Source organism: Staurois parvus, unplaced genomic scaffold (genome assembly GCF_062004578.1).
Source record: "Staurois parvus isolate SC_StPar_1 unplaced genomic scaffold, SC_StPar_1.0 ptg000612l, whole genome shotgun sequence".
Classification (NCBI taxonomy): Eukaryota; Metazoa; Chordata; class Amphibia; order Anura; family Ranidae; genus Staurois; species Staurois parvus.
In genome coordinates, this window is record NW_028318408.1 from 35,950 (window position 1) to 108,038 (window position 72,089).

General features: G+C 47.8%; 4 protein-coding genes and 1 pseudogene across 7 annotated transcripts; all 5 read right to left on the reverse strand.

Annotated features, from left to right (window-relative positions):
* Positions 1-5,150: 5,150 nt before the first annotated feature.
* Positions 5,151-6,877, reverse strand: LOC149449546 (E3 ubiquitin-protein ligase TRIM21-like). 2 transcript variants are annotated; one of them, XM_089693081.1, is made up of 2 exons: positions 6,606-6,877; positions 5,151-6,458 (listed from the first exon to the last, which is right to left on the reverse strand). In XM_089693081.1, exons 1-2 carry the CDS (start codon positions 6,873-6,875, stop codon positions 5,151-5,153), a joined length of 1,578 nt encoding a protein of 525 aa, XP_089549207.1. In that variant the 5' UTR covers positions 6,876-6,877. The 2 variants fall into 2 exon arrangements, with proteins under 2 accessions (XP_089549207.1, XP_089549206.1); XM_089693080.1 differs by having other exon boundaries at positions 5,151-6,877.
* Positions 6,878-24,467: 17,590 nt separating this feature from the next.
* LOC149449547 (E3 ubiquitin/ISG15 ligase TRIM25-like) lies at positions 24,468-27,195 on the reverse strand (annotated as a pseudogene).
* Positions 27,196-37,421: 10,226 nt separating this feature from the next.
* Positions 37,422-39,146, reverse strand: LOC149449548 (E3 ubiquitin-protein ligase TRIM21-like). Of its 3 annotated transcripts, none has more exons than XM_089693078.1 (2): positions 38,877-39,146; positions 37,422-38,729 (listed from the first exon to the last, which is right to left on the reverse strand). In XM_089693078.1, the coding sequence occupies exons 1-2, from the start codon at positions 39,144-39,146 to the stop codon at positions 37,422-37,424; spliced, it is 1,578 nt and encodes a 525-aa protein (XP_089549204.1). The 3 variants fall into 3 exon arrangements, with proteins under 3 accessions (XP_089549204.1, XP_089549205.1, XP_089549203.1); XM_089693079.1 differs by having other exon boundaries at positions 37,422-38,336; positions 38,535-39,146; XM_089693077.1 differs by having other exon boundaries at positions 37,422-39,146.
* A 7,809-nt stretch (positions 39,147-46,955) lies between these two features.
* LOC149449549 (E3 ubiquitin/ISG15 ligase TRIM25-like) lies at positions 46,956-49,679 on the reverse strand. The gene has a single exon (XM_089693083.1). The coding sequence runs from the start codon at positions 49,646-49,648 to the stop codon at positions 47,924-47,926; it is 1,725 nt and encodes a 574-aa protein (XP_089549209.1). The 5' UTR covers positions 49,649-49,679; the 3' UTR covers positions 46,956-47,923.
* A 12,503-nt stretch (positions 49,680-62,182) lies between these two features.
* Positions 62,183-63,916, reverse strand: LOC149449550 (E3 ubiquitin/ISG15 ligase TRIM25-like). The gene has a single exon (XM_089693082.1). The coding sequence runs from the start codon at positions 63,914-63,916 to the stop codon at positions 62,183-62,185; it is 1,734 nt and encodes a 577-aa protein (XP_089549208.1).
* Positions 63,917-72,089: the final 8,173 nt, after the last annotated feature.

A 72,089-nucleotide genomic window follows, 5' to 3' on the forward strand; every position in this document is an offset into this window, starting at 1 on the left:
GAGCTCAGTTTTGGAAAGATTGACTTTGAGGAAGTGGAGTGACATCCATGCCGATATGTCACTTAGTAGGTTAGTAATGTGAGAGGAGACTGAAGAGGTGAGGAGGAGATTGAAGGGGGGAGGTGAGGAGGAGATTGAAGGGGCGAGGTGAGGAGGAGACCGAAGGGGCGAGGTGAGGAGGAGACCGAAGGGGCGAGGTGAGGAGGAGACCGAAGGGGCGAGGTGAGTAGGGAGACCGAAGGGGCGAGGTGAGGAGGCGGCCCTAGTGGACGTGACGTTGGAACGTTCCTCCCAGCTGTCGGCTGTGTGATCGTGGTGCAGGAGGTCCGTCCCTTGGTTTTTCCCTCGTGGATGCGGCATTATAGAGATGTCATTGCTGGTGTCGGCTGTGTGACCGCGGTGCAGGAGGTTCCTCCCTTGGTTTTTCCCTCGTGGATGTGGCATTATAGAGGTGTCATTGCTGGTGTCGGCTGTGTGATCGCGGTGCAGGAGGTCCATCCCTTGGTTTTTCCCTCGTGGATGTGGCATTATAGAGGTGTCATTGCTGGTGTCGGCTGTGTGATCGCGGTGCAGGAGGTCCGTCCCTTGGTTTTTCCCTCGTGGATGTGGCATTATAGAGGTGTCATTGCTGGTGTCGGCTGTGTGATCGCGGTGCAGGAGGTTCATCCCTTGGTTTTTCCCTCGTGGATGTGGCATTATAGAGGTGTCATTGCTGGTGTCGGCTGTGTGATCGCGGTGCAGGAGGTTCCTCCCTTGGTTTTTCCCTCGTGGATGTGGCATTATAGAGGTGTCATTGCTGCTGTCGGCTGTGTGATCGCGGTGCAGGAGGTCCGTCCCTTGGTTTTTCCCTCGTGGATGTGGCATTATAGAGGTGTCATTGCTGGTGTCGGCTGTGTGATCGCGGTGCAGGAGGTCCGTCCCTTGGTTTTTCCCTCGTGGATGTGGCATTATAGAGGTGTCATTGCTGGTGTCGGCTGTGTGATCGCGGTGCAGGAGGTCCGTCCCTTGGTTTTTCCCTCGTGGATGTGGCATTATAGAGGTGTCATTGCTGGTGTCGGCTGTGTGATCGCGGTGCAGGAGGTCCGTCCCTTGGTTTTTCCCTCGTGGATGTGGCATTATAGAGGTGTCATTGCTGGTGTCGGCTGTGTGATCGCGGTGCAGGAGGTTCCTCCCTTGGTTTTTCCCTCGTGGATGTGGCATTATAGAGGCTGTCATTGCTGGTGTCGGCTGTGTGATCGCGGTGCAGGAGGTTCGTCCCTTGGTTTTTCCCTCGTGGATGTGGCATTATAGAGGTGTCATTGCTGGTGTCGGCTGTGTGATCGCGGTGCAGGAGGTTCCTCCCTTGGTTTTTCCCTCGTGGATGTGGCATTATAGAGGTGTCATTGCTGGTGTCGGCTGTGTGATCGCGGGGCAGGAGGTTCCTCCCTTGGTTTTTCCCTCGTGGATGTGGCATTATAGAGGTGTCATTGCTGGTGTCGGCTGTGTGATCGCGGGGCAGGAGGTACGTCCCTTGGTTTTTCCCTCGTGGATGTGGCATTATAGAGGTGTCATTGCTGGTGTCGGCTGTGTGATCGCGGTGCAGGAGGTCCGTCCCTTGGTTTTTCCCTCGTGGATGTGGTATTATAGAGGTGTCATTGCTGGTGTCGGCTGTGTGATCGCGGTGCAGGAGGTTCGTCCCTTGGTTTTTCCCTCGTGGATGTGGCATTATAGAGGTGTTATTGCTGGTGTCGGCTGTGTGATCGCGGTGCAGGAGGTTCGTCCCTTGGTTTTTCCCTCGTGGATGTGGCATTATAGAGGCTGTCATTGCTGGTGTCGGCTGTGTGATCGCGGTGCAGGAGGTTCGTCCCTTGGTTTTTCCCTCGTGGATGTGGCATTATAGAGGCTGTCATTGCTGGTGTCGGCTGTGTGATCGCGGTGCAGGAGGTTCCTCCCTTGGTTTTTCCCTCGTGGATGTGGCATTATAGAGGTGTCATTGCTGGTGTCGGCTGTGTGATCGCGGGGCAGGAGGTCCATCCCTTGGTTTTTCCCTCGTGGATGTGGCATTATAGAGGTGTCATTGCTGGTGTCGGCTGTGTGATCGCGGTGCAGGAGGTTCATCCCTTGGTTTTTCCCTCGTGGATGTGGCATTATAGAGGTGTCATTGCTGGTGTCGGCTGTGTGATCGCGGTGCAGGAGGTTCGTCCCTTGGTTTTTCCCTCGTGGATGTGGCATTATAGAGGTGTCATTGCTGGTGTCGGCTGTGTGATCGCGGTGCAGGAGGTTCCTCCCTTGGTTTTCCCTCGTGGATGTGGCATTATAGAGGTGTCATTGCTGGTGTCGGGTTTTTTTCAAGATTGACATTAAGTTGTATTGGACTATCACTGTTATGGGGGCCGGACTTATGTTTATATTTATGAATTTATTTATATTCTTATTATTTATCCTCGCATGTTTTGTGAATAATTAGCACACTTTTTATTTGTACTCTATTTTACCTTTTTTGGTTAGAGGTTCTGCTTATTATTTGATTTGTTTTGTATTTTCTGTGGCGCTTCTTATATCTGCTACAATTATACCGTACCATTAGTATTGCTTCCATCTGACATCCCATCTTCTGAGGGGTTCAAAATTCACTGCGTACACTTGGGATCCATTGAGGATCAGGTCACTGATCATAGATCCCCGGAGGATTGGGTCACCGATTATAGATCCACAGAGGATCGGGTCACTGATCATAGATCCCCGGAGGATTGGGTCACCGATTATAGATCCACAGAGGATCGGGTCACTGATCATAGATCCCGGAGCATCAGATCACCGATTATAGATCCCCGGAGCGTCGGATCACCGATTATAGATCCCCGGAGCGTCGGATCACCGATTATAGATCCCCGGAGCGTCGGATCACCGATTATAGATCCCGGAGCGTCGGATCACCGATTATAGATCCCCGGAGCGTCGGATCACCGATTATAGATCCCCGGAGCGTCAGATCACAGGTTATAGATCCCGGAGGGTCGGGTCACCGATTATAGATCCCGGAGGGTCGGGTCACCGATTATAGATCCCGGAGGGTCGGGTCACCGATTATAGATCTCTGGAGGATTGGGTCACCGATTGTAGATCCCCGGAGCGTCGGGTCACAGGTTATAGATCCCGGAGGGTCGGGTCACAGATTATAGATCCCGGAGGGTCGGGTCACCGATTATAGATCCCGGAGGGTCGGGTCACCGATTATAGAACCCCGGAGGGTCGGGTCACCGATTATAGAACCCCGGAGGATCGGGTCACCGATTATAGATCCCCGAAGGATCGGGTCACCGATTATAGATCCCCGGAGGATCGGGTCACCGATTATAGATCCCCGGAGGATCGGGTCACCGATTATAGATCCCCGGAGGATCGGGTCACCGATTATAGATCCCCGGAGGATCGGGTCACCGATTATAGATCCCCGGAGGATCGGGTCACCGATTATAGATCCCCGGAGGATCGGGTCACCGATTATAGATCCCCGGAGGATCGGGTCACCGATTATAGATCCCCGGAGGATCGGATCACCGATTATAGATCCCCGGAGGATCGGGTCACCGATTTTAGATCCCCGGAGGATCGGGTCACCGATTTTAGATCCCCGGAGGATCGGGTCACCGATTATAGATCCCCGGAGGGTCAGGTCACAGATTATAGATCCCCGGAGGGTCAGGTCACAGATTATAGATCCCCGGAGGATCGGGTCACCGATTATAGATCCCCGGAGGGTCGGGTCACAGATTATAGATCCCCGGAGGATCGGGTCACCGATTATAGATCCCTGGAGGTCCCTGTTTGTGTGTTTGTTGCACATGGTGTCACCTTTATACATGGTGTCATTTCTATGTATATATTTATATAGTATCCGTATCAATCTCATTATCAGAGTTGCGCTGCATCACTTCCTGGTTATAGGAAATATTTGTGACAATGAATAGAGATGAGAAGAATGAGCCGCCATTGGAATATAGAGGAAGGATCAGCATGCTGGGTGCACATCGATCGTTACAAAGATCCATCTCAGAATGGAGGGAGGCGGAGTCTTAGCTTGGAATAGAGAGGAGGGGCGGGGTTCTGTGTGGAGCATTCCAGTGGCTGTACACTCTCCATACACCCACAGATGGGCGTGGCCTCAAGTGAGACACTGAAAGGAAACCAATCCTGCGACATACATTGTCTCCCAGGACTAGGACTAGGCAGGTGCGCTTCCTTGCATTCCAAATCAAAATTCAGAATAAAAGAAAAAATAATAGAGTAAGATAGAATAGAATATAAAATAAAAGGATACAATAGAAAATAATAGAATAGAAAAGAGAATTGTAAATTAAATATTAGAAAAGAATAAATAGAATATAATTGTGCTCTGAAATTCAAATTTCGTTTACAATAAATTTGATCAATTTATTACTTTATATTTCTGAATTTAGTTGAATAGAATACAACGAATATAACAGTTTTCCAACATTGGAATTTCGAATAGAATACACCTGAATGCTGATTCAATACTTTTTGAATTAGATTTGAATTTTCTGAATTTGAAACAAAACAAAACTAAACAAATTCCAAAACCGGAAAATGGAGGGAAATGAAATGATTTCCATAAGGAAGTGAAGGAAAAGAAATGTGTTGGTGGTGCACATGTCTAGCCAGGACGGTCCTGCTATGCAGGGCTCCAATACAGAGAGACTTCCCCTCACTTCCTGTCGGGGAAATTGTTGTCAGCAGGACAGGAAGTGAAAGGAAACTATTCTGACAGAGTCCTGGATAGCAGGAAAAACTGACAGGGGCTCTAATCCTTCCACACTCCATCCAAAACTGAAAACACACATTGTGGCTACAGATACACTGGGAAGGTTCCGGCTCCAGGGCTATCATCTCCCTCCTGGCTACACTACTTAGGGTGTCACTGACCCAGAACAAGCATGCAGCCAGTGAAGGCGGAACACTCGGACCTCCTGCATGCTTGTTCCTGGTCAGTGACACACTAGGAAGTGAAGTGAGGTTTAGGATGAAGATTATGGACCAGAAACCTGCAGCTTTCTCCACAAATCACTCGTTTCCTGCCCTTCCTCCTATTGGCTGAGTATTGCACCAATCACCAATCAGATCACCCCCCTTGTGAGGTCTCTGGGTGGATCTCACTTCTGGCTCCTCCCACATATCTTTATACAACCATCCCATACCCATACCCCACCATGGAGGGGCTGAGTGAAGGTGGTGGTGAAGGTGTGGAGGTGTCGAAACGGGTCACACAGATCATAGAAGGAGATCCGCCCGGCCTCATAATCCAGATCTATCCTGACTCTGGTACTGGAGACACCGCCGGGTAATGAGGTCTTCTTCCTGTCATGTATCACTGAGTACTGATTACCCCCCAACCACCCCTCCAACCCCCAGGACTTCTTATTATATCCAATCACTGACTGATCTCCTCTCCTGTCTATATTGGGGTAGCACATCCCGACTGTCCAGGACCGTGACCCCCCAACATCCACGTCCCAGTAATGTCTCCCGGAGGAGAAGCTCTGACTGCTCATCACCTGGTAACCCTGGAACCTCTCTGGTGTTTCTGGCCGATTCTGATGTGATGATGAGAAGGATGCAGTTCTACTGTCACCTGATATATGTAGATGATTACCAGCTGTCCTCACATCCAGTAATATGTCTGTAACCCCCGACACCCCCCATGTTTGCTGTACAGCCCCAATATTTGGTCCTCCAGTGGGGGAGGGTTGGGGGTCTGGCCTGGATGGTTGACCATTGATGGGACCTTTGCCCTTTGTAGTAGAATGTGGAGAGACATGTGTGCCTGTACATTTCTGTACATTGACCTCAGACATGATATCAGTTAAACCCGTGTGTAATATGTGTGAGATCCCCCCCACATCCCCATCCCCTCCATCATGGAGGAGGTTCTCATGTCTCTCTCTGTCCACATCATCTCCATCCTCAGTATCACACAAGTCACCTGTGTCTGATTCCTGTAGGACAGTCAGTGGATCCGTCATGTTACACAGCTCCTCAATGTCCCTCATCTTCCTGGACAGCTCCTCCTTTTTTATTTCCAGATCCCAAATATAATCCAACATGGGACGGGAGACCCGCTCTGCCCACCCGGAGATGTCCCTCAGGACTCTCTTCTCCAGGTCTTCCAGACGTCTCCTGAGGTCTCTGAACAGGGCAGTGACTCTCTTGGTTTCATCATCTGCTTTTCCTTGTACTTTCCTCCTGCGTTCCTGCAGACTCTGGACTCTTTTCTCCGTCTCCTCTCTCTCTGTCATCAGTTTCTGCAGAACATTCCTCAGTTTCTTCTTCTTCATCTCAGAGGCCTCCTCCAGAGTCTCCACCTGATGTCCCCGATGTTCTCCAATGAACCCGCAGGACATACAGATACAGGTGGAGTCCTCGGTGCAGTAATACTCCAGGATCTTCTTATGGACGGAGCATTTCCGGTCCTTCACGGAAGTGGTGGGGTCACATAGGATGTGTTCTGGTGACTTGCTGTGGACTCTCAGGTGGTTGTCACACAGAGAAGCTTTACAATGCAGACAGGATTTCACAGCCGGTACAGGAGTGTGAATACAGTGAGTACAGAAGACCCCGGACTCCTCCTGCTCTGGATGGGTAGACTGGAAGTTCTCCACTATGTTACGTAGCTTCAGATTCTTTTGAAGGACGGGACGTTTCTTGAAGCTTTGTTTACATTCAGGACAGGAATAACCTCCAGACCCCTCCTGTGTATCAAACACACGGCCAATACAGTCCCGGCAGAAGTTGTGTCCACATTTCAGGGTTACAGGATCTGTATAAAAGTCCAGACAGACGGAACATTCCAGCTCCTTCCTCAGATCAGAAGACGACATCGCTGAGAGTGGAAGAGAGAAACGAAAGTGAAAGTCTGACACTCCGTACCAAAACCTGGGTACGGTACAGGCCACTGACTCCACTTCCCCTGCGGCACTCACCCATGCGGTCGCAGAGGAGGTGGTGTCGGCTTGCTCCTATCATCGCTGAGCACCTTCCTGGTTCTCCCTAACCCACCCTCTCTATCCTTTATCTCCGAATCTCGCACTGCATCCGACTCTTCTCACCCACCCCCCTAAGGATTGCAGTGATCTACAGACCTCCTGTGTCCATACCCCTCTTCCTGGACAACTTCACCGCCTGGCTTCCCTTCTTCCTCTCCTCTGAGCTACCGACCATCATCCTCGGGGACTCCAATATCCCCATCAACGACAACAACATGGCTACTTCCCAATTCCTCCACCTAACCTCCTCCTTCGCGCTCACACAGCACACGCAATCCTCCACCCACATTGGAGGGAACATCCTGGACCTCGTCTTCTCCCACCTCTGTACCCTCAACCAGTTCTCTAACACCCCCTTCCCTCTCTCCGACCACCACCTCATCACATTCTCCATCGCCCCTTCCCCCAACTCCCCCCCCCAAAAACGCCAAACCATCACCAGCTGCAACCTCCGCAACCTGAACCCGGCCCCCCTCCACTCGGCCGCCGACCGCCTACACGACAGCATCCTCTCACTGTCATGTCCTGACATAGCCACCACCTTGTACAACGACTCACTGTCAGCTGCCCTAGACTCTCTGGCACCCCTAACCACACACATCATCAAATCTAGACCGCTCCAACCATGGCAGAATGACAGCACTAAACGCCTCAAACGTCGCAGTCACGCGCTAGAGAGACTATGGCGCAAAACCAGGTCCCCTCATGCATTCTCCCTCTACAAATCTGCCTTCCTCATTTACACCTCCTCCCTCCACGCCGCCAAGCAGGCCTACTTTGTTAACCTGATCAACACCCTCTCCTCCTGCCCTCGCCGACTCTTCTCCACCTTCAACTCCCTGCTCTCTCCCCCCCCTCCTCCACTCAGTACCTCACTCACCGCCCACGAGATTGCCACCCATTTCCACAACAAGATTGACGCTATCCGTAAGGACATTGTCAACTCGCAATCTACCTCCCCACCTAGCCTCCCCACCCCCGTCACCCCCTCATCTCCCCCCTCCTCTGCCCTCACAACCGCACTGCCTCCCACGGCACCGCCCACCGTAACCCCCCCTGCACTCCCTCAGCCCTGTCACCACTGAGGAAGTCGCCAAGGTCCTCTCAGAAGCCCAACTCACTATCTGCCCCTGGACCCTATCCCCTCTCAACTCCTCTGGTCACCCCCCTCTTCCCTCATCCGCTCCCTCACCCACATCTTCAATCTCTCCCTCTCTACTGGCGCATTCCCCTCCCCCTAAAGCACGCGCATATCACCCCCATCCTCAAAAAGCCCTCCCTAGATCCCGCGGACCCCAACAACCTCAGACCCATCTCCCTGCTGCCACTCACCTCCAAGCTCCTTGAGCGCATAGTCTACGATCGCCTAAGCGCCCACCTTACTGACAATAACCTCCTTGATCCACTACAGTCCGGCTTCCGTCCCCTACACTCCACTGAAACTGCCCTCCTCGAAATCACTAACGACCTTCTAAACACCAAAGCCAAGGGCGACTACTCTGTCCTCCTTCTCCTGGACCTTTCTGCGGCCTTCGACACAGTTGACCACCCCCTCCTCCTTAATAAACTACTCTCCCTTGGCATCAGAGATACCGCTCTCTCCTGGTTCTCATCTTACCTATCCCGACGCTCCTTCAGCATCACCTACAACGGTGCTACCTCCCCCTCCCTGTTGGGGTCCTTGGACCCCTTCTCTTCTCCATCTACACCTCCTCCCTGGGCAAACTCATACACTCCCACGGCTTCAACTATTACCTCTATGCAGACGACACTCAAATTTACCTCTCCACCCCTCTCCTCGTCCCCACTATCTCCACCCGCATCACTCACCTCCTAAATGACATCTCAGACTGGATGTTGCTACATTTCCTCAAGCTTAACCTCTCCAAAACCGAGCTCCTCGTCTTTCCCCCACCCCGCAGCCCCCCCATCCTATCCATCATCACCAACAACTCCACTATCATTCCCGCCCCGCAAGCCAAAGTCCTTGGCATCATTCTTGACTCGAATCTCTCCTTCCAACCTCATGTCAAATCACTCACAAACACATGCAGGCTCCACCTCCGCAACATCGCCAAGATACGCTCCTTCCTTACCCCAGACACCACTAAACTACTCGTACACTCCCTGATTATCTCACGCCTGGACTACTGCAACTCCCTCCTCACCGGCCTACCCCAGTGCAGGCTCTCCCCGCTTCAGACCATCCTGAACTCAGTGGCTAGACTCATCCACCTCACCACCCGCTCCACCTCTGCCACCCCCCTCTGCCTTTGGCGCTATATAAACTCCATGTAATAATAATAATAATAATAATAATAATAATAACCAGTGTGACCCGTTCTGTACCCTCCTACACGGGGCGAGGTGTACCCTCCTACACGGGGCGAGGTGTACCCTCCTACACGGGGCGAGGTGTACCCTCCTACACAGGGGGGAGGCTGGGACTGAGACACATAGCTAGAAGGCTCCATGTACACTGGGGGGGGAGGGGGGGTGATAACGCTGGTAACATTAGCTGTGTAAAGTTACTTTAAATACCAGAGTTTTTTTTAGCGTTTTTGCATTAGCGTTTAGCAACGTTTTGCTGTTTTTTCAAGGTTTTTTTGGTAAAAAAAAAAGTTCAAAAATCACTGGTTTGCCGCGATTTACTGCATTTTTCTACGTTTTTCAGCATTAGAGCGTGTTTACAGCTAAAAATTTCCTCTAGAAGTTCTGGTTTTATTTCCAGCCAGAAAATGCTGATTCCAGTCTCTGTGTGTATGGACACCGAGGAGAACATGTTGGGGGGTTTACTGGATGGAGAAAAAAATCATCAAAAGCCAAAAACAGCCGCTGTAACAACGTCCCGTGTGCATGAGGACTCAGAATTCTTGTACAGAAGGACACAGACATGTAATAAGTAGTGACGGGTCCAACACCCCCCTGTTCAGTTGGCGGTCGAACATTCGAAGTTGAGGAAAGTTCAACTGCAAACTTTGAACTCAATGCAAGTCTATGGGACTGGAAGTTGTACATTGAAAAGTGACCATTCTGAAGGCTTTTATGCCAGTTATTGGCCCCAGAAGTGGTATGGGGACTCGGGGACGGCCCTGAGGGACAGGAATCAGTGAAATAAACTTAAAAAAGTACCGTTTTTAAAGGGGCAGTCATTTTTTCATTGCTTAAAGTAAAAAAACAAAACAAATTAAAAACTTTATTATCATGCTTGGGGGGTCCCCATAAACTCCCTGCAAAGTTGCACATCTGTACAATGTATAGAGCCTGCTGCAGCACGACTGACATTTATATTAAAAAAAAAAAAAAAAAAATGTGTGGGGTCCCCCTAATCCTTACCAGACCCTTTGGGTCTGGTGGGAAGGCTAGGAAGGACCCCAAAGTGAAATTTATTTTTTAATGTGCATGAGGTTCCCCCTAAAAGCCATACCAAGCACTTTAGGCCTTATAGGCCTTCTAAGGGGAACCCCACCCCCCAATAAATAGGTGGAAAAAGTGTGGGGTCCCTCCTAACCTCCTACCAGACCCTTTATCCGAGCGCAGGCCTGGCAGGCCAGAAAGGGGGGAGATGAACGAGCGGCCCTCCCCTCCCTGGGCCTTACCAGGCCATGTGCTCTCAGTATGGGGACAAGGGCCTCTTCCCCACAATCCTGGCCTGGTGGGGGTCTGCGGGCAGGGGGGTCATTAGCATAAGGGTACCCCGTTACATAAAAGGGGGCACCCTGATGCTGCCCCCCCTTGTGAATGCGTAAGGGGTACAAAATAAATAAAATTGTGCCTTGAGTGTTGGTGGGGCCCTAAACCAAACAATTGTTGGAAGCGACCATAATCAGTGGAAGTCTAAACTGGAACTTCAGCAACGCATAGACTTCTGCCATCTCTGGGGAAATTGCTGCTCTCATCTCCACTCCAAACTGGAACTTCAGCAACGCATAGACTTCTGCTATCTCTGGGGAAATTGCTGCTCTCATCTCCACTCCAAACTGGAACTTCAGCAACGCATAGACTTCTGCTATCTCTGGGGAAATTGCTGCTCTCATCTCCACTCCAAACTGGAACTTCAGCAACGCATAGACTTCTGCCATCTCTGGGGAAATTGCTGCTCTCATCTCCACTCCAAACTGGAACTTCAGCAACGCATAGACTTCTGCCATCTCTGGGGAAATTGCTGCTCTCATCTCTGTTAGGAATTCCCCCTTTCCTGGAATCCTTATATTCTTATTTCTTATATTCTCTTTGTGCTGCGCAGCGTCTGGGTGTGGCACGGGCTCGATGGCGATCGGGCAATCAACATAACCAACACTCAAGTAGGATACAGGAAGATTGCAAAGTTTATTACGTACATTACAGCTTATAAAGGCAAAAACCACAAACCCAAATTATCCAATAGTAAGACAAACTCAAATTATCCAATAGTAAAGCGTACCTTTAACTTCTACCCAGATACTAGACAAGGTGCACCTTTTACTTAAACTGTTAAAATATTAACCTCAGTCAGTACATTCTGCCATTTTTGGCTGTGTTCCCAGATCTCTTATCTGAACATCTATCTATGTTTTGTACGATGTTTTGCAGACACCTGCAGTCTAGGCGTCCACCCTGTAACTTTGTGTTACTTTGTGGTTGTACTTGTGACATACATATACCATTTAAAATTTTCCATATAAGCTCGAAAATAATGCTGGCATGTCTTATAACATTTACTTAAGACATAATAATTTCATCTATTTAAAGCATCACTCTAACTCTTGTCACAATGCAAGCATAATGAATACAGAAATGGTATACCTGAATCAATAGCCCTAGCGCATATTTCCCTACAACCCCCTCTTTGATCATATTGAACCTTTGTTCAACATGATCACTCAGAATACCACACCTCCTCTCTGGATTGTCCAAACAAAGCAAGCCTGGAGCCGTCTGTTGGAGAGGTGGAGTCTGGGCTCTTGTGCTTAACTGCTAGCTTCATAGTCTTACCCACTCCCCATATAGCAACTTCTAAATAAATAAAAATTGCAAAAAGAAGTGCTAGTGTATAAAGTGCAATTAATTTTTTTTATAAATCTTTGGAATACCCCGGTACCACTTCCGAATATTATGGCACCTTCCATTACTTGATTGGTTGTCAGAAGAAAGGGGGTCCTCTGTTATCTCGGAATCCCCTTTGTCCTGAGATTCATCTTCCTCCGGGTCTTGAGGCCTTTGGGATGTAAGCTGTCTATGTCTTATAGGAATCTTTCATTTGTCATCAGTAAGTCTCATTTTGAACTGAAAATGTGCACAAAGTGGATTAGGTTCAGTGTCTTAATAGATGGATCTTCTAGCATTCTGATCATATGTATGTTAACAGTCTCGGTTATGTATAACCCAATGTCTGTGGGTCAGTGGGATGTAATGGGGTGGGGTATCCATTCATCCAACAGGTAAAAGTGTGCTGTTGTGTTGGGGGTATCAGCTTCAAGAGTTCTGGGGTGGGATGTCGGGGGGCATAGAAACTGTGTTCTCTTGTTCTGGCGAATCTCTTGGGGAGTCCTTCATCTCCGGGTATTTCTTCAACCTCGATGCATGGATCCATTGTGGAGTCTGGTCAGTTAGAACTACTGTTCTGGCGACTTTATGGACTTCAAACGGGCCTTGAAAAATGGGTCCCGTCTTTTTCCTTGCAGCCAGTTGTTTGATCAGAACTTTGTCACCCGGCAGGAATGGATGAGTGGGATCTGTGGAAAGAGGAGGACAAGTGACAGACATCTTTTCTTGGTTTTCAGATAACACTTACCAGATGTTTTACGTATTCCTCCTGTAAAGCAGAAAGGTTAGTTTCGTCACCTGGGGTTTGGCAGTCATTTGGTGGTCTACCCATCAGTATTTCATATGGGGAAAGTCCAGTCTTTTTATTAGGGGGTGGTCTTTTTTTGGTAAAGAACTGCGGGGAGATATAACAGCCAGTTCTTTAAAGTTCCCCCTGTGGCTTTCTTCAGTCTGTCTGTTATTGTCCTTTTCATGCATTCTTGAAATCTTGCATAAACAATGTCATGTTGTGTGTGGGTGTGGATGACGCGGCTGCTTCCTTTGCTGCTCTGTCTGCTAAATTGTTACCTCTGGCTAATGGATCATGTTATAATCATGTACTACCCCATATGCATATCTGCTGTCAGTGTAAATGTTCACTCTTCGGTCAGCAAAAAGTTGACAGGCGCGCGTTAGCGCGACTAACTCAGCTTGCTGGGCTGAATTAGCATGAAGCGGTTTGGCTTCAATGATTATGTCTGGTAGCATCACTACAGCATAACCCGTTTGGTAGGTATGATCATCTGGTCTGACACAGCTGCCATCAACACAAACATCTATACTGCCCGATTGGGGTATGTCCTTTGGATCACCTCTGGGTGAAGTATTCTCACAGTCATGTAGAGGGGGTATAGTCACCATTTCTCCTCCCGTCTCACCCAAATTTAGCAGCATGTGTAGCAACCCAAGCACCGGAGCCGTTTCCGGACAAGTCTTAAACTGCAAGTTTCCACTCAGTCTCTGTGCTGTCATGTGCTGCGTCATCATATCGTGCAATAGCACTGCTATTGAATGTGTGGTGTATAACACAGTCGGTGATCCCTGTGTCCGTTCACTTGCATCCTTTACAGCCATTGCACAAGCAGCCATCGCTTGAAGGCAATGAGGCATGCCCAAAACCACACAAGGCAACTTCTTGGAAAGGTAAGCCACTGGTCTGTTTTTCCCACCGTGTTCCTGTGTGAGTACGGCTGCAAATGCGTCCGCTGACACTACACCGTAAAGCTGAAACTCCTTCTCATAGTCCGGCAGTGCTAAGGCTGGGGCATTAGTCAGTGATCTGATCAGTCTACCAAAAGCTTCCTTCCTCTCCGGGGTCCACTCTATCTGTTGTGGGGCCTCTTGTTTTGTTGTATCCCGAGGATCGAATTATTGTGGGAACAGTCAGGTATCCACTGCCTGCAATACACTATTGACCCAAGGAAGGACATCATTGCAGCCTTGGTTGTTGGTAGTGTGAGGGACATTAGGGCTTTTACCCTGGCTGGGGAGACAGACCTTTCTCCTCCTGAAATCAGGCAACCCAGGTATTCCACCTGTTCCTGTACCCATTGTATCTTCTTTCTTGCGGCCAAATGGCCCTTTCCGGCTAGGTAATCTAGCAAGTGTCTTGAGTCTACCTCACAGTCTTCATGGCTGACCATTAGGTCGTCTGCGTATTGGAGTAAGGTGGATCCCCTCTTTGGCTCCCAACTGTCTAAAGATGCTTTCAATACCATTGAGAAAGCAGCAGGACTATCCCCATAGCCTTGAGGAAGACAAGACCAGGTCAACTGACCACCGTCCCATTGAAAAGAAAACATGTTCTGGGTAATTACTTCAACCGGAATGCTAAAGAAAGCATTGGAAAGGTCTATTACAGTGTAGAATCGCGAGCTGCTGGGAATAGCCACAAAAATTGCCATGATATCTGCTACCAATGGAGGTAGGGGAATAATTGTCTTGTTTAGCTTTCTGAGATCCTGGACTAGCCTCAATGAACCATCTGCTTAATTAATAGGTGTGTTCCAGGGACTTATTGTCGGTCTGAGAACACCCATTTTCAGATAAATTTGTATGGCTGGTCTTATAACCTCTATCTTTTCTTCAGACAGGGGATACTGTTTTTGAAAACAAGGGACCGCGTCTTGTTTTCAGTTTGGCTTGTAAGGGGTGCAATTTACAAAGCCTATTGCAGTTTTGTCCTCCGCCCAAATTGGGTGGGAGGTCAGGTCATTTGGTAGAAGTATGTAAAGTCCTATATGGTCTTTTCTCTTTGGATTAGTCAGTTCACTCATCTTAGTCTTAGCTGCCAGTCTTCCTTGATTGTCAAATGTTATGCTGATCATGAGCTCAGACATTAATTCTCTACCCATCAACGCAACCGGGCACATGGGCAGGACTGCAAAGGTTAATTTGATGAGTATGTCATCTGGGGTTAGGACACAAGAATTTAAGATCCTTAAGCAATCCCACTGGTAAGGGTACCTGTACCTTTGTGTCCCCTACTGTAATCAGTGGAAGTGTTATGTTTGATATTCGGTCTTTCTTTGTTTTCTGTTCAACCACTACAAGTGTGTCTTCTGCTGCTATCTGTTCTGCTGTTTCATCTGCCTTCCCTTGATCAGTCAAAATTTTCTCCTTTCTGCTAGATTCATCTAATGCTTTCTGGCGCTCGGCTTCCCTTTCTTTATCTTCTGTTTGTTCCCTCTCCTTCTTCTCTCTCTCTTTGATACTCTTCCTCATCCTCCTTTCTCTGTCCGTCTTTCTCTACTGCTGTCCCAATAACCACTGCAGTTGTCAGTGAACCCAGATCCGGATAAATAGTCAACGGATCATTTGTTTTAGGCTTCTCATGGTCTGTCTCCTTCTCCGCTGAGTATAATACGTAGGACGGGGGTGCAGTCGGAGTAGGTGGGGGTGGCAGGTCAGGTATGAGGACACTATTGTCATAGGCTGGAGGTACTGTCTTTTTCACATATATGTGGGAAGTCGGAGGAAATGTAAGTGCCTTTTCCCATTCTTTAAAACATTTTATCATATAATTTTCCCAGACACCGGGGGGGGGGGGGGGTAATTATGTTTTGGATGTACCCCACAAATTTTCTTTACCTCCTCCCACTGTTGCTCTGAGCCAGGACCCGCCGGGGCCAAACAACTTATTTCAAGTTGGCTTGCTCTGTTCCTCACCAATTCTCAAAATGGGTCTACATAATATTCCCCACAGGTGCCCGCTATATACATGTAAGGACATGGTTTAGTCTGCTCACCTTCAGACTCATCCTTGCCCAACTTATTTCCCATGTCTACTTATCAATAAGAAAACAATTTGATAGAAAATGAATACAATAGATCAGATCATCAATATACACATAAACAGTGAAATCAACAAGTATCACAATTCATTAGCATTAATCAATAACACGGGGTAATTATATAGATCCTATATACAATATATGAGTAAAAACATGAGGATGCAGACAATATGGACACCAATAACGTGTTACTCTTGTAATACGCCTAAGTCACACTTCAAACATTTAACAAACAATTATCCACAAAACAACGTTGCTTTTATATACAATTAGCACCGGCACACCACAGACATTTCCCTAAAAACGGAACTTAGCTCCGTTTTGTAATTCCCTGCCTCTTTTATCTCTTTTCCTTTATATTTCCTGTACAGTCTGTACAGTCTAAACTGTCACAGATCTGATAAACCAGCGGAGAACGAGCCTTTCCGCAATTAAAAATAAAAACCTTTATATACGGCGCGAGACAGAACTCCGCCCTTATGTAACTCATAAAAATAAAAACCTTTTTACGGCGCGAGACAGAACTCCGCCTTTATGTAACACTAAACTCATAAAAATAAAAACCTTTATACGGAGTGGGACGGAACCCCTCCTTTACAATGCACTAAGCTACTGCTTTCAGTTTCACTATACGTGAGACGTCACCGTATCCAGAGAAAGCAATATCATAATATATCAAAGGTATATTGAAACGATATTACTCACCCGGATTAGCGGGTACCCCACTTCTGGTACCAGCTGTTAGGAATTCCCCCTTTCCTAGAATCCTTATATTCTTATTTCTTATATTCTCTTTGTGCTGCGCAGCGTCTGGGTGTGGCACGGGCTCGATGGCGATCGGGCAATCAACATAACCAACACTCAAGTAGGATACAGGAAGATTGCAAAGTTTATTACGTACATTACAGCTTATAAAGGCAAAAACCACAAACCCAAATTATCCAATAGTAAGACAAACTCAAATTATCCAATAGTAAAGCGTACCTTTATCTTCTACCCAGATACTAGACAAGGTGCACCTTTTACTTAAACTGTTAAAATATTAACCTCAGTCAGTACATTCTGCCATTTTTGGCTGTGTTCCCAGATCTCTTATCTGAACATCTATCTATGTTTTGTACGATGTTTTGCAGACACCTGCAGTCTAGGCGTCCACCCTGTAACTTTGTGTTACTTTGTGGTTGTACTTGTGACATACATATACCATTTAAAATTTTCCATATAAGCTCGAAAATAATGCTGGCATGTCTTATAACATTTACTTAAGACATAATAATTTCATCTATTTAAAGCATCACTCTAACTCTTGTCACAATGCAAGCATAATGAATACAGAAATGGTATACCTGAATCAATAGCCCTAGCGCATATTTCCCTACAATCTCCACTCCAAACTGGAACATCAGCAACGCATAGACTTCTGCCATCTCTGGGGAAATTGCTGCTCTCATCTCCACTCCAAACTGGAACTTCAGCAACGCATAGACTTCTACAAACCTCAGAACAAATAGTGTATATATTTTGGTCTGTTTGTGTTGGTTGATTCTCACCTCTTGTTGCTCTTCACTCTGGTCTGTGTTGGAGAAACATCCCCCCAATTCATGTGATCCTTATCAGTTCCTAATTGGGGCGGAGAAGAGTTGTGTTGTGTTATACATTTAGATCAGCTCATGGAGGGAGGTCACAGCAGGGGCGGGGTCACAGATGGGGCGGGGTCACAGACGGGGCGGGGTCACAGACGGGGCGGGGTCACAGACTTCAAACAGTTCTTTATGCAGACTTTAGACAGGTTGAAAATCGGATGATTTTTTGAACGATAAACGAAAAATCGGTTGTTCGTTAAGCTGACGTTACCACCACCACTTACACAAATCGGCCGACTAAGTCATGAAGTTAACCCCATATAACAGCCAAACTTCTGTTCCTTGCAGGTCACGGCTCATGAGCATATTTTTTTTTATTAAAACGATCGTCCGATTTGCCCATCATTGCCATGAAAATCGTCCGTTTTCCACAAATTTTCCAACATGGCCGAAAATCCAAAAAACCCGAAAATCGGCCGACCAATTAACCCACTAACAGTGCAAAAATCCGCCGATTATTCTTTCGGACGAAAAATCAGCCGATTTTCAAACCGTCTATGGCCGGCATTAGTCCTCAGAGCCCAGGACTGTTAGGTTTAAGCACCCATCGGCAGGGTCTGCATCACATGGTGCAGGATTATCTAGGGGCAAGAGCAGACTTGGAGACCTTCCCAACTGAACATCCACTGGGTTACTGGGTCTTGAGGATGGATCACTGGCCAGAACTCGCTCAATATGCCATCCAGCTACTGACCTGTCCTGCACCCAGCGTGCTTTCTGAACGGACATTCAGTGCTGCTGGAGGTTTTGTGACGGATAAAAGAGTGCGTCTGTCCACAGACTCCGCTGACCAGCTGACATTTATCAACATGAATCAGTCCTGGATCAACAGCAACTATCTTGTCCCTGATGCTGATGTAACTGATCCCATTTGTTAGGGATCTGGGATCATCAAAGACATAAATATGGGGTCATTTTCATTTCATTTCCATCACTGGAGATATGCCGCTCATGAGAATTATGACACAAATGTTTTTGTGGATGAATGAACACTGCTGGACTGGAGTAAGCTGCCTCCCTGTATAGAAAACCTTCAGCACAATAAATGCCTCCTAATGAAGGTGCAGCCAGCATGTGATGTGTTCCCACATATAACAAAGTCCAATAGTAATAAAATGCAGCTCAGCAATGAGATGAATAGAATGGCGCTTGTTGTGTTACCTGCATCCTCCTAAGTGCGTCTTTCAGTAGTGACAATCAGGAACACTCTTCTGTGCTTGTGATGGTCAATATATGCTACTCATCATCTATTCCGATAAGGACATATAAACCCCATAAATTCTAGAACATCAGCAGTGCTTTGTGATAGAAATACAACAGAAATGGTGCAACTTCATACAATGGCAGTTATAGTGATCTGTCCCTTTAAATCGGCAGTACCTTCCCGTGGAGCGGTGTTGTCACATTGCTGTATACCAGTGTCCGGTGCTCCTGTATACCCCCTCAGTGCTCTTCCACCTCCAACACACTTCTGTGCTCACCTCCAAGTTGGACCCATAATGACGGGTCAGACTGGACTTTTCCCTTGTATCCCGGGTAGGTATCATGGTACCCAGATCTTCCCACTCTCTGCCGGCACTTTTATGTAGATCCAATCCACTCCGCATTCATGTAGAAAACGCTGAATATAGTGTAGTATGTCTACCAGAAATAGCCTTTATTTCACCCAATATGTATCCACTGACATTACAATGTGTCCTCCTGGGACCCCGCGGGGTTAAACACTCCCTATACCGAGCTCCAAGCACAATGTATGCTGGAATCCCTCTTTCAGAAGGTAAATCCATTGAGTTCCCCATCCAGACTCCCATCAGCCATGTCATCGTCTCAGTAAGATGCTCCCAGGACTCCTTTTCAGCATGTGACTTGTGCCATGTTTCATGAAGGGCCATATTATGACATGGTAGTCGTGGAATCTGGGTAGTCATGGTTTTATTGTCCTATGAAAGTATTGGATTGGGACATATTGACTATTGGTTGTGTATGTCATCGTCTCATCCCCCTGGCTTTCACCACCAGCGCTCTGATTTCTTGGTTTTATCAATATTACACCCCCAATGGTCATTGGAGCAGCTGTGAGACCCGCCACGTGTTGTCTGGCTTCACCCCATGTTGGTTGGTGGGATTTAGCACCTAGTGGTCGGTTTATGTTGTCCCCTTCCTCAGCCCAACTCTTTTGACTTTTTAGTGTGACAGAGGAGATGGATGGGGGGGGGGGAGAGGAGACACTGACAGCACAGCACAGCCTGCTATGGGGACAGAATAGAAGAGGCAGACAGATTCCTCCGTCCCCGCTGGGACATACAGGGACTTCTATCTGTCTACACTTGGTCTAAAGACAAACCAACAGCTTCTGCCAGCAGGGAGGGAACAGGCTGCTTTCTACAGTGTGGGAAGGTTAGCAGAGCAGCTCCAGAGAAGATGGTTTATCCCATCCATCCATCCATCCATCCATCCCGGCTGTATTTGGACCCCAGAAAGGCTTGTGCTAAAGATCCTCCATTTGACGGACAGAACTCACACATCCTGCATTCCTCTCTGCCAGCACAAGTCATGGTTCTTACAGAGACTCTGCCAGGGGGAGAGAATGCAGGATGTCTGTGTGTTATGTCTATCCATCCGTCCATCCATCCATCCATCCATCCGCTTGCTTTAACATTAACATAAACATTGTTGGTGTCACAATACAGGAAGAATGTTGGCCGACGTTCTACTAACTCTCTGTATCCCACACTCTAGAAACAAGTCAGGGCTCTTGTATGTAGTGCAGCCCTGATCTCTGCATTGTGAATGACTACCAGTATACAGAGCGACGGACCCCCAGTATACAGAGCAATGGACCGCCAGTATACAGAGCGACCGACCGCCAGTATACAGAGCGACCGACCGCCAGTATACAGAGTTATGATTTTGATACATCAATATTCATAATTTACAGCAAATTATCACTCCATGAGACATGTAACAATCACCAGCAGTGTCTGGAGAAGTGAAGTGTCTTTCCTTTATAATATACCATTTATACAAGAGACGCTCACAATTGCTGACCCCCCAGGTGCTCATAAGAACAAGGTGATGTTCACCAAACACTATGCTGACAATCTAAATGGCCGATTTATCCCTCAGGATTGAGAAGAAGAAACACAAAGAGATCACACAGCCCTGAGCAGAAATCACCGGACCAGTGTTGGCCAAAAGTCCTAAATGTTCATTGTGAAGACACAGCATGTATGGACCTGGATGATGAGAGGAATAACACGGAAAGACAATATGGGACCTTGAGATGGTTCTCCCCAAATCACATCATAACCAAGTAACGCTTCCAATACATTCTTACAATTGTTAAATGGGACGAGGAGAGGAACGTGTCGGGACGAGGAGAGAAACGTGTCGGGACGAGGAGAGGAACGTGTCGGGACGAGGAGAGGGGAACGTGTCGGGACGAGGAGAGGGGAACGTGTCGGGACGAGGAGAGGGGAACGTGTCGGGACGAGGAGAGGGGAACGTGTCGGGACGAGGCGAGGAACGTGTCGGGGCTAGGAGAGGAACGTGTCGGGAGGAGGGGAAGAACGTGTCGGGACGAGGAGAGGAACGTGTCGAGGCGAGGAGAGGAACGTGTCGGGACGACGAAAGGAACGTGTCGGGACGAGGAAAGGAACGTGTCGGGACGAGGAAAGGAACGTGTCGGGGAAAGGAGAGGAACGTGTCGGGGCAAGGAGAGGAACGTGTCGGGGCTAGGAGAGGAACGTGTCGGGGCTAGGAGAGGAACGTGTCGGGGCTAGGAGAGGAACGTGTCGGGGCTAGTAGAGGAACGTGTCGGGACGAGGGGAAGAACGTGTCGGGGCGAGGAGAGGAACGCGTCGGGGCGAGGAGAGGAACGCGTCGGGGCGAGGAGAGGAACGCGTCGGGGCGAGGACAGGAACATGTCGGGGCAAGGAGAGGAACGTGTCGGGATGAGAAGAGGAACGTGTAGGGAAAAGGAGAGGAACGCTTGTATGGAGAGCTTGGCAGGGATGTGGCCGGGTAAGTATCCCAAGATCGAGGATCAAAGGGGACTGGGGGAGACCGGTTGACATCCGCGCCTGCGCAGTCCTGGCTGTCTGATGCTGGTCATCCATGCACGCTCTGCATAGACATCTGGATGGTCTCCCCCGGTCCACTTTGATCCTTGATCTTGGGATTCTTATCCAGCCACATCCCTGCCAAGCTCTGCATACAACCCAGGCTGCTGTATGACTCCATCATTAGCCATCTATACCCTGTGAACACATGTGGTTCACTTCCATACTCACATATTTGAAGGCAACTACAGGTACAAGCCGCTTTATGGGTAAAGGAAGGTACCCTCAAGGATCTGGGACAAGATGCGGTCACACCATATATATCTGATTCTGATCATTCTCTGTGCCATCCTTGGTCTATATCTCTGAACTCATATCATCATTTGTGATCATTCAGCTGATTTATTAGTGATTACTTTTCATTCATCAATAGACCTGGAATTTATGGCACACATTCTGCCAGGGCACTGCAGTGCGGGGACCAACTTTGGGGACATTATTTTCTGATATCCATATGGCAGGATGATCTTATTGAAGCCTAGATGATTGGTGGACTCCTCCATATCTCGTAGTGGAAGAATGATTCAGTGATGTACTAGCATGCTGTCATTTATATCATCTATGGGACTGGAGAATTCTTTATCCCGATTTAGGATTAGGGACTCCCGGCCTTTCCTACAAGACCCCGTTATGGTGCCAACTATCCCTTGTTATTAGGGCTCCCAAGTATATGGGGGGGATGGCAGGTGGGGGCCCCTCTAATCATCATCATTATCTTTGTAGATTAAAGATTGCCGTGTGCCTTCCATGTCTAGATTGGAGTCTTCATCCAGACTATTGCTTCACACTCTTCCATGTGAGGTGCTGGGACTTCTCAGCATGGACTGTCACCATGGATACAAACGTCATCTCCACCCTTCATGTCACCTTCAGGTCCCTACAACTAATTTCCATGTGAGGTGCTGGGACTTCTCAGCATGGACGGTCACCCAGGATACACACGTCATCTCCACCCTTCATTTCACCTTCTGGTCCCTACAACTAACTTCCATGTGAGGTGCTGGGACTTCTCAGCGTGGAATGTCACCCAGGATACACACGTCATCTCCACCCTTCATGTCACCTTCTGGTCCCTACAACTAATGACCATGTGAGGTGCTGGGACTTCTCAGCGTGGACTGTCACCCTGGATACACGTCATCTCAACCCTTCATGTCACCTTCTGTTGGTGGCAGTGGTGTATTTAGGTTTCATGCTGCCCTAGGAAACACAAAAATCGGCTCCCCCCCTCAGAGAGACCTTAGCACTGACAAACATCCCCACGATAAGAGCCTGACATTGACCAACAGCACCCCCTCACCCAAGAGACATACCATACACACTGGCAACCCCCCCATCCTGCCAAGAGAGAAGACACTCACCTTCACAGCTCCGTACATCCCTGGGAACAAGAGTCAGGCTCTGCATACACTATCAAGCAGCCCGCAGCCTCTCTCAGATCCCACGTGGTCCCCATGCTGCGTGTCCTTTCTTCCATCCCTCCCTTTGGGGGGTGGCCCTGCCCCCCTGAAAAATGCTGCTACTCCCCAAAAAAATGCCACCCTAGGCAAATGCCTTGTTTGCCTTGTGGTAAATACACCCCTGGTTGGTGGTGGGCGGGTCTGAATCTTATCCCAATTGTCTCCATTTTATATTTTACAATAAACTATTTCATCATTTTCTAACCTGCAGGTTGTCCTCATTGGGACCTCTTGGCCCTCGGATTCCTTTCCTGAGGTCTTTCTCTTTTTATAATGTGTGATACGTGTTCATCATGTGTGTGATACGTGATCATCATGTGTGTGATACGTGTTCATCATATGTGTGATACGTGATCATCATATGTGTGATACGTGATCATCATGTGTGTGATACGTGTTCATCATATGTGTGATACGTGTTCATCATATGTGTGATACGTGTTCATCATATGTGTGATACGTGTTCATCATATGTGTGATACGTGTTCATCATATGTGTGATACGTGTTCATTCCCATGCAACGTAAAGCAATACAATATAGAGGAAGGATCAGCATGCTGGGTGCACATCGATCGTTAGAAAGATCCATCTCAGAATAAAGGGAGGCGGAGTCTTACCTTAGAATAGAGAGGAGGGGCGGGGTTCTGTGTGGAGCATTCCAGTGGCTGTACGCCCTCCATACACCCAGAGATGGGCGTGGCCTCAGGTGAGACACAGAGAGGAAACCAATCCTGTGACATACATTATCTCCCAGGACTAGGACTAGGCAGGTGCGGTTCCTTGCATTCCAAATCAAAATTCGGAATAAAAGAAAAAAATAATAGAGTAAGATAGAATAGAATAGAAAATAAAGGGATAAAATAGAAAAGAATAGAAAAAAGTAGAATTGTAAATTAAATATTAGAATAGAAAAAAAAATAAAATAGACAAGACTAGAATAAAATAGAAAAGAAAATAATGGGATAGAATAGAAAAGAATAGACCAGAATATGGCTATCTTCTGAAATTCAGATTTTGAAAAGAATAGAATGGAGTAGAATAAAATAAAAAGAATAGAAGAGAAAATAATAGGATGGAATAAAAAAAAAAAAGAATAGAATAAAAAAAAAAAGAATAGAATAAAGAGAATACAATAGAATAGAATACAATAGAATATAACTGTGCTCTGAAATTCAAATTTTGTTTAGAATAAATGTGATGATCAATGTATTACTTTTCTAATGTTGTTCTGTGTCTCCAATCTCAGCATTGATAGTGTGATCTCTGTAACTTACAGTTGTGATGAGATAGCGATCACTCCAATCACAGTTGGATACCACAGTCAGTGACTCAATCCATAAGACATCTTGTAGATCTTGTGAAGTTTATTCCATAAACAGAGAATATTACAACAATGAACATTCGATGGGTCAAAAGATCATAATGTGCTCTGCTCCATGACATGAGGCTAGAACTGCAATGCATTACTGGGAAAGGGGGAGGGGCTATCTATACAGCAAGAACTAAACCAGAGGAAAGGGAGGAGCAGAGACAAGATATAGAAAACACTTAAAGGCATATGACAGTCATGTGAAACATTACACATTTGATTCAAATTTTCTGAATTTAGTTGAATAGAATACAATGAATATAACAGTTTTCCAAGATTGGAATTTCGAATAGAATACATCTGAATGCTGATTCAATACTTTTTGAATTAGATTTGAATTTTCTGAATTTGAAACGAAACAAATTCCAAAACCGGAAAATGGAGGGAAATGAAATGATTTCCATAAGGAAGTGAAGGAACAGAAATGTGTTGGTGGTCACATGTCTAGCCAGGACGGTCCTGCTATGCAGGGCTCCAATACAGAGAGACTTCCCCTCACTTCCTGTCAGGGAAATTGTTGTCAGCAGGACAGGAAGTGAAAGGAAACCATTCTGACAGAGTCCTGGATAGCAGGAAAAACTGACAGGGGCTCTAATCCTTCCACACTCCATCCAAAACTGAAAACACACATTGTGGCTACAGATACACTGGGAAGGTTCCGGCTCCAGGGCTATCATCTCCATCCTGGCTACACTACTTAGGGTGTCACTGACCCAGAACAAGCATGCAGCCAGTGAAGGCGGAACACTCGGACCTCCTGCATGCTTGTTCCTGGTCAGTGACACACTAGGGAGTGAAGTGAGGTTTAGGATGAAGATGACGGCCCCGGAACCTGCAGCTTTCTCCACAAATCACTCCTGTTTCCTGCCCTTCCTCCTATTGGCTGAGTATTGCACCAATCACCAATCAGATCATCCCCCCTGTGATGTCTCTGGGCAGATCTCTCACTTCTGGCTCCTCCCACATATCTTTATACAACCTCCCCATACCCATACCACAGCATGGAGGGGCTGAGTGAAGGTGGTGGTGAAGGTGTGGAGGTGTCGGATCGGGTCACACAGATCATAGAAGGAGATCCGCCCGGCCTCATAATCCAGATCTATCCTGATTCTGGTACTGGAGACACCGCCGGGGAATGGGGTCCTATTACTGCCATGTATCACTGAGTACTGATAACCCTCCAACAACCCCACACTCTCCAACCCCCAGGACTTCTTATTACATCCAATCACTGACTGATCTCCTCTCCTGTCTATATTGGGGTAACACATCCCGACTATCCAGTACTGGGACCCCCCGACATCCACGTCCCAGTAATGTCTCCCGGAGGAGAAGCTCTGACTGCTCATCACCTGAGGACCCTGGAACCTCTCTGGTGTTTCTGGCCGATTCTGATATGATACGGATGCAGTTTTCCCGTCATCTGATATATGTAGATGATTACCAGCTGTCCTCACATCCAGTAATATGTCTGTAACCCCCGACACCCCCCATGTTTGCTGTACAGCCCCAATATTTGGTCCTTCAGTGGGGGAGGGTTGGGGGTCTGGCCCGGATGGTGGAGCATTGATGGGACCTTTGCCCTTTGTAGTAGAATGTGGAGAGACATGTGTGCCTGTACATTTCTGTACATTGACCCCAGACATGATATCAGATAATGTAATGTGTGTAATGTGTGTGAGATCTCCCCCACATCCCCATCCCCTCCATCATGGAGGAGCTTCTCATGTCTCGCTCTGTCCTCATCTCCATCCTCACTATCACACAAGTCACCTGTATCTGATTCCTGTAGGACAGTCAGTGGATCCGTCATGTTACACAGCTCCTCAATGTCCTCCATCTTCCTGGACAGCTCCTCCTTCTTTATTTCCAGATCCCGAATATAATCCAACATGGGACGGGAGACCCGCTCTGCCCTCCCGGAGATGTCCCTCAGGACTCTCTTCTCCAGGTCTTCCAGACGTCTCCTGAGGTCTCTGAACAGGTCAGTGACTCTCTTGGTTTCCTCATCTGCTTTTCCTTGTACTTTCCTCCTGCGTTCCTGCAGACTCTGGACTCTTTTCTCCATCTCCTCTCTTTCGGTCATCAGTTTCTGCAGAACATTCCTCAGTTTCTTCTTCTTCATCTCAGAGGCCTCCTCCAGAGTCTCCACCTGGTGTCCCCGATGTTCTCCAATGAACCCGCAGGACATACAGATACAGGTGGAGTCCTCAGTGCAGTAATACTCCAGGATCTTCTCATGGATGGAGCATTTCCTGTCCTTCAGGGAAGTGGTGGGGTCACATAGGACGTGTTCTGGTGACTTGCTGTGGACTCTCAGGTGGTTGTCACACAGAGAAGCTTCACAATGCAGACAGGATTTCACAGCCGGTACAGGAGTGTGAATACAGTAAGTACAGAAGACCCCGGACTCCTCCTGCTCTGGATGGGTAGACTGGAAGTTCTCCACTATGTTACGTAGCTTCAGATTCTTCTGAAGGACGGGACGTTTCTTGAAGCTTTGATTACATTCAGGACAGGAATAACCTCCAGACCCCTCCTGTGTATCCAACACACGGCCAATACAGTCCCGGCAGAAGTTGTGTCCACATCTCAGGGTTACAGGATCTGTATAAATGTTCAGACAGACGGAACATTCCAGCTCCTTCCTCAGATCAGAAGACGCCATCGCTGAGAGCAGAAGAGAGAAACGAAAGTGAAAGTCTGACACTCCGTAACCAGTGTGACCCGTTCTGTACCCTCCTACAGGGGGGGAGGTGTACATTCCTACACAGGGGGAGGCTGGGACTGAGACACATAGCTAGAAGGCTCCATGTACACTGGGGGGGGGGGGGGGGTGATAATGCTGGTAACATTAGCTGTGTAAAGTCACGTTAAATGCCGGAGGTTTTTTAGCGTTTTTGCATTAGCGTTTAGCAACATGTTGCTGTGTTTTTTCAAGGTTTTTCTTTTGGTAAAAAAAGTCCAAAAATGCTGGTTTGCTGCGTTTTGCTGCATTAGAGAGTTTTTACAGTTAAAAAACTCCTCTAGAAGCCCGCTAGTTCTGGTTTTATTTCCAGCCAGAAAACGCTGATTCCAGTCTCTGTGTGTATGGACACCGAGGAGAACATGTTGGGGGGTTTACTGGATGGAGAAAAAATCATCAAAAGCCAAAAACAGCCGCTGTAACAACGTCCCGTGTGCATGAGGACTTAGAATTCTTGTACAGAAGGACACAGACATGTAATAAGTAGTGACGGGTCCAACACCCCCCTGTTCAGTTCGCAGTCGAATATTTGAAGTTGACGAAAGTTCAACTGCAAACTTCGAACTCATTGCAAGTCTATGGGACTGGAAGTTGTACATTGAAAAGTGACCATTCTGAAGGCTTTTATGCCAGTTATTGGCCCCAGAAGTGGTATGGGGACTCGGGGACGGCCCTGAGGGACAGGAATCAGTGAAATAAACTTAAAAAAGTACAGTTTTTAAAGGGACAGTCATTTTTTCACTGCTTAAAGGAAAAAAACAAAACAAATTAAAAATGTAATTATCATTCCTGGGGGGTCCCCATAAACTCCCTGCAAAGTTGCACATCTGTACAATGTATAGAGCCTGCTGCAGCACGACTGACATTTATATTAAAAAAAGTGTGGGGTCCCCCTAATCATTACCAGACCCTTGGAATGGTTAGGAGGGACCCCACAGTGATTTTTTTTTTAAAGTGCGTGGGGTTCCCCCTAAAGGTCATACTAAGACCTTTAGGCCTTATATGCCTTCTAAGGGGAACCCCATCCCCCAAAAAAAGTGTAAAAAGTGTGAGTTTCCTCCTAACTTCCTACCAGACCCTTTATCCGAGCACAGACCTTGCAGGCCAGAAAGGGGGGGATGAACGAGCGACCCTCCCCTCCCTGGGCCTTACCAGGCCATGTGCTCTCGGCATGAGGATAAGGGCTTCTTCTCCAAAACCCTGGCCTGGTGGGGGTCTGCGGGCAGGGGGGTCATCAGCATAAGGGTACCCCTTTATATAAAAGGGGGCACCCTGATGCTGCCCCCCCTTGTGAATGAGTAAGGGGTACAAAATAAATAAAACTGAACCTTGGGTGTTGGTGGCGCCTGAACACTGTAACCCCTCACAGTTACTCTTGCTGGGTGCAGGAAGGGGCCCTGCAGTTAAATATTGGTAACAATTACAGAAAGATAGTAAAAAAAAAAATTAAATGACATGTACCTGTGAAACGGGTGCCGAAAAATTGGGCCTTGAGTGTTGGTGGTGCCCTAAGCCAAAAAAGTTGTTGGAAGTGACCATAATCAGGATTGAGGAATAGGATAGGCAGCATAGGCAGTCTTCAAGGGATCCCAGATCCCTAACAAATGGAATCAGTTACATCAGCATCAGGGACAAGATAGTTGCTGTTGATCCAGGACTGATTCATGTCGATAAATGTCAGCTGGTCAGCGGAGTCTGTGGACAGACGCACTCTTTTATCCGCCACAAAACCTCCAGCAGCACTGAATGTCCGTTTGGAAAGCACGCTGGGTGCAGGACAGGCCAGTAGCTGGATGGCATATTGACCGAGTTCTGGCCAGTGATCCATCCTCAAGACCCAGTAACCCAGTGGATGTTCAGTTGGAAAGGTCTCCAAGTCTGCTCTTGCCCCTAGATAATCCTGCACCATATGATGCAGACCCTGCCGATGGGTGCTTAAACCTAACAGCCCTGGGCACTGAGGACTGAAGAACTGTTTGAAGGCATCGGTCAGCCGGCCGCCTTCTCCACTGATCTTCCTCTGACAGGACAAAGCCTCAGAAACACGTTGTCCAGGAAATGGTAACCTCCCATTGTCTGGAAAGGTGTTACACAAATTTTTTTTAAGGCGTCCTCAAGATGTTTCATCCTCTGCTCCCTCTGTGAAGACTGGAGGAGCTCTGCAACTTCCCCCTTGTAACGTGGATCAAGAGGGGTTGCCAACTAGTATTGATCCCTCTCCTTCATACCACGAATCCTCGGGCCCTTACACAGGCTTTGCAGAATCAGGGAGCCACCCCTTGAAGACTCCCTGATTCTGAAAACCTGAAAACCACCCCTTGAAGACTGATGTGTACGATCCTCTACTTCCATGCTGCTGCAATCCTCCTCCTTCTCTTCCTCCTCCTGCTTTGTGTTTTGTGGCCCCACAGGAATGATTTCTGCATAAAGGGGGCCTTGAGAGGACAGGAAATCCTCCTCTTCCTCCCGCTGTTCTTCCTCAAGTGCCCTGTCCATGATTCCACACAGCGTGTGCTCCAGCCGGAAGACTAGAGGGATAATGTCACTGATGCATGCATTGTCACGGCTCACCATCCCTGTGGCCTCCTCAAATGGTGACAGGATAGGCATGCATCCTTTTCAGCAGCCACTGGTGTGGCAAAAAGAAGCCAAGTTCCCCTGAGCCTGTCCTTGTGCCATATTCACACAGGTACTCATTGTTGGCCCTCTGCTGTGTGTGCAGCCGCTGCAGCATTTCCAATGTTGAGTTCCACCTGGTGGACATGTCATAAATGAGGTGGTTGGTGGACAGGTTGAATTCCCATTGAATGTCAGCCAGTGTCCCTGTCGGAGGGCGTAGAGAAGGGTGGTGCCATAGTCATATACAACCATTCATGGCTCAGTCTTCTGTGGTGTAAACCATCTCTGAGCCGGCCCCTGCAGAGCTGACAGAATCTCTGGCCCGGAGTGACTCCTGTCCCCTAGATAGACCAGCTGAAGCACCACGTGGCATCTCTTAGCCTGACTGCTTGCGTAGCCCCTTGAATGCTTACGGAGCACTGCTGGTTCAGAGGACAATTCAGCAGAAGAGGCCATAGAGGCAGAGGAAGAGGAGGGGGTGGGGCAGACAGATGTAGCAGAATCACCACTAGATTTTTGGAGGCATGGTGGTGGAACAAGCTCCATCACTGAACCCTGTCCTGCATCCTTCCCAGCTGCTAGCAGAGTTAACCAGTGTGCCGTGGAGGATATGTAACGTCCCTGACTATGCCTGCTGGACCACGTGTCAGTAATGTGGACCTTTCTGCTGACCACCCTGTCCAAGGTCAAAACATTGCCTTCCACATGATGGTTCAGAGCTGGAATGGCCTTACGTGAAAAGAATTGTCTTTTCAGAACCTGCCACTGTGGTACAGCACATTCTGCAAATTCACGGAAGGGGGCGGAGTCCAAGGTTCAAGGTTCAGCAAATGGGGTAGTGAAATTTGACTGCTGAAATCAATAGGTGGTGTACTGCTATCAGATGGGGTGCAGGACCTGTGGCACCCATTGCTGTACCATCACTCCTTTCAGTGGAGGCTGTTGAGAAGACCGGATGTATTACAGAGGAGGTAGAGATCCCAGATGAGGACCAAGAAGAAGTCTGCACTGTTTTCGGATGATGGCCTTTCAGGTGCTGTTACCAATGGGTTGCATGGCGGCTCGTCATATGTCTGGTCCAGCACGTGGTGCCCAAGCGGCTGGTGTTTTGGCCACGCTTGGTCTGCTTCAGACAGAGACTGCAAATAGCAATGCTGCGGTCTGCTGCACATGTGTTGGAATAAGCCCACACCAGAGAACTTGTGGAAGTCTGCATGGAGTCAGCAGTGCCCCGCCCCTGAGGAGCTCTGTCATGTGATGCCATCGGTTGGCTGCCGCTACCCCTGCCCCTGGAAGACATCCTGCGTTGTTGGAGTTCTGCCTCCTCCTCACTGTCCTCCTGTGTTCTCTCACCCAAGTACAGTCAGTGACCTCATCATCCCCATCCTCCTCATCACTGGACCCAACTTGGCAGTGTGCTGTGGCTGGGGGACCATGACTGCCAATTTCTCTTCCCTAACTGGCGCCCCCTCTCTCTAGGCTCATGTCACTCTTTACCTCATCCTGGGAACCAACATCGGAGCATCCAGATTGCTGCGCATCCTCCAGCAGCATGGGACTGACACCAGGATCACATGATTGAGGTGACTCCTCCATGCATGATGGTGGGGCTACGGAAGGAGCAGCTGTGGTGGACAAGGAGCCTGTGGAACAGGCCGCTTTGGCAGCTGTGGTGGAAGGCAAAATAGTATGATCCTGGGTATCAGAGGATGAGGAGGATGAGGATGGCTGAGTTATCCCCCTCCCCCACCTCTTCGGCATGTTGTGGCTCAATAATACGGCCAGCACCAGAAACAAAGGACAAGCGTGCTCTGCCTGCAGAGGATCCACCATGTCCACGGCCACCACTGGTCACTGTGGACACAGAGGCTGCTTGCCCTCTCTTAGCTGCCTGTGAGAATCTGCCTCTCCTTCTTGGCCTTTCCGACATGATGGGGATTTTTTTAGACAATTTTTCTACTTTATTTTTCTGTGGGGGATGGGATTTTGGTGCTGGGGTGCAATATGTTTGTGCTTGGTGCACTTTATTATTATTATTATTATTACTACGAGTTTATATAGCGCCAAAGGGTTTGCTCAGCGCTGTACAATAGGGGGGGACAATACATGGCACAGTACAACAAAGACAGACAGCGTACGAGGGGTAAGAGGGCCCTACTCTTACGAGCTTACAATCTAGGAATCTCTTTAAACTGTTTTATTTTTTTTTTTGGGGGGGGGGGTTACAGAAAATAGGGGCTATAGTAACTATGGATACATTAATTTTTTTGGCCACAGCAGTAATAAAATTTAAAAAAAAGGTAAAAAATTAAGAGAGCCAAAAAAAAAATGGTGACGCAGCAGGAAGAACACTTGTGACTGAGAAGGGGGAACAGCAATTATGCCCTCAATAGTTTGGCTGCTGTGGAAACAAAAAATAAATAAAAAAATTCAGAAAACCAAAAAAAAAGGGATCTACTGCTGATGCAGAAGGGGGAACACTTGTGACTCAGAAGGGGGCACAGCAATTATGCCATAAATGGTTTAAGTGCTGCAGCCAATAAATAAAAATAAAATAAAAAATAATAAATTATAAAAAATACAAAAAAAAAAAAAAAGGATACCAGTGCTGACACAAAAGGGGAACACTAAAGATGCAGCAACAGGGGGCGTGGCTTTGACACCGACGGAAATGGCCGCCCAATCCACTCGCTCTGACACACAGAGGTCTGCTGATACTCCTGCACGGGACACCCGATGCTCAGACTATGGGGAAATCAGAGCGCAACTCATCCGCCCCTCAGTCCCGCTCTCCGTGGGACACGGGCACCCAGCTCAACCGCCACATACACAAACTCTTTTGGACACAGCCGAGGGAAGCTGCAGCCTCAGCGCCATGTGCGGACCGGGCCACGAGCCCTGCCTGGAGCCCACCCAGAGATCACTCGGGGCTGACAGACGGTGGCATCAGCTCCCGCCAGCAAAACTCTCTCCATGGCTGACAAGAGAGGTGACGGCGGACATTAAAGAAACTATCAGCCGCCATATCTCATCTTACACTTAATATGGAAGCCGTGGCCATGAGGCTGGAGGAGGTGGAAGGAACTTCAGCCCGCCGTGAAGCTGCACTACATGAGGTAAGGGGCACTGCTGAGGCCCATACTGCTCATATTCATGAACTTCATAGACATTTGGAGGACTTAGGTAATAGGGGCAGACGCAACAATCTGAGGATCAGAGGCGTTCCAGAAACAGTTGAACCCGGCCAGCTGCCCCATGCGATTTTAGTGATACTGAATGACCTGTCCCCTGACACGCCGGTTGAAATTGAACGCCTACACAGGGCGCTACGCCCCAGAAGCAGAGATACGGACCCTCCTAGGGATGTAATATGTTGCATTACCAGCTTTCGTGTGAAGGAGGAGATCCTACGGTGGGCGAGGAATAGAAGCCGCGTCACTTATGGGGCTGAAATGACACTTCATCAGGATCTATCCCATATAACTTTACAGCATAGGAAACATCTCCGCCCCCTACTTGAGCTCCTTCGATCCAGAGGAATCGCATACAGGTGGAAGTTCAAAACCCTGATGAAGTCACGAGGCACGTGACGCAACGCGTCGGTACGCCATTTCCGGTTACGAGGTGATGCATTTCCGGGCGCAGCGGCCATATTGCTCTACCCAGTTATCATGCATTACACCCATAGGATGTGGTGACAGGCGGTTTATACTGGGAATACATGTGAGTGCAATATCTGTTATACCTTTTTCCTAATAAATGCTTCCTGCACTATGGAAGGATCTTTGCTTTGTGTCTCACTTACATGGCCTTGAGTGGAGGTGGAGTGGATAAGGTGCGTTTGAGAGGAGTCTAAGTCTCATCTTACTGTCCCTTTGATGAGGAAACATCTAAAAGTATTCGTTATTGGGGTGACTATTAGCTTTTGGGCCCTGTGTGGGTCAGTGTGTGGAGGTGAGCAGGCATTGCTGCCGTTTCAGGATTTTTTTACACCAGAGTGAAGATCACCTTGGCACTATCACTTGCATGAAGATTTTTTTTTTTGAATATCACAGATGTTTATGTATGGACTTTTTATATTAATTATTGTTTAATATCTACAGTCAGGTCCATAAATATTGGGACATGGACACAATTCTAACATTTATGGCTCTATACACCACCACAATGGATTTGAAATGAAACAAACAAGATGTGCTTTAACTGCAAACTATCAGATTTAATTTGAGGGTATTTACATCCAAATCAGGTGAACGGTGTAGGAATTACAATAGTTTGCATATGTGCCTCCCACTTGTTAAGGGACCAAAAGTAATGGGACAATTGGCTTCTCAGCTGTTCCAAGGCCAGGTGTGTGTTATTCCCTCATTATCCCAATTACAATGAGCAGATAAAAGGTCCAGAGTTCATTTCAAGTGTGCTATTTGCATTTGGAATCTGTTGCTGTCAACTCTCAAGATGAGATCCAAAGAGCTGTCACTATCAGTGAAGCCATCATTAGGCTGAAAAAACAAAACAAACCCATCAGAGAGATAGCAAAAACATTAGGCGTGGCCAAAACAACTGTTTGGAACATTCTTAAAAAGAAGGAACGCACCGGTGAGCTCAGCAACACCAAAAGACCCGGAAGACCACGGAAAACAAATGGTGGATGAGCGAAGAATTCTTTCCCTGGTGAAGAAAACACCCTTCACAACAGTTGAAGAACACTCTCCAGGAGGTAGGTGTATGTGTGTCAAAGTCACCAATCAAGAGAAGACTTCACCAGAGTGAATACAGAGGGTTCACCACAAGATGGAAACCATTGGTGAGCCTCAAACACAGGAAGGCCAGATTAGAGTTTGCCAAACGACATGTAAAAAAGCCTTCACAGTTCTGGAACAACATCCTATGGACAGATGAGACCGACATCAACTTGTACCAGAGTGATGGGAAGAGAAGAGGATGGAGAAGGAACTGCTCATGATCCGTCCATACCACCTCATCAGTGATCATGGTGGTGGTAGTGTCATGGCGTGGGCATGTATGGCTGCCAATGGAACTGCTTCTCTTGTATTTATTGATGATGTGACTGCTGACAGAAGCAGCCGGATGAATTGTGAAGTGTTTTGGGAATATTATCGGCTCATATTCAGCCAAATGCTTCACAACTCATTGGACGCTTCACAGTGCAGATGGACAATGACCCAAAGCAGACTGCAAAAGCAACCAAAGAAGTGGAATGTTCTGCAATGGCCAAGTCAATCACCTGACCTGAATCCGATTGAGCATTTCACTTGCTGAAGATAAAACTGAAGGGAAAATGCCCCAAGAACAAGCAGGAACTGAAGACAGTTGCAGTAAAGGCCTGGCAGAGCATCACCAGGGATGACACCCAGCGTCTGGTGATGTCTATGCGTTCCACACTTCAGGCTGTAATTGACTGCAAAGGATTTGCAACCAAGTATTAAAAAGTACCACTTTTTATTTGTACTCTATTTTACCTTTTTTGGTTAGAGGTGCTGCTTATTATTTGATTTGTTTTGTATTTTCTGTGGCACTTCTTATATCTGCTACAATTATACCGTACCATTAGTATTGCTTCCATCTGACATTCCCATCTTCTGAGGGGTTCAACATTCACTGCGTACACTTGGGATCCATTGAGGATCGGGTCACTGATCATAGATCTCCAGAGGATCGGGTCACCGATTATAGAACCCTGGAGGATCAGGTCACCGATTATAGAACCCCGGAGGATCGGGTCACCGATTATAGATCCCCGGAGGATCGGGTCACCGATTATAGATCGCCGGAGGATCGGGTCACCGATTATAGATCGCCGGAGGATCGGGTCACCGATTATAGATCGCCGGAGGATCGGGTCACCGATTATAGATCGCCGGAGGATCGGGTCACCGATTATAGATCCCCGGAGGATCGTTTCACCGATTATAGATCCCCGGAGGACCGGGTCACCGATTATAGATCCCCGGAGGACCGGGTCACCGATTATAGATCCCCGGAGGATCGGGTCACCGATTATAGATCCCCGGAGGATCGGGTCACCAATTATAGATCCCCGGAGGATCGGGTTACTGATTATAGATCCGCGGAGGGTCGGGTCACTGATTATAGATCCCCGGAGGATCAGGTCACCGATTGTAGATCCCTGGAGGATCGGGTCACGGATTATAGATCCCCGGAGGATCGGGTCACCGATTATAGACCCCCCGGAGGTCACTGTGTGTTTGTTGCACATGGTGTCACCTTTATACATGGTGTCATTTCTATGTATACATTTATATAGTATCCGTATCAATCTCATTATCAGAGGAGCGCTGCATCACTTCCTGGTTATAGGAAATATTTGTGACAATGAATAGAGATGAGAAGAATGAGCCGCCATTGGAATATAGACGAAGGATCAGCATGCTGGGTGCACATCGATCGTTACAAAGACCCATCTCAGAATGGAGGGAGGCGGAGTCTTAGCTTGGAATAGAGAGGAGGGGCGGGGTTCTGTGTGGAGCATTCCAGTGGCTGTACACCCTCCATACACCCACAGATGGGCGTGGCCTCAAGTGAGACACTGAAAGGAAACCAATCCTGCGACATACATTGTCTCCCAGGACTAGGACTAGGCAGGTGCGCTTCCTTGCATTCCAAATCAAAATTCAGAATAAAAGAAAAAATAATAGAGTAAAACAGAATAGAATATAAAATAAAGGGATACAATAGAAAATAATAGAATAGAAAAGAGAATTGTAAATTAAATATTAGAAAAGAATAAATAGAATATAATTGTGCTCTGAAATTCAAATTTCGTTTACAATAAATTTGATCAATTTATTACTTTATATTTCTGAATTTAGTTGAATAGAATACAATGAATATAACAGTTTTCCAACATTGGAATTTCGAATAGAATACATCTGAATGCTGATTCAATACTTTTTGAATTAGATTTGAATTTTCTGAATTTGAAACAAAACAAAACTAAACAAATTCCAAAACCGGAAAATGGAGGGAAATGAAATGATTTCCATAAGGAAGTGAAGGAAAAGAAATGTGTTGGTGGTCACATGTCTAGCCAGGACGGTCCTGCTATGCAGGGCTCCAATACAGAGAGACTTCCCCTCACTTCCTGTCAGGGAAATTGTTGTCAGCAGGACAGGAAGTGAAAGGAAACTATTCTGACAGAGTCCTGGATAGCAGGAAAAACTGACAGGGGCTCTAATCCTTCCACACTCCATCCAAAACTGAAAACACACATTGTGGCTACAGATACACTGGGAAGGTTCCGGCTCCGGGGCTATCATCTCCATCCTGGCTACACTACTTAGGATGTCACTGACCCAGAACAAGCATGCAGCCAGTGAAGGCGGAACACTCGGACCTCCTGCATGCTTGTTCCTGGTCAGTGACACACTAGGGAGTGAAGTGAGGTTTAGGATGAAGATTATGGACCCGAAACCTGCAGCTTTCTCCACAAATCACTCGTTTCCTGCCCTTCCTCCTATTGGCTGAGTATTGCACCAATCACCAATCAGATCACCCCCCTTGTGAGGTCTCTGGGTGGATCTCACTTCTGGCTCCTCCCACATATCTTTATACAACCTTCCCATACCCATACCCCACCATGGAGGGGCTGAGTGAAGGTGGTGGTGAAGGTGTGGAGGTGTCGAAACGGGTCACACAGATCATAGAAGGAGATCCGCCCGGCCTCATAATCCAGATCTATCCTGACTCTGGTACTGGAGACACCGCCGGGTAATGAGGTCTTCTTCCTGTCATGTATCACTGAGTACTGATTACCCCCCAACCACCCCTCCAAGCCCCAGGACTTCTTATTATATCCAATCACTGACTGATCTCCTCTCCTGTCTATATTGGGGTAGCACATCCCGACTGTCCAGGACCGTGACCCCCCAACATCCACGTCCCAGTAATGTCTCCCGGAGGAGAAACTCTGACTGCTCATCACCTGGTAACCCTGGAACCTCTCTGGTGTTTCTGGCCGATTCTGATGTGATGATGAGAAGGATGCAGTTCTACTGTCACCTGATATATGTAGATGATTACCAGCTGTCCTCACATCCAGTAATATGTCTGTAACCCCCGACACCCCCCATGTTTGCTGTACAGCCCCAATATTTGGTCCTCCAGTGGGGGAGGGTTGGGGGTCTGGCCTGGATGGTTGACCATTGATGGGACCTTTGCTCTTTGTAGTAGAATGTGGAGAGACATGTGTGCCTGTACATTTCTGTACATTGACCCCAGACATGATATCAGATAAACCCGTGTGTAATGTGTGTGAGATCCCCCCCACATCCCCATCCCCTCCATCATGGAGGAGGTTCTCATGTCTCTCTCTGTCCTCATCATCTCCATCCTCAGTATCACACAAGTCACCTGTGTCTGATTCCTGTAGGACAGTCAGTGGATCCGTCATGTTACACAGCTCCTCAATGTCCCTCATCTTCCTGGACAGCTCCTCCTTTTTTATTTCCAGATCCCGAATATAATCCAACATGGGACGGGAGACCCGCTCTGCCCACACGGAGATGTCCCTCAGGACTCTCTTCTCCAGGTCTTCCAGACGTCTCCTGAGGTCTCTGAACAGGGCAGTGACTCTCTTGGTTTCATCATCTGCTTTTCCTTGTACTTTCCTCCTGCGTTCCTGCAGACTCTGGACTCTTTTCTCCGTCTCCTCTCTCTCTGTCATCAGTTTCTGCAGAACATTCCTCAGTTTCTTCTTCTTCATCTCAGAGGCCTCCTCCAGAATCTCCACCTGATGTCCCCGATGTTTTCCAATGAACCCGCAGGACATACAGATACAGGTGGAGTCCTCGGTGCAGTAATACTCCAGGATCTTCTTATGGATGGAGCATTTCCTGTCCTTCACGGAAGTGGTGGGGTCACATAGGACGTGTTCTGGTGACTTGCTGTGGACTCTCAGGTGGTTGTCACACAGAGAAGCTTCACAATGCAGACAGGATTTCACAGCCGGTACAGGAGTGTGAATACAGTGAGTACAGAAGACCCCGGACTCCTCCTGCTCTGGATGGGTAGACTGGAAGTTCTCCACTATGTTACGTAGCTTCAGATTCTTTTGAAGGACGGGACGTTTCTTGAAGCTTTCTTTACATTCAGGACAGGAATAACCTCCAGACCCCTCCTGTGTATCAAACACACGGCCAATACAGTCCCGGCAGAAGTTGTGTCCACATTTCAGGGTTACAGGATCTGTATAAAAGTCCAGACAGACGGAACATTCCAGCTCCTTCCTCAGATCAGAAGACGACATCGCTGAGAGTGGAAGAGAGAAACGAAAGTGAAAGTCTGACACTCCGTACCAAAACCTGGGTACGGTACAGGCCACTGACTCCACTTCCCCTGCGGCACTCACTCATGCGGTCACAGAGGAGGTGGTGTCGGCTTGCTCCTATCATCGCTGAGCACCTTCCTGGTTCTCCCTAACCCACCCTCTCTATCCTTTATCTCCGAATCTCGCACTGCATCCGACTCTTCTCACCCACCCCCCTAAGGATCGCAGTGATCTACAGACCTCCTGGGTCCATACCCCTCTTCCTGGACAACTTCATTCCTGGCTTCCCTTCTTCCTCTCCTCTGAGCTACCGACCATCATCCTCGGGGACTCCAATATCCCCATCAACGACAACAACATGGCTACTTTCCAATTCCTCCACCTAACCTCCTCCTTCGCGCTCACACAGCACACGCAATCCTCCACCCACATTGGAGGGAACATCCTGGACCTCGTCTTCTCCCACCTCTGTACCCTCAACCAGTTCTCTAACACCCCCTTCCCTCTCTCCGACCACCACCTCATCACGTTCTCCATCGCCCCTTCCCCCAACTCCCCCCCCCCAAAAACGCCAAACCATCACCAGCCGCAACCTCCGCAACCTGAACCCGGCCCCCCTCCACTCGGCCGCCGACCGCCTACACGACAGCATCCTCTCACTGTCATGTCCTGACATAGCCACCACCTTGTACAACGACTCACTGTCAGCTGCCCTAGACTCTCTGGCACCCCTAACCACACACATCATCAAACCCAGACCGCTCCAACCATGGCAGAATGACAGCACTAAACGCCTCAAACGTCGCAGTCGCGCGCTAGAGAGACAATGGCGCAAAACCAGGTCCCCTCATGCATTCTCCCTATACAAATCTGCCTTCCTCACCTACACCTCCTCCCTCCACGCCGCCAAGCAGGCCTACTTTGTTAACCTGATCAACACCCTCTCCTCCTGCCCTCGCCGACTCTTCTCCACCTTCAACTCCCTGCTCTCTCCCCCCCCTCCTCCACTCAGTACCTCACTCACCGCCCACGAGATTGCCACCCATTTCCACAACAAGATTGACGCTATCCGTAAGGACATTGTCAACTCGCAATCTGCCTCCCCACCCCCGTCACCCCCTCATCTCCCCCCTCCTCTGCCCTCACAACCACACTCCCTCCCACCTCTCCCAAGGCACCGCCCACCGTAACCCCCCCTGCACTCCCTCAGCCCTGTCACCACTGAGGAAGTCGCCAAGGTCCTCTCAGAAGCCCAACTCACTATCTGCCCCTGGACCCTATCCCCTCTCAACTCCTCTGGTCACCCCCCTCTTCCCTCATCCGCTCCCTCACCCACATCTTCAATCTCTCCCTCTCTACTGGCGCATTCCCCTCCCCCTAAAGCACGCGCATATCACCCCCATCCTCAAAAAGCCCTCCCTAGATCCTGCGGACCCCAACAACCTCAGACCCATCTCCCTGCTGCCACTCACCTCCAAGCTCCTTGAGCGCATAGTCTACGATTGCCTAAGCGCCCACCTTACTGACAATAACCTCCTTGACCCACTACAGTCCGGCTTCCGTCCCCTACACTCCACCGAAACTGCCCTCCTCGAAATCACTAACGACCTTCTAAACGCCAAAGCCAAGGGCGACTACTCTGTCCTCCCTCTCCTGGACCTTTCTGCGGCCTTCGACACAGTTGACAACCCCTTCCTCCTTAAACTACTCTCCCTTGGCTTCAGAGATACCGCTCTCTCCTGGTTCTCATCTTACCTATCCCGACGCTCCTTCAGCATCACCTACAACGGTGCTACCTCCCCCTCCCTCCCCCTCTCTGTTGGGGTCCTTGGACCCCTTCTCTTCTCCATCTACACCTCCTCCCTGGGCAAACTCATACACTCCCACGGCTTCAACTATCACCTCTATGCTGACGACACTAAAATTTACCTCTCCACCCCCCACCTCACCCCCACTATCTCCACCCGCATCACTCACCTCCTAAATGACATCTCAGACTGGATGTTGCTACATTTCGTCAAGCTTAACCTCTCCAAAACCGAGCTCCTCATCTTTCCCCCTGCCCACACCCCCCCCCCCATCCTATCCATCATCACCAACAACTCCACTATCATTCCCGCCCCGCAAGCCAAAGTCCTTGGCGTCATTCTTGACTCGAATCTCTCCTTCCAACCGCATGTCAAATCACTTACAAACACATGCAGGCTCCACCTCTGCAACATCGCCAAGATACGTACCTTCCTCACCCCAGACACCACTAAACTACTCGTACACTCCCTGATTATCTCACGCCTGGACTACTGCAACTCCCTCCTCACCGGCCTACCCCAGTGCAGGGTCTCCCCACTTCAGACCATCCTGAACTCAGCGGCTAGACTCATCCACCTCACCAACCGCTCCACCTCTGCCACCCCCCTCTGCCTTTGGCGCTATATAAACTCCATGTAATAATAATAATAATAATAACCAGTGTGACCCGTTCTGTACCCTCCTACACGGGGCGAGGTGTACCCTCCTACACGGGGCGAGGTGTACCCTCCTACACGGGGCGAGGTGTACCCTCCTACACGGGGCGAGGTGTACCCTCCTACACAGGGGGGAGGCTGGGACTGAGACACATAGCTAGAAGGCTCCATGTACACTGGGGGGGGGGGGGGTGATAACGCTGGTAACATTAGCTGTGTAAAGTTACTTTAAATACCAGAGTTTTTTTTAGCGTTTTTGCATTAGCGTTTAGCAACGTTTTGCTGTTTTTTCAAGGTTTTTTTGGTAAAAAAAAAAAGTTCAAAAATCACTGGTTTGCCGCGATTTACTGCATTTTTCTACGTTTTTCAGCATTAGAGCGTGTTTACAGCTAAAAATTTCCTCTAGAAGCCCGCTAGTTCTGGTTTTATTTCCAGCCAGAAAACGCTGATTCCAGTCTCTGTGTGTATGGACACCGAGGAGGACATGTTGGGGGGTTTACTGGATGGAGAAAAAATCATCAAAAGCCAAAAACAGCCGCTGTAACAACATCCCGTGTGCATGAGGACTTAGAATTCTTGTACAGAAGGACACAGACATGTAATAAGTAGTGACGGGTCCAACACCCCCCTGTTCAGTTCGCGGTCGAACATTCGAAGTTGACGAAAGTTCAACTGCAAACTTCAAACTCAATGCAAGTCTATGGGACTGGAAGTTGTACATTGAAAAGTGACCATTCTGAAGGCTTTTATGCCAGTTATTGGCCCCAGAAGTGGTATGGGGACTCGGGGACGGCCCTGAGGGACAGGAACCAGTGAAATAAACTTAAAAAAGTACCGTTTTTAAAGGGGCAGTCATTTTTTCATTGCTTAAAGTAAAAAAACAAAACAAATTAAAAACTTTATTATCATGCTTGGGGGGTCCCCATAAACTCCCTGCAAAGTTGTACATCTGTACAATGTATAGAGCCTGCTGCAGCACGACTGACATTTATATTAAAAAAAAAAAAAAAAAATGTGTGGGGTCCCCCTAATCCTTACCAGACCCTTTGGGTCTGGTGGGAAGGCTAGGAAGGACCCCAAAGTGAAATTTATTTTTTAATGTGCATGAGGTTCCCCCTAAAAGCCATACCAAGCACTTTAGGCCTTATAGGCCTTCTAAGGGGAACCCCACCCCCCAATAAATAGGTGGAAAAAGTGTGGGGTCCCTCCTAACCTCCTACCAGACCCTTTATCCAAGCAAAGGCCTGGCAGGCCAGAAAGGGGGGAGATGAACGAGCGGCCCTCCCCTCCCTGGGCCTTACCAGGCCATGTGCTCTCAGTATGGGGACAAGGGCCTCTTCCCCACAACCCTGGCCTGGTGGGGGTCTGCGGGCAGGGGGGTCATTAGCATAAGGGTACCCCGTTACATAAAAGGGGGCACCCTGATGCTGCCCCCCCTTGTGAATGCGTAAGGGGTACAAAATAAATAAAATTGTGCCTTGAGTGTTGGTGGGGCCCTAAACCAAACAATTGTTGGAAGCGACCATAATCAGTGGAAGTCTAAACTGGAACTTCAGCAACGCATAGACTTCTGCCATCTCTGGGGAAATTGCTGCTCTCATCTCCACTCCAAACTGGAACTTCAGCAACGCATAGACTTCTGCTATCTCTGGGGAAATTGCTGCTCTCATCTCCACTCCAAACTGGAACTTCAGCAACGCATAGACTTCTACAAACCTCAGAACAAATAGTGTATATATTTTGGTCTGTTTGTGTTGGTTGATTCTCACCTCTTGTTGCTCTTCACTCTGGTCTGTGTTGGAGAAACATCCCCCCAATTCATGTGATCCTTATCAGTTCCTAATTGGGGCGGAGAAGAGTTGTGTTGTGTTATACATTTAGATCAGCTCATAGAGGGAGGTCACAGCCAGGGCGGGGCCACAGATGGGGCGGGGTCACAGATGGGGCGGGGTCACAGCCTTCAAACAGTTCTTTATACAGGCCATAGACGGGTCAAAAATAGGCCGCTTTTTCGAACGATAAATGAGAAAACGGTCGTTCGTTAAGCTGACGTTACCACCACCACTTACACAAATCGGCCGACTAAGTCATGAAGATAACCCCATATAACAGCCAAACTTCTGTTCCTTGCAGGTCACGGCTCATGAGCATATTGTTTTTCGTTAAAACGATCGTCCGATTTGGCCATCATTGCCGCTAAAATTATCTGTTTTGCACAAATTTTCCAACATGGCCGATAATCCAAAAGTGCAAAATACCTGAAAATTGGCCGACCAATTAACCCACTAACAGTGCAAAAATCCGCCGATTATTCTTTCGGATTAAAAATCAGACGATTTTTTAACCGTCTATGGCCGGCATTAGTCCTGTGTCCAGGACTGTTAGGTTTAAGCACCCATCGGCAGGGTCTGCATCATACGGTGCAGGATTATCTAGGGACAAGAGCAGACTTGGAGACCTTTCCAGCTGAACATCCACTGGGTTACTGGGTCTTGAGGATGGATCACTGGCCAGAACTCACTCAATATGCTATCCAGCTACTGACCTGTCCTGCACCCAGCGTGCTTTCCGAACGGACATTCAGTGCTGCTGGAGGTTTTGTGACGGATAAAAGAGTGCGTCTGTCCACAGACTCCGCTGACCAGCTGACATTTATCAACATGAATCAGTCCTGGATCAACAGCAACTATCTTGTCCCTGATGCTGATGTAACTGATTCCATTTGTTAGGGATCTGGGATCCCTTGAAGACTGCCTATGCTGCCTATCCTATTCCTCAGTCCTGATTATTATTATTATACAGGATTTATGGCGCCAACAGTTTGCTCAGCACTGTACAATATAACGGGAGACAATACAGCAACAATACAGATCAATACAAGAGGGATAGGGGGGCTTGATCCTGGGAACTTACAATCTAAGAGGGAGGGGCTAGTGGTACAAAAGGTAGTAACTGTGGGGGATGGACTGGTAGGAGGAGTAGAAGATTCTATTATTAGCTGAGGGCAGGATAGGCTTCTCTGAAGATAAAGGTTTTCAGAGATCGCCTAAAAGTGAGCAGAGTAGGCGATAGTCTGATAAATTGGGGTAGAGAATTCCAGAAGATAGGGGAAGCTCTGGAGAAGTCCTGGAGACAAGCATGGGAGGAGAAGACAAGGGAGCTAGAGAGCAGAAGGTCTTGCAAGGAGCGGAGAGTACAGTTTGAGTGATATTTGGAGACAAGATCGGTGATGTAATTTGGGGCGGATCTATAAATGGCTTTATATGTTATTAATGTTTTAAAATTGTATCCATTGGGCAATTGGAAGCCAGTGGAGGGATTGGCAAAGAGGGGTGGAGGACACTGAGTGGAGGCCAGTGAAGGGATAGGAAGAGAGGGGTGGAGGACACTGAGTGGAGGCCAGAGAACTGTGTAGCATTACAGGCCTCCTCAGACCACCCAGAGAACTGTGTAGCATTACAGGCCTCCTCAGACCAACGTCCTGAGCACTATGTCAATTACAGGTCTCCTCAGACCACCCAGAGCACTGTGTAGCATTACAGGCCTCCTCAGATGACCCCCCAGAACTCTGGGGGTCATCTGAGGAGGTCTGTAATGCACACAGTGCTCTGGACAGAGATCTTGCATGGTGCACCAGACCTAGGGAGACTGACACTTGTTTTGTGTTTCTTCCATTTGTGAATGATTGCACCAACTGTTGTCACCTTCTCACCAAGCTGCTTGGCCATAGTTTGGTAGCCCAGTCCAGCCTTGTGTAGGTCTACCATCTTGTCCCTGACATCCTTGGACAGCTCTTTGGTCTTTGCCATGGTGGAGAGTTTGGAATCTGATGGTTTGATGGCTCCTGTGGACAGGTGTCTTTTATACAGGTAACACAATGAGATTAGCAGCACTCCCTTTAAGAGACTGCTTCTAATCTCAGCTTGTTACCTGTATGAGAGACACCTGGGAGCCAGAAATCCTGCTGAATGATAGGGGATCAAATCCTTCTTTCCCTCATGAACATGCAGATCAGTCATCATTTGTTAGACGCATTTCTGCTGAATTTGTTGTTGTATTCTGTCTCTCAGTGTTACACCGAACATTCCATTGTTAGACCGATCGTTTCTCTGTGAGGGGCGAACATTCACCATCAGGGGGGAGAAAATACGCATTTCCTTCACTGTATACTGAATGCTGACAGATCGTATTTTGTTAATCGCTGAGAAATCGAGGTTTTGTTATTTTCCGTTGCTCTGTGTACATTGTATGAGCGACATTGTGGATTATTCTTCCATTGTGTGTAGGAAATACTCGTCACCAGAACATTCGTTTGTATTCAAATAGATCCAAAGAGTTCTGTATAGAAATCAATGATTTATTTATGAATCAGATTGGTGAGATTTGTATATTCAGTAAGAAATCCCATTGGTAGAAGAATTCAGGAAGATGACATTGTGTGGTGTATTGTATCCAGGCGTCCATATTATTTATTATTATTCATTCAGTTATTCTGCCGCAACGGCTGGAGGTGCCGCTCCATAATTCTATCCTAGAATCAGACTCCGCCCAATTCTATCCAGGAATCAGACTCCAGCTCTATATACATACACAGGAATCAGACTCCGCCCAATTCTATACGGGAATCAGACTCCGCCCAATTCTATACGGGAATCAGACTCCGCCCAATTCATTTATAATTTATTACTCCAAAAGCACCACAACAGGGGCATCCTGACTACCAATATACGGAGTGACCGACCACCAGTATACAGAGCGAGTGACCACAAATATACAGAACAACTGAAAGGAAAAAAAAGAATAGAGTAAGACAGAACAGAATATAAAATAAAGGGATACAATAGAAAAGAAAAGCATAAAACAGAGTAAAATTGTAAATTAAATATTAGAGTAGAATAAAAAAAGAAGAGAATAAAATAGACAAGACTAGAAGAAAAGAGAAGAAAATAATGGGATAGAATAGAACACAATAAAATAGAATATAAAAGAATAAAAACAATATAATAGAAAATAATAGAATGGAATAAAAAAAAAAAAGAATATAATAGAATAAAATAAAATAGAATATAGCCATCTTCCAAAATCCAAATTTAGAAAAGAATAGAATACAATAGGATAGAATAAATAGAATATAACTGTGCTCTGAAATTCAAATTTTGTTTAGAATAAATGTGATTATCAATGTATTACTTTTCTAATGATGTTCTGTGTCTCCAATCTCAGCATTGATAGTGTGATCTCTGTAACTTACAGTTGTGATGAGATAGCGATCACTCCAATCTCAGTTGGATACCACAGTCAGTGACTCAATCCATAAGACATCTTGTAGATCTTGTGAAGTTTATTCCATAAACAGAGAATCTTACAACAATGAACATTCGATAGGTCAAGAGATCATAATGTGCTCTGCTCCGTGACATGAGGCTAGAGCTGCAATGCCTTACTGGGAAAGGGGGAGGGGCTATCTATACAGCAAGAACTAAACCAGAGGAAAGGGAGGAGCCGAGACAAGATATAGAAAACACTTAAAGGCATATGACAGTCATGTGAAACATTACACATTTGATTCAAATTTTCTGAATTTAGTTGAATAGAATAAAATGAATATAACAGTTTTCCAACATTGGAATTTGGAATAGAATACATCTGAATGCGGATTCGATACTTTTTGAATTATATTTGAATTTTTTTAATTTGAAACAAAACAAATACCAAAACCAGGAAATGGAGGGAAATGAAATGATTTCCATAAGGAAGTGAAGGAAAAGAAATGTGTTGGTGGTCACATGTCTAGCCAGGACGGTCCTGCTATGCAGGGCTCCAATACAGAGAGACTTCCCCTCACTTCCTGTCGGGGGAAATTGTTGTCAGCAGGACAGGAAGTGAAAGGAAACCATTCTGACAAAGTCCTGGATAGCAGGAAAAACTGACAGGGGCTCTAATCCTTCCACACTCCATTTAAAACTGAAAACACACATTGTGGCTACAGATACACTGGGAAGGTTCCGGCTCCAGGGCTATCATCTCCATCCTGGCTACACTACTTAGGGTGTCACTGACCCAGAACAAGCATGCAGCCAGTGAAGGCGGAACACTCGGACCTCCTGCATGCTTGTTCCTGGTCAGTGACACACTAGGGAGTGAAGTGAGGTTTAGGATGAAGATGACGGCCCCGGAACCTGCAGCTTTCTCCACTAATCACTCCTGTTTTCTGCCTTTCCTCCTATTGGCTGAGTATTGCACCAATCACCAATCAGATCATCCCCCTTGTGATATCTCTGGGCGGATCCCTCACTTCTGGCTCCTCCCACATATCTTTATGCGACCTTTCCAAACACCTAGCCCAGCATGGAGGGGCTGAGTGAAGGTGGTGGTGAAGGTGTGGAGGTGTCGGATCGGGTCACACAGATCATAGAAGGAGATCCGCCCGGCCTCATAATCCAGATCTATCCTGACTCTGGTACTGGAGACACCGCCGGGGAATCGGGTCCTATTACTGTCATGTATCACTGAGTACTGATTACCCCCCAACAACCCCTCCAACCCCCAGGACTTCTTATTATATCCAATCCGTGACTGATCTCCTCTCCTGTCTATATTGGGGTAACACATCCCGACTGTCCAGAACAATGCCCCCCTGACATCCACTTCCCAGTAATGTCTCCCGGAGGAGAAGCTCTGACTGCTCATCACCTGAGGACAATCCTGGAACCTCTCTGGTGTTTCTGGCCGATTCTGATGTGATGACCTGGATGCAGTTTTCCCGTCATCTGAAATATGTAGATGATTATCAGCTGTCCTCACATCCAGTAATATGTCTGTAACCCCCGACACCCCCCATGTTTGCTGTACAGCCCCAATAATTGGTCCTCCAGTGGGGGAGGGTTGGGGGTCTGGCCTGGATGGTGGAGCATTGATGGGACCTTTGCCCTTTGTAGTAGAATGTGGAGAGACATGTGTGCCTGTACATTTCTGTACATTGACCCCAGACATGATATCAGATAAACCCGTGTGTAATGTGTGTGAGATCCCCCCCACATCCCCATCCCCTCCATCATGGAGGAGGTTCTCATGTCTCTCTCTGTCCTCATCATCTCCATCCTCAGTATCACACAAGTCACCTGTGTCTGATTCCTGTAGGACAGTCAGTGGATCCGTCATGTTACACAGCTCCTCAATGTCCCTCATCTTCCTGGACAGCTCCTCCTCCTTTATTTCCAGATCACAAATATAATACAACACAGGACGGGAGACCCGCTCTGCCCACCCGGAGATGTCCCTCAGGACTCTCTTCTCCAGGTCTTCCAGACGTCTCCTGAGGTCTCTGAACAGGGCAGTGACTCTCTTGGTTTCATCATCTTCTTTTCCTTGTACTTTCCTCCTGCGTTCCTGCAGACTCCGGACTCTTTTCTCCGTCTCCTCTCTCTCTGTCATCAGTTTCTGCAGAACATTCCTCAGTTTCTTCTTCTTCATCTCAGAGGCCTCCTCCAGAGTCTCCACCTGGTGTCCCCGATGTTCTCCATCCAGCCTGCAGGACATACAGATACAGGTGGAGTCCTCGGTGCAGTAATACTCCAAGATCTTCTTATGGATGGAGCATTTCCTGTCCTTCAGGGAAGTGGTGGGGTCACATAGGACGTGTTCTGGTGACTTGCTGTGGACTCTCAGGTGGTTGTCACACAGAGAAGCTTCACAATGCAGACAGGATTTCACAGCCGGTACAGGAGTGTGAATACAGTAAGTACAGAAGACCCCGGACTCCTCCTGCTCTGGATGGGTAGACTGGAAGTTCTCCACTATGTTACGTAGCTTCAGATTCTTCTGAAGGACAGGACGTTTCTTGAAGCTTTGTTTACATTCAGGACAGGAATAACCTACAGACCCCTCCTGTGTATCCAACACACGGCCAATACAGTCCCGGCAGAAGTTGTGTCCACATCTCAGGGTTACAGGATCCGTATAAAAGTCCAGACAGACGGAACATTCCAGCTCCTTCCTCAGATCAGAAGACGCCATCGCTGAGAGCGGAAGAGAGAAACGAAAGTGAAAGTCTGACACTCCATATCCAGTGTGACCCATTCTGTACCCTCCTACAGGGGCGAGGTGTACATTCCTACACAGGGAGAGGCTGGGACTGAGACACATAGCTAGAAGACTCCATGCACACTGAGGGGGGGGGGGGGGTGATAACATTGATAACATTAGCTGTGTAAAGTCACGTTAAATACCAGAGTTTTTGTAGCGTTTTTGCATTAGCGTTTAGCAACATTTTATCGTGTTTTTTCAAGGTTGTTTTTTTGATAAAAGAAGTCCAAAAACACTGGTTTGCCGCGATTTACTGCATTTTGCTGCATTTTTCTACGTTTTCAGCATTAGAGCGTATTTACAGCTAAAAAATTCCTCTAGAAGCCCGCTAGTTCTGGTTTTTATTTCCAGCCAGAAAACGCTGATTCCAGTCTCTGTGTGTATGGACACCGAGGAGAACATGTTGGGGGGTTTACTGGCTGGAGAAAAAATCATCAAAAGCCAAAAACAGCCGCTGTAACAACGTCCCGTGTGCATGAGGACTTAGAATTCTTGTACAGAAGGACACAGACATGTAATAAGTAGTGACGGGTCCAACACCCCCCTGTTCAGTTCGCGGTCGAACATTCGAAGTTGACGAAAGTTCAACTGCAAACTTCAAACTCAATGCAAGTCTATGGGACTGGAAGTTGTACATTGAAAAGTGACCATTCTGAAGGCTTTTATGCCAGTTATTGGCCCCAGAAGTGGTATGGGGACTCGGGGACGGCCCTGAGGGACAGGAATCAGTGAAATAAACTTAAAAAAGTACCGTTTTTAAAGGGGCAGTCATTTTTTCATTGCTTAAAGAAAAAAAACAAAACAAATTAAAAATGTAATTATCATTCCTGGGGGGTCCCCATAAACTCCCTGCAAAGTTGCACATCTGTATAATGTATAGAGCCTGCTGCAGCACGACTGACATTTATATTAAAAAAGACGTGTGCCGTCCCCCTAATTCTTACCAGAGCCTTTAGGTCCGTTGGAATGGTTAGGAAGGACCCCACAGTGAATTTTTTTTTTAAAGTGCGTGGGGTTCCCCCTAAAGGTCATACTAAGACCTTGTTCTGTCCCCACATGAAGGCGAATGAAGGTATATCTGATAATGGCTGTGTAACTTCCTACCTTCGTATCCAAGCAGTGGAGCAGACCGGACCGCCAGATGCTTAGGTTAGACGGATCCAAACGTATACACGGGAATGAAATCAGCGTAGGTTTATTTGATCCAAATACAGCGACAAACAGTGATACAATACTGTAAGGCAGTAGAGGTATTGATGCTGTCCTGTGATATTTTTCCTGAGGCTAACTGCTGGTCAAAAACTGATGCCTTCACAAGCCCAGGGTATTGAATGTCCTGTCACACAGCTATAAAGCACATAAAATGGCTGCAGGAAGTGACCAGAACCAAGGCTTGCCTAAAACCACGCCCAGCATAGAAAAAACTTTACTAGCTATAACAGGGGCATGCAGGAGATGGTAGGTTAGTCTTTCTAACACTCACGCTGCTCTTGAAGTCTCTGTGTTTATGCATGATGCTTTCATACCTTGATGATGATGTTGCTGAAGCTGTAGTGTTGAACTCCAGGAAGTCGAGGCTGGGGTCATTCCTCATCTGGGACTGTTCATCGATTAACCTACAGAAGTGAATAAATGGGGGACTTGCAGACTGTATGGTAGCTTCACGACAATTGGGTTCACTCCATGAGCTGTATCCAGGTAGCACAGCCCGGACAGACGAGGGTCACCCTTAGCAAGCTCCAGTTCCATGAGCAGATCACTTAAATCCTGAAGCTTCTGGACATCCTTGAGATTGATCCTTGGAACGTTCTGCAGTCTCTTGAATAGGGCCTTCTCTATTGCTTCTGCACTGCCGAAGGTACGTTCGAGTCTCTGCCAGGCGGCAGCTAGACCTGCTTCTGCTTGTCCCACGTAGACAGTTCTGAGGCTCTTGACACGATTTGTGGAGCCTGGGCCCAGCCATTTGATCAAGAGGTCAAACTCCTGCTCTGCGGTTAGGTTGAGGTTAGCGATGGCGGCCTTGAAGGTTGCCTTCCAAGCTCTGTAGCTCTCTGCACGGTCATCAAATTTTGAGAGACTGGTGTTGATTAGCTCTCTGCTCACCATAGACATATCTGATTTCTCACTGCTTGTTGCCATGATGACTTGTGATGCCCCTGGGGCGTATGGGCTGCCTGGTGTGAAGGGGTGAGATGCTTCCGGGTAGAATGATGTAGCTGCAGGGTTAAGCTTTCATTTAGCCTCTGTGGATTGTGATGACTGCTGCTTGAGCTGTGGAGGTAGGCCAGAAAATGCCTGATAGCGATCTTGCTGTAACAACCATCTTTGAGAGGGCACATCTGGGTGACGGTTATTAGGTTGCTCGGGTGCTGTGGGTGGCACTGGTACCACAGGTAGAGCTGACTTGGAGGTTTCAGTGTTGTTGGCTTGGACGGTACTGCAAACTGGGGGTGGCGCAGATAACTGATTCAGTACATAGTCATTGCTGCGATCAACTGGATCACCTATCTCCTGTGGTGGTGAGCAGACTGGATCAGGACCTTGGCTCAATGCTTGCTCAAGTAGTCTTACTTTAGCCAACGCAATTTCCTCCTGCATCTCTGATTCGAAAATCTTTATTCGAGCCTCTGCTTCCGCTTCTGCCCTCTTGGCCTCTGCCTCTGCCCTCTTGTCCTCTGCCTCTGCCTCTGCCCTCTTGGCCTCTGCCTCTGCCCTCTTGTCCTCTGCCTCTGCCCTCTTGGCCTCTTGGCCTCTGCCCTCTTGCCCTCTTGGCCTCTGCCTCTGCAAGAGCTTCTTTTTCAGTGAAGGAGCGTCTCGCTTTGGATTGCTCTGCGTTTATGCGGGCCTCTAGTAATCTGTCACTCAAGGCTGAGCTTCTTGAGCACGATGATCTGTATGACCGAGAGGAATGTTTAGATGAATTTGATCTGTGTGATCTAGTTTCTTGCAAATGCGAGATACGGAGTTCTGCTTTACCTTTAACATCCAGCACCATGACGTCTCTTTGTCTGTCTATTGATTCTGCCTTGCTCAGTTCTGATAGGGCTTCATCGATAGAGTCTTTTAGAAAGGTTATATACCTTGTGGACAGTCTCTTGTATCTTTCTTGAGCTGTATCCAGCCGCCCGATGGCAACTTGTAAGCTTGTGGCATCACCTGAGGAGGATTTAAGTCCGGACATGAGGGAGGAAACTCGTTCCCATTGTTCCTCCAGGTTATGACATAGCTCATCTTTCGTGGTGTGATAGTGTTCAATTACCTTTACCGTCAGTTTGAGAGAGCGTCTTGGTCGCACGACTTGTTCTGCTGGAAGTGTGGATTCTGTTCCCTGCTCTTGTGATCAGTATCAGGTTGCATTTGCTTTAGTTCATCACTGGGGAACTGTGCAAAGTCCTTTTCGGCCATTTTGACTTAAGGTGCGCTGTCTCTTTAAGAAAATGAACTTTTGAATTGGGGGCTGAAAATCGCAGCACGGCTCCGATAGGGCACTTTGATAAAATTTCTAAGATGTTTAGAGTGAATTGCGGGGTTTTGCGGCGGCCACGGCAATGTAAGGAGCGTGCATAAACAGTACTTCTATTATGCGAGGAAAGGTTAATATAGGACGTAGAGAATGGCTTGGCGAGTTGTGGAGGACTTCCAGGTGAGAGTATAGATACTGCGTATGTGCAGTGCTTCCGCATAGGCTTGTGGAACATGCACTGTAGCCGGGCAGATTTGCTGCAAGTGGGCCTGTTGCTAGGGAGATTCCTGAGTGTGGTACTGGACTCTGAGGGAATCTGTAGCGGGGTATGGACTTTAAGGCAGTTTTTGACTGTTCTGTCCCCACATGAAGGCGAATGACGGTATAACAGATAATGGCTGTGTAACTTCCTACCTTCGTATCCAAGCAGTGGAGCAGACCGGACCGGCAGATGCTCAGGTTAGACGGATCCAAACGTATACACGGGAATGAAATCAGCGTGGGTTTATTTGGTTCAAATACAGCGACAAACAGTGATACAATACTGTAAGACAGTAGAGGTAGTGATGCTGTCCTGTGATATCTTTCCTGAGGCGAACTGCTGGTCAAAAACTGATGCCTTCACAAGCCCTGGGTATGAATGTCCTGTCACACAGCTATAAAGCACATAAAATGGCTGCGGGAAGTGACCAGAACCAAGGCTTGCCTAAAACCACACCCAGCAGAGGAAAAACTTTACTAGCAAAAGCAGAGGCATGCAGCATGCAAATTCTGGCCAGCAGATGGCAGCAACAGTTCAATACATAGAAACAAACCTGGTGAAATAAGAATTGGTGATACAATGCACAGTTAAACAAATATGAGGAAAACAGCACATGATCAGCTGTGTCCAATCACAGCTGATCGCATAGTAAATAGGGAAATGCCGGTTATCGGCATTTCTCTCCTCTCGAGCTGTCACGGTGACAGAGGAGATGAGAGCCGGTAATCGGCATTCCTCGGAGGGGACATGTACACCGATCATCAGGGCACTGATGATCAGTGTGCCCTGATGATCTGTGTAGCCCCAGCAGTGCCACCTGTCAGTGCTCATCCATGCCACCTGCCAGTGCACATCAATGCCACATATCAGTGCCCATATGAGCTGCCTTTCAGTGTCACCCATCAGTGCCAGTCAGTGCCACCTATCAATGCCAATCAGTGCTGTCAATCAGTGCCGCCTATCAGTGCCCGTCAGTGCCGCCTATCAGTGCCCGTGCCATATACGAGTGTTGCCTTTCAGTGCCCATCAGTGACACCTACCAGTGCCTCCTCATCAGTGTAGCCTATCAGTGCCTATCACTGCAACCTCATTAGCGCACATCAGTGTAGGAGAAAAATTACTTATTTACAAAATATTATAACTAAGAAAATTTTTTTTTCAAAATTTTCAGTGGTTTTTGATTTGCTTAAGAAAAATAAAAAACCCAGAAGTGATTAAATACCACCAAAATAAATCTGTCAAAAAAAATGATAAAAATGCCATATGGGTACAATGTTGCATGACCGCGCAATTGTCATTCAAAGTGTGACAGCGCTGAAAGCTGGAAATTGGCCTGGGCAGGAAGGGGGTGGAAGTGCCCTGTAGGCGAGGGGTTAAAATCAATTTCGGCAAATCTCATGCTGTGAACATTACCCTGCCAGCGGCCATGGTTAAGCTTTGCAGAGACAATTTCCCCTTCTCTTGGCAACCGGAGGCCATCATGTACCTCGGTGTCCAGTTGCCAAAATGCCTCAATGAATTATTCACAAGAAATTATGTTCTGCTTTTACGCACTGTGACGGAAGATCTTAAAAGATGAGACAACCCCAAGTTTTCCTGGTTTGGGAGAGCGGCAAATTTTAAAATGAATGTGCTCCCGCGCCTTTTGTATATCCTACAGACCGTACCAATAGAAATCCCCCAGACCTTCCTAAAAGGCTACCAGAGGATATGCTCACGGTTCCTTTGGTGCGGGAAAACCCCACGTATTAGCTATAGCCAACTGACACTACCCAAGCAGTTAGGAGGAATAGGACTCCCCAATCTTACAAAATTCTACTGGGCGTGCCATATATCCAGAATAGTAGACTGGCATGTCCATGGTACAATAAAAGATTGGATTAGTCCGGAAGCCTCCTTTATGGATGTACCCTTGCAGGCGATTCCATGGCTAGCTAGCAAACACCTTCCTTCTGCTATCCAAGCGCCCCCTTTGATCAAACCGACCATTCTCACCTTTCACGCAGCATGTAAGTGTACTGAAATCTCCTCGATCCCGGGCCCTATGACCCCTATCAGGATGAATCCAGATTTTCAACCAGGTATGACACCAAGATTTATACCGGACCTCTCATCAGATTCAGTCATCCGGGCCCATCAGTGCTTTCATGCCGGAAAGCTAAGGGATCGAGCGTACTTCACTTCACAACAGCCGGTGATAAAACTCTCCCCGTGGACATACCTCCAGCTTCACCACTTCCTCACATCTGCTCCATACTTGATGTCTATGTCTTGTAGTCTGACAACACTCGAAAAACTTTGCTTGAAAACCGCTACACAACATGTCATTTCCACTGTGCATACTCTCCTAGATGCTCATATATCGGCCGATTCGGGGTTAGCGTGTCCAAAGTGGTCTACAGACCTACAAACTGAACTTTCCCCTGAGAATTGGGAACAAATCTTTCACACAGCACACAAAGGTTCGGTGAATGTATGGACCCAGGAGACGAATTACAAACTGTTGTCCAGATGGTACAGAACACCAGATAGATTACACAAAATGAATCCGACGCTTCCAGACAAATGTTGGCGATGTCAACAATCCCTAGGAACTCTCTTACATATCTGGTGGAAATGCTCAAAAATTCAAACTTTCTGGAGGAAAGTTCACACGCTGATTCACCAAGTTACCTCTGACTCGCTAGAGTACTTACCTGCTGAATACCTACTGCACTCCTCCTCCTCCTCATCTAGTCAGGCCTACCATAAGTCACTAGTGATGGATCTGGTGAATGCAGCAAGGGCCTGTATAACGGGACACTGGGGTTCCCCACTCGTCCCCTCACTAAAAGAATGGTTCAGACGTATAAACAGAACAGAGGGAATGGAGGAGCTGATACCTACAGCTAAGGAATCTCCATCTACATTTATAAGTATTGGGCTTGGCTGGGATCATTTCATATCTACCAAGATTTACCGTGTAATAGTAGACTAATGACATCATCTATTCATCATCATCACATTTCCAGACTTTTCTACAATTTCTAGTGACTCGAGCAACGGATTATTACCCTCTCTTTATTACTTAAGCTACATATGCCCCTCTCCACTCCCAAGTGAATCCACTTCTACTGCAAAGCTCTCCCTCCTGGGATTGTGTAGATTGGGAGGGGTGGGGGGGTCGTGGTTGGGGCTGACCAGACCCATAAGGTTTCTTTACTCACTATGCAATAAATGGAATCAGTGAGCGCTTAATATAGCAGTTATGGCACAAAAAAGGTCACCACAATAACACCTCATAAAATACACAAGTAAAAAGTGCAGCGCTAAAAGATATATACTCCAGTCTGGTAATAAATAATAATAAATGATAAAATAATAGTAAAATAATAGTAAAATAATATAATAATGATAAAATTGGTGACAGTTGGTGGTAGGTGCTAGGTACAGGAGTGGATAGTGACTTCACGTTTCGGTGGCATGGTGATAAATAGTAAAAATACGCACTCACCAGATGCGTATCTTTCAGTACGCATATAATATAACCAGAGGTCCCCTTCATGGGATGGGATGGATGAGTTGAGCCGTCTTAACAGACTCTCCTCCCTCTGGGTATTGGGCAACCAAATGATCGTCTCCCTTGGTGTAAACACCAGGCATCAATGTAGAAGCCTCTTAGGTGGATGGGCAGGATCCTGGTCAGCTCACAGCGGAACTAGCGCCCTCCTCTGGACTGGTGGACTGGTGTCATAAGTGATGTGGCTCCTATGCCTTGAAATATGGGCTCTAGAAATGAATGTTGGCTCACTGGGGAGCCAACAAAAAATGGCCCATAGCGTAGTATTTTTTAAATGAATTTATTAATCCACGTGGTTAAGGACATAAAAAAAGTATACAGGCAAAGGTATACTGACCATATACAATAAAAAGATGGCCACCGGACCTATGATAGGAGCCAGTAGAAAGACGTCACGGCGTAATGGCCCCTTTGACGCGTTTTGTACAATTGTACTTCCTCAGAAAAGGATAGTCATCACGCCAGTGCCGTGTGTCATTTCTATATATATACACAGTGTCAATGGAAACGATCATAAGATGCCGGCGCATTTGCAGTGCGCTCGCACCATCTTCCTGCACTTCGTGCATGCGCGGTACGTGCGGCTCGTTAGGTAATGGCTGACGCATGCGTGGTTCACCCGTGCCATATTGCCGGAGAGTGGAAATGGCCGTGAGCGCCATTTTGCCATAGTCCGGTAAATATATGTACAGGCTGAAGACCTGTCACTGGAATGATTGTGACAGTTGGCAAACCTCATATAAGTGAGGAAAAAACAAAGCAGCGATGCGGCAGGGTGCATAGTGGGCATGCTGATGGGGTCATTTGCTGATCTATATGCAGAATGCCCAAACATAGTGATTTCCCAGTGGGGAAAGATAATGCGCATATACCGCTCTATGGCAAAAAACCATCATATTAATAATGGGGCATACAATATTCTAAAACAGGTCAGTAAAAGAATAAACAGCATAATAAGAATATCATAATGAAATATAGAGAACATAACTAAAAACCCCCATGAGATAAATGATTAGCATGAAATAAAAATGAATAGAATGACATTAAAAATTGAATAAAATACATTTGAAAGCCCTTAAAATGCATATAGGATACTAAATACTGCTTAACCAGGGCTAAAATCCAATATAATTAATATTAATATAGGATACTAAACAGGAATAAATGAAAATGAAAATACTTAAAAATGCTCAAGAAAAATGATAAAAATGATACAAAAATATTTATTTTAATATGGAGAAGTCGGGGGAGGGGGCACGGGCTGGAGGGAATACTAAGAGCTCAGTTTTGGAAAGATTGAGTTTGAGAAAGTGGAGTGACATCCATGCCGATATGTTACTTAGTAGGTTAGTAATGTGAGAGGAGACTGAAGAGGTGAGGAGACTGAAGGGGTGAGGTGAGGAGCAGACTGGAGGGGTGAGGTGAGGAGGAGACTGGAGGGGCAAGGTGAGGAGGAGACTGGAGGGGCAAGGTGAGGAGGAGACTGAAGGGGCGAGGTGAGGAGGAGACTGAAGGGGAGAGGTGAGGAGGAGACTGAAGGGGCGAGGTGAGGAGGAGGCTGAAAGGGCGAGGTGAGGAGGAGACTGAAGGGGCGAGGTGAGGAGGAGACTGAAGGAGACTGAAGGGGTGAGGTGAGGAGGCGGCCCTAGTGGACGTGACGTTGGAACGTTCCTCCCAGCTGTCGGCTGTGTGATCGCGGTGCAGGAGGTTCATCCTTGGTGTTTCCCTCGTGGATGTGGCATTATAGAGGTGTCATTGCTGGTGTCGGCTGTGTGATCGCGGTGCAGGAGGTTCATCCTTGGTTTTTCCCTCGTGGATGTGGCATTATAGAGGTGTCATTGCTGGTGTCGGCTGTGTGATCGCGGTGCAGGAGGTCCGTCCCTTGGTTTTTCCCTCGTGGATGTGGCATTATAGAGGTGTCATTGCTGGTGTCGGCTGTGTGATCGCGGTGCAGGAGGTCCGTCCCTTGGTTTTTCCCTCGTGGATGTGGCATTATAGAGGTGTCATTGCTGGTGTCGGCTGTGTTATCGCGGTGCAGGAGGTTCGTCCCTTGGTGTTTCCCTCGTGGATGTGGCATTATAGAGGTGTCATTGCTGGTGTCGGCTGTGTGATCGCGGTGCAGGAGGTCCGTCCCTTGGTTTTTCCCTCGTGGATGTGGCATTATAGAGGTGTCATTGCTGGTGTCGGCTGTGTGATCGCGGTGCAGGAGGTCCGTCCCTTGGTTTTTCCCTCGTGGATGTGGCATTATAGAGGTGTCATTGCTGGTGTCGGCTGTGTGATCGCGGTGCAGGAGGTCCATCCCTTGGTTTTTCCCTCGTGGATGTGGCATTATAGAGGTGTCATTGCTGGTGTCGGCTGTGTGATCGCGGTGCAGGAGGTCCGTCCCTTGGTTTTTCCCTCGTGGATGTGGCATTATAGAGGTGTCATTGCTGGTGTCGGCTGTGTGATCGCGGTGCAGGAGGTCCGTCCCTTGGTTTTTCCCTCGTGGATGTGGCATTATAGAGGTGTCATTGCTGGTGTCGGCTGGACACCTTCCTGGTGAGTGTTATACGTTACTAATAACATTTTACTGCTATTAAACGTCCTGCACCATCAGATCTCTTCTCATTCCTCCAGCTTTGCCCATGTTATTGGAAGATCATTTGCTGCTTAGCTGTTCCCTATGTGCTGATTGGATCCCTATTGGTTGCTGTTCCTCTACTGGGATATCCTGCAGATCATCGCTCCCAGAGCAACATGCCATCATGCTGGTTTATAATATAATCAGCATATAGCTCTGGTGAGGGGATTCCCGTCATCTGGTGTCGGATTCGCACACGGGGGGGGGGGGGGGGGTTTGTTTTCAAGATTGACATTAAGTTGTATTGGACTATCACTGTTATGGGGGCCGGACTTATGTTTATATTTATGAATTTATTTATATTCTTATTATTTATTCTTGCATGTTTTGTGAATAATTAGCGCACTTTTTATTTGTACATATTTTACCTTTTTTGGTTAGAGGTGCTGCTTATTATTTGATTTGTTTTGTATTTTCTGTGGCGCTTCTTATATCTGCTACAATTATACCGTACCATTAGTATTGCTTCCATCTGACATCCCATCTTCTGAGGGGTTCAACATTCACTGTGCGCACTTGGGATCCATTGAGGATCAGGTCACCGATTATAGATCCCCGGAGGGTCGGGTCACAGATTATAGATCCCCGGAGGGTCGGGTCACAGATTATAGATCCCCGGAGCATCGGGTCACCGATTATAGATCCCCGGAGCGTCGGGTCACCGATTATAGATCCCCGGAGGGTCGGGTCACCGATTATAGATCCCCGGAGGGTCGAGTCACCGATTATAGATCCCCGGAGGGTCGGGTCACTGATTATAGATCCCTGGAGGATCAGGTCACTGATTATAGATCCCCGGAGCGTCGGATCACCGATTATAGATCCCCGGAGCGTCGGGTCACCGATTATAGATCCCCGGAGCGTCGGGTCACCGATTATAGATCCCCGGAGGGTCGAGTCACCGATTATAGATCCCCGGAGGGTCGGGTCACTGATTATAGATCGCAGGATGATTGGGTCACCGATCATAGATCCCCGGAGGATCGGGTCACTGATTATAGATCCCTGGAGGATCAGGTCACTGATTATAGATCCCCGGAGGGTCAGGTCACTGATTATAGATCCCTGGAGGATCAGGTCACTGATTATAGATCCGCGGAGGATCGGGTCACCGATTATAGATCCCCGGAGGGTCAGGTCACCGATTATAGATCCCCGGAGGATCAGATCACTGATTATAGATCCCTGGAGGATCAGGTCACTGATTATAGATCCCCGGAGGTCACGGTTTGTGTGTTTGTTGCACATGGTGTCACCTTTATACATGGTGTCATTTCTATGTATATATTTATATAGTATCCGTATCAATCTCATTATCAGAGGAGCGCTGCATCACTTCCTGGTTATAGGAAATATTTGTGACAATGAATAGAGATGAGAAGAATGAGCCGCCATTGGAATATAGAGGAAGGATCAGCATGCTGGGTGCACATCGATCGTTACAAAGACCCATCTCAGAATGGAGGGAGGCGGAGCCTTAGCTTGGAATAGAGAGGAGGGGCGGGGTTCTGTGTGGAGCATTCCAGTGGCTGTACACCCTCCATACACCCAGAGATGGGCGTGGCCTCAGGTGAGACACCGAGAGGAAACCAATCCTGCGACATACATTGTCTCCCAGGACTAGGACTAGGCAGGTGCACTTCCTTGCATTACAAATCAAAATTCAGAATAAAAAAAAAAATAGAGTAAAACAGAATAGAATATAAAATAAAGGGATACAATAGAAAATAATAGAATAGAAAAGAGAATTGTAAATTAAATATTAGAAAAGAATAAATAGAATATAATTGTGCTCTGAAATTCAAATTTCGTTTAGAATAAATTTGATCAATTTATTACTTTATATTTCTGAATTTAGTTGAATAGAATACAATGAATATAACAGTTTTCCAACATTGGAATTTTGAATAGAATACATCTGAATGCTGATTCAATACTTTTTGAATTAGATTTGAATTTTCTGAATTTGAAACAAAAAACAAAACTAAACAAATTCCAAAATCGGAAAATGGAGGGAAATGAAATGAAAGGAAGTGAAGGAAAAGAAATGTGTTGGTGGTCACATGTCTAGCCAGGACGGTCCCGCTATGCAGGGCTCCAATACAGAGCGACTTCCCCTCACTTCCTGTCAGGGAAATTGTTATCAGCAGGACAGGAAGTGAAAGGAAACCATTCTGACAGAGTCCTGGATAGCAGGAAAAACTGACAGGGGCTCTAATCCTTCCACACTCCATCCAAAACTGAAAACACACATTGTGGCTACAGATACACTGGGAAGGTTCCGGCTCCAGGGCTATCATCTCCATCCTGGCTACACTACTTAGGGTGTCACTGACCCACAACAAGCATGCAGCCAGTGAAGGCGGAACACTCGGACCTCCTGCATGCTTGTTCCTGGTCAGTGACACACTAGGGAGTGAAGTGAGGTTTAGGATGAAGATGACGGCCCCGGAAGCTTTCTCCACAAATCACTCCTGTTTCCTGCCCTTCCTCCTATTGGCTGAGTATAGCACCAATCACCAATCAGATCATCCCACTTGTGATGTCTCTGGGCGGATCTCTCACTTCTGGCTCCTCCCACATATCTTTATACAACCTACAAATACAAATACTGCAACATGGAGGGGCTGAGTGAAGGTGGTGGTGAAGGTGTGGAGGTGTCGGATCGGGTCACACAGATCATAGAAGGAGATCCGCCCGGCCTCATAATCCAGATCTATCCTGACTCTGGTACTGGAGACACCGCTGGGGAATGGGGTCCAATCACTGTCATGTATCACTGAGTACTGATTACCCCCCAACCACCCCACACTCTCCAACCCCCAGGACTTCTTATTACATCCAATCACTGACTGACCTCCTCTCCTGTCTATATTGGGGTAACACATCCCGACTCTCCAGTACTGGGACCCCCCGACATCCACTTCCCAGTAATGTCTCCCGGAGGAGAAGCTCTGACTGCTCATCACCTGAGGACAATCCTGGAACCTCTCTGGTGTTTCTGGCCGATTCTGATGTGATGATGACCAAGATGCAGTTTTCCCGTCATCTGATATATGTAGACGATTACCAGCTGTCCTCACATCCAGTAATATGTCTGTAACCCCTGACACCCCCCATGTTTTCTGTACAGCCCCAATATTTGGTCCTCCAGTGGGGGAGGGTTGGGGGTCTGGCCTGGATGATGGAGCATTGATAGGACCTTTGCCCTTTGTAGTAGAATGTGGAGAGACATGTGTGCCTGTACATTTCTGTACATTGACCCGAGACATGATATCAGATAAACCCGTGTGTAATGTGTGTGAGATCCCTCCCACATCCCCATCCCCTCCATTATGGAGGAGGTTCTCATGTCTCTCTCTGTCCTCATCATCTCCATCCTCAGTATCACACAAGTCACCTGTGTCTGATTGCTGTAGGACAGTCAGTGGATCCGTCATGTTACACAGCTCCTCAATGTCCTCCATCTTCCTGGACAGCTCCTCCTTCTTTATTTCCAGATCCCGAATATAATCCAACATAGGACGGGAGACCCGCTCTGCCCACCCTGAAATATCCCTCAGGACTCTCTTCTCCAGGTCTTCCAGACGTCTCCTGAGGTCTCTGAACAGGGCAGTGACTCTCTCGGTTTCATCATCTGCTTTCCCTTGTACTTTCCTCCTGCGTTCCTGCAGACTCTGGACTCTTTTCTCCATCTCCTCTCTTTTGGTCATCAGTTTCTGCAGAACATTCCTCAGTTTCTTCTTCTTTATCTCAGAGGCCTCCTCCAGAGTCTCCACCTGGTGTCCCCGATGTTCTCCATCCAGGCTGCAGGACACACAGATACAGGTGGAGTCCTCAGTGCAGTAATACTCCAAGATCTTCTTATGGATGGAGCATTTCCTGTCCTTCAGGGAAGTGGTGGGGTCACATAGGACGTGTTCTGGTGACTTGCTGTGGACTCTCAGGTGGTTGTCACACAGAGAAGCTTCACACATCAGACAGGATTTCACAGCCGGTACAGGAGTGTGAATACAGTAAGTACAGAAGACCCCGGACTCCTCCTGCTCTGGATGGGTAGACTGGAAGTTCTCCACTATGTTACGCAGTGTTATGTTCCTCCTCAGTGCAGGACGTTCCTGGAACTCTTCTCTGCATTCAGGACAGGAATAACCTCCAGACTCCTCCTGTGTATCCAACACACGGCCAATACAGTCCCGGCAGAAGTTGTGTCCACATCTCAGGGTTACAGGATCTGTATAAAATTCCAGACAGACGGAACATTCCAGCTCCTTCCTCAGATCAGAAGACGCCATCGCTGAGAGCAGAAGAGAGAAACGAAAGTGAAAGTCTGACACTCCGTACCGAAACCTGGGTACAGGCCACTGACTCCACTTCCCCTGCGGCACTCACCCATGGAGGTCTCATCTGGACCCATTCGCCAAGACTGAGCGGTCGCAGAGGTGGTGGTGTCGGCTTGCTCCTATCACCGCTGTGCACCTTCCTTGTCCTCCCTAACCCACCCTCTCTATCCTTTACCTCCTTTGAGGCGCACTGCATCCGACTCTTCTCACCAACCCCCCTAAGGATCGCAGTGATCTACAGACCTCCTGGGTCCATACCCCTCTTCCTGGACAACTTCACCGCCTGGCTTCCCTTCTTCCTCTCCTCTGAGCTACCGACCATCATCCTCGGGAACTTCAATATCCCCATCAACGACAACAACATGGCTACTTCCCAATTCCTCCACCTAACCTCCTCCTTCGCGCTCTCACAGCACACGCAATCCTCCACCCACATCGAAGGGAACACCCTGGACCTCGTCTTCTCCCACCTCTGTACCCTCAACCAGTTCTCTAACACCCCCTTCCCTCTCTCCGACCACCACCTCATCACGTTCTCCATCGCCCCTTCCCCCAACTCCCCCCCCCCAAAAACGCCAAACCATCACCAGCCGCAACCTCCGCAACCTGAACCCGGCCCCCCTCCACTCGGCCGCCGACCGCCTACACGACAGCATCCTCTCACTGTCATGTCCTGACATAGCCACCACCTTGTACAACGACTCACTGTCAGCTGCCCTAGACTCTCTGGCACCCCTAACCACACGCATCATCAAACCCAGACCGCTTCAACCATGGCAGAATGACAGCACTAAACGCCTCAAACGTCGCGTGCTAGAGAGACTATGGCGCAAAACCAGGTCCCCTCATGCATTCTCCCTCTACAAATCTGCCTTCCTCACCTACACCTCCTCCCTCCACGCCGCCAAGCAGGCCTACTTTGTTAACCTGATCAACACCCTCTCCTCCTGCCCCCGCCGACTCTTCTCCACCTTCAACTCCCTGCTCTCTCCCCCCCTCCTCCACTCAGTACCTCACTCACCGCCCACGAGATTGCCACCCATTTCCACAACAAGATTGACGCTATCCGTAAGGACACTGTCAACTCGCAATCTACCTCCCCACCTAGCCTCCCCCCATCACCCCCTCATCTCCCCCCTCCTCTGCCCTCACAACCGCACTGCCTCCCACCTCTCCCAAGGCCCCGCCCACCGTAACCCCCCCTGCACTGCACTCCTTCAGCCCTGTCACCACTGAGGAAGTCGCCAAGGTCCTCTCAGAAGCCCGCCTCACTACCTGCCCCCTTGACTCTATCCCTTCTCAACTCCTCCGGTCACCCCCCTCTTCCCTCATCCACTCCCTCACTCACATCTTCAATCTCTCCCTCTCTACTGGCGCATTCCCCTCCCCCCTAAAGCACGCGCATATCACCCCCATCCTCAAAAAGCCCTCCCTGGATCCTGCGGACCCCAACAACCTCAGACCCATCTCCCTGCTCCCACTCACCTCCAAGCTCCTTGAGCGCATAGTCTACGATAGCCTAAGCGCCCACCTTACTGACAATAACCTCCTTGACCCACTACAGTCCGGCTTCCGTCCCCTACACTCCACTGAAACTGCCCTCCTCAAAATCACTAACGACCTTCTAAACGCCAAAGCCAAGGGCGACTACTCTGTCCTTCTCCTAGACCTCTCCGCGGCCTTCGACACAGTTGACCACCCCCTCCTCCTTAACAAACTACTCTCCCTTGGCTTCAGAGGTACCGCTCTCTCCTGGTTCTCATCTTACCTATCCCGACGCTCCTTCAGCATCACCTACAACGGTGCCACCTCCCCCTCCCTCCCCCTCTCTGTTGGGGTCCCCCAAGGCTCTGTCCTTGGACCCCTTCTCTTCTCCATCTACACCTCCTCCCTGGGCAAACTCATACACTCCCACAATTCAACTATCACCTCTACGCTGATGACACTCAAATTTACCTCTCCACCCCTTTCCTCACCCCCACTATCTCCGCCCGCATCACTCACCTCCTAAATGACATCTCAGACTGGATGTCGCTACATTTCCTCAAGCTTAACCTCTCCAAAACCGAGCTCCTCGTCTTTCCCCCTGCCCACACCCCCCCCCCCATCCTATCCATCACCACCACCAACACCACTATCATTCCCGCCCCGCAAGCCAAAGTCCTTGGCGTCATTCTGGACTCGAATCTCTCCTTCCAACCTCATGTCAAATCACTTACAAACACATGCAGGCTCCACCTCGGCAACATCGCCAAGATACACACCTTCCTTACCCCAGACACCACTAAACTACTCGTACACTCCCTGATTATCTCACGCCTGGACTACTGCAACTCCCTCCTCACCGGCCTACCCCAGTGCAAGCTCTCCCCGCTTCAGACCATTCTAAACTCAGTGGCTAGACTCATCCACCTCACTAACCGCTCCACCTCTGCCACCCCCCTCTCCCTCCACTGGCTCCCTATTGCCCAACGCATCAAATTCAAACTTCTAACCCTGACCTACAAAGCTGTTCACAACACTGCCCCTAACTACCTCACCAACCTGATTCCCAGGTACCACCCTACCCGTACCCTTCGCTCCTCACAGAACCTCCTTCTATCCTGCTCCCTGGTCTCCTCCTCCCATGCACGACTGCAAGACTTCTCCAGGTCCTCCCCCATCCTCTGGAACTCACTGCCCCAATCCAGCAGACTGTCGCCTTCCCTCCTCACATTCAGGCGCTACCTCAAAACCCATCTCTTCAGGGAAGCCTACCCCACCCTCACCTAACGCCCATTCTCCCTCATTCCTCCCACCACTTCATTCCCCTCAGCCACTTCCTACTGTACCACTACCCCCTCCCACCTAGATTGTAAGCTCGAAAGAGTAGGGCCCTCTTACCCCTCGTACGTTGTTTGTTATTGTTGTATTGTGCCATGTATTGTCCCCCCCTCTATTGTACAGCGCTGAGCAAACCCTTTGGCGCTATATAAACTCCATGTAATAATAATAATAATAATAATAACCAGTGTGACCCGTTCTGTACCCTCCTACGGGGGGGGGGGGAGGTGTACATTCCTACACGGGGGGGGGGGGGGGGGGGGGAGGCTGGGACTGAGACACATAGCTAGAAGGCTCCATGTACACTGGGGGGGGAGGGGGGGTGATAACGCTGGTAACATTAGCTGTGTAAAGTCACTTTAAAGACTGAAGTTTTTTTAGCGTTTTTGCATTAGCGTTTAGCAACGTTTTGCTGTTTTTCAAGGGGTTTTTTTGGTAAAAAAAAAGTTCAAAAAACACTGGTTTGCCGCGATTTACTGCATTTTGCTGCATTTTTCTACGTTTTTCAGCATTAGAGTGTTTACAGCTAAAAAATGTATCTAGAAGCCCGCTAGTTCTGGTTTTATTTCCAGCCAGAAAACGCTGATTCCAGTCTCTGTGTGTATGGACACCGAGGAGAACATGCTGGGGGGTTTACTGGCTGGAGAAAAAAATCATCAAAAGCCAAAAACAGCCGCTGTAACAACGTCCCGTGTGCATGAGGACTCAGAATTCTTGTACAGAAGGACACAGACATGTAATAAGTAGTGACGGGTCCAACACCCCCCTGTTCAGTTCGCGGTCAAACATTCATACTTGAAGAAAGTTCAACTGCAAACTTTGAACTCAATGCAAGTCTATGGGACTGGAAGTTGTACATTGAGAAGTGACCATTCTGAAGGCTTTTATGCCAGTTATTGGCCCCAGAAGTGGTATGGGGACTCGGGGACGGCCCTGAGGGACAGGAATCAGTGAAAAACTTAAAAAAGTACAGTTTTTAAAGGGGCAGTCATTTTTTCATTGCTTAAAGTAAAAAAACAAAACAAATTAAAAACTTTATTATTATGCTTGGGGGGTCCCCATAAACTCCCTGCAAAGTTGTACATCTGTACAATGTATAGAGCCTGCTGCAGCACGACTGACATTTATATTTGTGATACATATGTGACATGGGTGTATAGAATGTATGTGTGAAGGATGATTGACACTCAATTGCCATAATTTTAGTAGGATATATCAGTGGAGGGGTAACTAGAGTTTAGAATAATAAGACAAGGACATTGTTAAGATCTATCAAGGCTAGATCTATGATTCATAGTTACCAGATGTGCAGTTGCAATCAGTCAAGGATTTATAGTTACAAGATCTATAGTCGAACAAGTCAAGGTTCATAGTAACAATAGTTACACAAATAGAGTCTACTGCACATGGCAGTAAACAAGGACATAAATTATGTATATAAAAGACGGGGGATTCTAGGGGAATTTGGGACTCATTGAAGACGCGGCAGACGTGCCTTGCGGTGATTTCCCGGATTTCCCCTTTGCTGATTGCTGAGAGTCCCCCAATCGTTGGGCAACGGGTGATGCTACAATATCCGGTGATGTATTGATGCTTTATTCTTGCTATAATATGATCTAAATATGATTTGCAATTCTGACAATTCTTATGTTATTATACTAACAGAACTTATTCAATAAATCATGTTTTGTTTTAATATTTATTAAGCCTAATCCGCGTATTAGTGAGCGATTGTAGTAGTGTTAAAAACACTTTGTTTTGAGGCAAAACAATATTAAAAAAAAAAAAAAGTGTGGGGTCCCCCTAATCCTTACCAGACCCTTTGGGTCTGGTGGGAAGGTTAGGAAGGACCCCAAAGTGAAATTTATTTTTTAATGTGCATGAGGTTCCCCCTAAAAGCCATACCAAGCACTTTAGGCCTTATAGGCCTTCTAAGGGGAACCCCACCCCCCAAAAAATAGGTGGAAAAGGTGTGGGGTCCCTCCTAACCTCCTACCAGACCCTTTAGCCGAGCAAAGGCCTGGCAGGCCAGAAAGGGGGGGGAGATGAATGAGCGGCCCTCCCCTCCCTGGGCCTTACCAGGCCATGTGCTCTCAGCATGGGGACAAGGGCCTCTTCCCCACAACCCTGGCCTGGTGGAGGTCTGCGGGCAGGGGGGTCATTAGCATAAGGGTACCCCGTTATATAAAAGGGGGCACCCTGATGCTGCCCCCCCTTGTGAATGCGTAAGGGGTACAAAATAAATAAAATTGTGCCTTGAGTGTTGGTGGTGCCCTAAACCAAACAATTGTTGGCAGCGACCATAATCAGCGGAAGTCTAAACTGGAACTTCAGCAACGCATAGACTTCTGCCATCTCTGGGGAAATTGCTGCTCTCATCTCCACTCCAAACTGGAACTTCAGCAACGCATAGACTTCTGCTATCTCTGGGGAAATTGCTGCTCTCATCTCCACTCCAAACTGGAACTTCAGCAACGCATAGACTTCTGCCATCTCTGGGGAAATTGCTGCTCTCATCTCCACTCCAAACTGGAACTTCAGCAACGCATAGACTTCTGTCATCTCTGGGGAAATTGCTGCTCTCATCTCCACTCCAAACTGGAACTTCAGCAACGCATAGACTTCTGCCATCTCTGGGGAAATTGCTGCTCTCATCTCCACTCCAAACTGGAACTTCAGCAACGCATAGACTTCTGCCATCTCTGGGGAAATTGCTGCTCTCATCTCCACTCCAAACTGGAACTTCAGCAACGCATAGACTTCTGCTATCTCTGGGGAAATTGCTGCTCTCATCTCCACTCCAAACTGGAACTTCAGCAACGCATAGACTTCTGCCATCTCTGGGGAAATTGCTGCTCTCATCTCCACTCCAAACTGGAACTTCAGCAACGCATAGACTTCTACAAACCTCAGAACAAATAGTGTATATATTTTGGTCTGTTTGTGTTGGTTGATTCTCACCTCTTGTTGCTCTTCACTCTGGTCTGTGTTGGAGAAACATCCCCCCAATTCATGTGATCCTTATCAGTTCCTAATTGGGGGGAGAAGAGTTGTGTTGTGTTATACATTTAGATCAGCTCATGGAGGGAGGTCACAGTCAGGGCGGGGTCACAGATGAGGCGGGGTCACAGATGGGGCGGGGTCACAGACTTCAAACAGTTCTTTATGCAGCAGACAGGTTGAAAATCGGATGATTTTTCGAACGATAAACGAAAAATCGGTCATTCGTTAAGCTGACGTTATCACCATCGCTTACAAAAATCTTACAGCTAAGTCATAAAGTTAACCCCATATAACAGCCAAACTTCTGTTCCTTGCAGGTCACGGCTCATGCGCATTTTTTTGTATTAAAACAGTTCTCCGATTTGGTCATCATTGCCGTGAAAATCATCCGTTTTCCACAAATTTTCCAACATGGACGAAAATCCAAAAGTGCAAAAAACCCGAAAATCGGCCGACCAATTAACCCACTAACAGTGCAAAAATCCACCGATTATTCTTTCAGACAAAAAAAAATCAGCCGATTTTCTAACCGTCTATGGCCGGCATTAGTCCTCAGTGCCCAGGGATGTTAGGTTTAAGCACCCATCGGCAGGGTCTGCATCATATGGTGCAGGATTATCTGGGGGCAAGAGCAGACTTGGAGACCTTTCCAGCTGAACATCCACTGGGTTACTGGGTCTTGAGGATGGATCACTGACCAGAACTCGCTCAATATGCCATCCAGCTACTGACCTGTCCTGCACCCAGCGTGCTTTCCAAACGGACATTCAGTGCTGCTGGAGGTTTTGTGACGGATAAAAGAGTGCGTCTGTCCACAGACTCCGCTGACCAGCTGACATCAACATGAATCAGTCCTGGATCAACAGCAACTATCTTGTCCCTGATGCTGATGTAACTGATTCCATTTGTTAGGGATCTGGGATCAAAGACATAAATATGGGGTCATTTTCATTTCATTTCCATCACTGGAGATATGCCGCTCATGAGAATTATGACACAAATGTTTTTGTGGATGAATGAACACTGCTGGACTGGAGTAAGCTGCCTCCCTGTATAGAAAACCTTCAGCACAATAAATGCCTCCTAATGAAGGTGCAGCCAGCATGTGATGTGTTCCCACATATAACAAAGTCCAATAGTAATAAAATTCAGCGCAGCAATGAGATGAATAGAATGGCGCTTGTTGTGTTACCTGCATCCTCCTAAGTGCGTCTTTCAGTAGTGACAATCAGGAACACTCTTCTGTGCTTGTGATGGTCAATATATGCTACTCATCATCTATTCCGATAAGGACATATAAACCCCATAAATTCTAGAACATCAGCAGTGCTTTGTGATAGAAATACAACAGAAATGGTGCAACTTCATACAATGGCAGTTATAGTGATCTGTCCCTTTAAATCGGCAGTACCTTCCCGTGGAGCGGTGTTGTCACACTGCTGTATACCAGTGTCCGGTGCTCCTGTATCCCCCCTCAGTGCTCTTCCACCTCCAACACACTTCTGTGCTCACCTCCAAGTTGGACCCATAATGACGGGTCAGACTGGACTTTTCCCTTGTATCCCGGGTAGGTATCATGGTACCCAGATCTTCCCACTCTCTGCCGGCACTTTTATGTAGATCCAATCCACTCCGCATTCATGTAGAAAACGCTGAATATAGTGTAGTATGTCTACCAGAAATAGCCTTTATTTCACCCAATATGTATCCACTGACATTACAATGTGTCCTCCTGGGACCCCGCGGGGTTAAACACTCCCTATACCGAGCTCCAAGCACAATGTATGCTGGAATCCCTCTTTCAGAAGGTAAATCCATTGAGTTCCCCATCCAGACTCCCATCAGCCATGTCATCGTCTCAGTAAGATGCTCCCAGGACTCCTTTTCAGCATGTGACTTGTGCCATGTTTCATGAAGGGCCATATTATGACATGGTAGTCGTGGAATATGGGTAGTCATGGTTTTATTGTCCTATGAAAGTATTGGATTGGGACATATTGACTATTGGTTGTGTATGTCATCGTCTCATCCCCCTGGCTTTCACCACCAGCGCTCTGATTTCTTGGTTTTATCAATATTACACCCCCAATGGTCATTGGAGCAGCTGTGAGACCCGCCACGTGTTGTCTGGCTTCACCCCATGTTGGTTGGTGGGATTTAGCACCTAGTGGTCGGTTTATGTTGTCCCCTTCCTCAGCCCAACTCTTTTGACTTTTTAGTGTGACAGAGGAGATGGATGGGGGGGGGGGGGGGGGGAGAGGAGACACTGACAGCACAGCACAGCCTGCTATGGGGACAG

Coding starts and splice junctions, on each gene's coding strand:
- LOC149449546 (XM_089693080.1), bottom strand. CDS start 6,875: ATGTCGTCTTCTGATCTGAGGAAGGAGCTGGAATGTTCCGTCTGTCTG.
- LOC149449548 (XM_089693077.1), bottom strand. CDS start 39,146: ATGTCGTCTTCTGATCTGAGGAAGGAGCTGGAATGTTCCGTCTGTCTG.
- LOC149449549 (XM_089693083.1), bottom strand. CDS start 49,648: ATGGCGTCTTCTGATCTGAGGAAGGAGCTGGAATGTTCCGTCTGTCTG.
- LOC149449550 (XM_089693082.1), bottom strand. CDS start 63,916: ATGGCGTCTTCTGATCTGAGGAAGGAGCTGGAATGTTCCGTCTGTCTG.